Source organism: Aptenodytes patagonicus, chromosome 10, assembly GCF_965638725.1.
Source record: "Aptenodytes patagonicus chromosome 10, bAptPat1.pri.cur, whole genome shotgun sequence".
Classification (NCBI taxonomy): Eukaryota; Metazoa; Chordata; class Aves; order Sphenisciformes; family Spheniscidae; genus Aptenodytes; species Aptenodytes patagonicus.
The window spans coordinates 14,012,922-14,079,256 of record NC_134958.1 but is presented as its reverse complement, the minus strand read 5'-3'; the positions used below and the strand labels follow the sequence as shown (position 1 = coordinate 14,079,256).

Below are 66,335 nucleotides of genomic sequence, written 5' to 3'. Positions count from 1 at the left end.
CCAAGCACCTTGTGGTCTGAGCACCCCACGAGAGCCTTAAGGAGAGCATAAATCCCATGCTTTTTCCTCCATGCAGGAGGAAAAAGGTGCTCACAAAGGAAAACTGCAGCCCCACGGGGCTGCCGGAGGGACCCACTGACGCAGCTACCTGATGGTCAGGTTCTCCATGACCTCTGGGAAACCCTCCAGCTCCTCCTTGAGCTCCTCGAAGGTGATGGAGCCGCTGTGGTCCTTGTCAGCAGCCTCGAAGAGTGCCAGGGTGAGGTCTCCCAGACGCTCCTCGGGCAGGGCTATCGCACTCTCCCGCAGGCACCACCGCAGCACCAAGCGCAGCTCGTCCAGGTCGATGGAGCCGCTGCCTGCGCAGGGCGAGCGGGCACCGCAGTGGGTCAGAGCAGGGACCCTGATATGCCATAGCGCCCTGACAACCCCATGGTTTTACCTTCATCTTGCACCTTTAATGCAGAAATTGCCTCCCTTCCTTGTACACAGGCTTTTTGGGAGGAAACTGTGCCCAGCCAGAGCAGGACTGTGCCACTGTTCATAAATCAGTGAACTCATGGATTTAAAAAAAAGGTGACCTAATCGGCAGTTTACCTGCAGCAGGCGCGTTGTCATTTGGCTGGCAGAGCTCAGTGCTAGCAAAGCGATGCAGACACGCTTATCTGGCAGCCAGGCATGAGCGCAAACCAGATAGGCAAGAGGCTCGGCTCTCAGTTCTTCGGCCAGCATTTTATGCCCAAGCGGGTCAGAGCAGGAAAAGCAGCTCAAGAAGAGCTTTGCTTTTGTATTTTCCAGCTTTCCCAGCTGATGGAGGAAGAAGAGAACATGCTGGGATTCACAAATATCAACGGGATTGAGAGTTGATATTTGAGTGGAGCGGAGACTGCTCCTCTCCACGGCCGAGGGTGAAAGCGCTTCATGGGAAATCCTGACGTGTGGCCAGTTTAATTGCTGGCTTTCAGATGGATTTTTGATGCTTTCATCACGGGATGAAGGCAGTGATGTTATACCAGATAGATGCTTACCTTTAATGAAGATCCAGCAGTGAAGACCCACCTAGCCTGTTACCCAGCTGTGCTTAACCTAAGAGGGGACGTGACACCAGTACTGAAGCCAAGCGGTGATGCCCACACTTGGATGCTCGGAAGAGAGCCGTGCTGCCTTGAAAATCACAACTTGGTTCAAAAAAATACAAATTCATCTATTTTTCATCTTACCATCCACGTCATAAACTTGGAAGAGGAATCTCAGCTTGTCTGTCTCGTTCCCGTGTACGAGCAGGCTCAGGGCTTTCAGCAGCTCCTCCAAACTAATGGTCCCGCTCCCGTCCGAGTCGAACAGCGCGAAGAACCTCTCGGCGAAGAAGGACTGCAGAGAGGGGGACAAAGGCTCTCACACGGCGGTGGGATGCTCTTCACCGGCCGAATCCTGATGCTACAAACAAAGTTCTCACTGCCAGCAATGGGAATTGCCCGGCAAAGCTGAAAGTCATAGGGATGGCCCAAAAACAGGAGGGAGGAATGAAGGCTGCTTTTTTGCAGGGGTGTATTGGCACCGCAGTCGGAGGGGCTGCCCAGGTCAGGGAGGGAGCCCTGGGGACCCAGGACAGGATGGGGCGGTAGGCAGCTGGGAGAGAATATTTGCTGGGAATAGCCAAGCGTGTTCAAAGACAGACTGTTGATATCCAATCGATTTTGCATTGCAGATGGTTAATCCATGTTTTCCACTCCTGCTTGCTGCAGAGTACTGCTAGGTTTCTCTCTTCCTCCCTCACGCAACGTCATACAACTCTTTTTAAGCTTAATTTTCTCTAAGTACAATAAGAGACCACAGCTTGTTGTCAGGCTGCCAGTGCTGCCCGGAGGAAGGGACCCTGCGCCCCAGCCCCCGGCGGGAGCACTCACCTCCTTCACTTGGAGAGCGGTTTTGAACTCTTCCAAGTCGATTTCTTTGTCCTCCCCCGCGATGCTCCCAAATTGCTTTGTCACCCACCGCAGCCACTCGGCATCCTCGGCTGTGCTCATGGTGCAGGAACCTGCAGGAGGGCACAGCGCAGGATGGGCAGCAGCCCCTAGTAACCCCCTGTAGCCTTCCAAATCTGCTTTTTTACTGTTCCTGCCATGCTTTCACCACCCACAGACTCCCTGCAGCCTCGTGCTGCAGAGCAAAGGGGTGGCTGCTCTCTGCCCAGCTCTCTAGGGCAGGATGAAGCATCCCTCACTCCTGGCCCCGAAATGGGTCCCGCAGCAGCTGTGCCACCACCCTGGGGTGAGCCGGGACTCCAGCAGCCACAATGGCTGTGGCAATGACACACGTCTGAGGAGCATGTGGGTGCTGCATCACACGCAACCCCCAATTTCCATGTACCGAAGAAGTGAGCTGCTGAGTCCTAGTTGCACCTGCCACGATACTGATCACCACTGCGACGGTGCTGGAGGTGACATTAGTACTAATAAGGGGTAACTCCTTCCTTCTTGACCTTTCCTCCCAAGGCAAGTCAAAAGATGCAGCTGTTTGAGCCACCCTGTGCCTGCACGCCCCGTGTGAGACTCTAGGTTGCTTTTATGGACCTGAATTACCAAGCACCAACACACAAGATGATAAGAGCTAATGCATTTGCAGAGAGAGGAGTCGGGCTGCCCCTGCGAAGCATTTGGCACCTCCCTGGTCTTGCTTTGCCCTTGCAGGAGCAGACATCCCCACAGGGGCTGTGCAGCTGTTGGCCAAAAGAGAGAAATAACGCCTCCCCCAAAAAAAATCTGCAGCTGCCTATGCTGCATGAGGACCACAGGGCTCACAGGGCCATCACGGCCTGCCGGCCACCGCGGGAGCAGAGCATCCTTAGGGGGGGTCAGCCCATGGCCCGGCTTCGTGTGCCCACTCCTCTCCTGGAGACAGAGCTCACGGCTCAGACCCAAAGGGGCTGCAGAGGAAGGAAGGCTTCCTGCTTCGCTCCCTGGCAGTCCTGCGCACTCTCCTGCTCTTTCATCTCCTGCTCTCAAGCCTCTGTAGCTCGTCCGTCAGGTTAACCAGGTACATCGAGTGCAAGTCCCGGGGCTGCCCGGGTCCCTTTAATCACCCGAGCGTGAGCAGCATCGCGCAGCCCGACATGTTTCACAGCATGTGCTCAGCGAGGCTGAACTTCTTCTTACACCCACACCTTAATCCTAGGATTTCCCTAACTTTCGAGAGCTCGGTTTTACAGAGTGAACCATTCCCAGACCCTTCCAGCTCCCAGCAACGGGAGGTGCTGCTCCTCTGTTGTGCTAGGACGAAAGGAGGGTGGCAGCAGCAAGATGCTCTGGGGTTTCCCTTTGCAAACAAAACCAGAGCAGGGAGATGGGAAACTTTGCTCCCCACAGGCACTCGGCCCTCTCTCCCCGTCCCTCTCCTTTCCTGGCTGCTCCTCGGCCCTGTCCCCTTCAGTCCCTGCCTCCCTGTCCCTGTCCCCCTCCCCATCTCCTTCTCCAGACCTCCGCATCTTCGAATCCCCCATGCTTCTGTCAGATCTGTCAGCAGCTTGCCAACAAGGTCCAAAATTACCGCAGGCTCTCATTATCTTGGGAAACCAAGAGAAAATCAACACAGAGCCGCTGCATTCAATGAGCCTTTTTACAACTCTGAACCAGCCTGCGCCGCATTACCCCAACCCCCTTCTGTTCACCCTTCTCAAATGGCTCCTGTGGGACATAAAACGGGGGTCTCAGCAGAAGGACACAGCATTCCTGGGGAGAATAGGCAGCGATAGAGCAAGTTTGGGCAATACAGCTGGAAACAAGGCACAAACTTCTGCTCACATACAGGGAGGTCCCTCCCGAGCCCTCTCCTGCTTCACACCTGTTTTAATTTATCATCTCTCTGATCTTACAGTCACACCCAGTTTTGTCACCAGGTCTGTAGCTGCAGCCCAGTTCTTCTGTTGCCGCATGATATTTAAAATGTAGCTGATCACAGCTGCTGTATGTTATTCTTTTAATTTCCTTTGTTTTAGATTTCTTGCGCCATTAAGCAGTCTAACCTTGGGAAGCGCGCGCCCTGCCAAATCCAATAAAGAGCTCGTATTCACCCTGTGCTTCAATCCTTATTTACTGGCCATCAGGAACACATGGGGAAGTGTCTTTTTCATACTGCAACCTTTATTCCTTTTTCAACAAATCCTACTTGTACGGCACTAAACTGTGACTAAATTGGGGAGGAGGTTGCCATGGGAATGTCAGAACCAGAAACCAGGTAGTAAACCATTTCTGCTTTACTACTCCGGCTGATGTCACGGGTGCTCCAGGCAGTAAACAAGCAGGGGAAGCAGGGAGACGTTTTGTACGCTAAGCGGCAGAGTTTTGCTTCATCGACGGAGCGAGGCAGCCGATCCCAGCTGGAAAACTCCCTTGGTCTACCTACTTACTTGTTTATTGGAAAGTTCGCTGAGCTTTGTACAAAAATCCCCCTCTGGCTCCACGGGAACTGCAGACACCGATGGAGACGTTGCCCAGGGACCAAGGCTTGTGCTGCACACAGACCTGATGTCAGGAGCATCCACAGCCTCACCTCTCCTATCTTACTGTCCAAGTGTCCCAGTGATGTACGCCCCACGTATCGGACTGCAAAGAACAGGGAGAAACGTGGAGAAGCTAGCAGAGTCTGACAAAACGTATAGGAAAGCCCTCTGCACGGCCCTGCGGTCAGCACCTTTCCCTCCAGACTCAGTATCACAATGGAAAGTAGCAGAAAACGCAAAATACATCACACAAAAAGCATCTCCTTGGGTCACGACTGAGTCATTCCTCACATAAGGGCTTCCTTCCCTAACCATGATAAGGCTTTAATTTGCAATGGTGCTGAAACAGTATTACAGTAAGCAGATTTTAAGAAAGTACACAAAAACAGATGTAGCTATTCTAACCCAACTAAGAGCTGAGAAATAGGTGCTGTAGCCACTGCACGCTACTGAGCTTCACTGCAAAGTAATACAGCTTCAAGGGGGTTACTCTCCCTATTTCCCAGTGCAGCAGTATTTCTTCTCAACCGTGCGTATTTTACATGAAGTTGCAGCTTTCCCCGCTGGGATCCAGCAGAAACCAAGCACAAATTCTGAACTGAGCTAAAACTGCCAATTCACAATCCAGATAAATTCACTTTAAAACTGTGGCAATCCAAGGCCATGAAACCATTTACTAGGGAAAGGGGAGAGTAAAATATAAATCATCTTCAAGTATGTGCTGGATCCTACAGACACAAGCCCCCCTTTATACTCGGAGTATTTCTACTATACAAACTTACTGTAGATATCTAAAATAAAAGATAACTTAAATTTGCTAATATGACTTAATAAATTGTGGTCAGGCTGCTACAAAAAGAAAATAATATATTATATTCAGACATCTGACATTGCATGGAGTGGGATACCGGATTATTTACTCCCCTTGGAGCTGGCAGATGTACCAGCGCAAGTCTGTTTTATTTCAGTTCATCTTAAATTCCTCATATAAGTTTATGAAAATAAGCCTGACGAGTCAATCTCTCAAGAAAAGTACTTCTGTTTCCTCTGCCTGCAGAGACTCCCCTCTCAGGCTTTCAAAGATGACCACAAACCCAGAATTTTTGCACTGCGCTGGAATGTATGAAGGTAACCCAAGCCATGCAAGCTAGACCGAAGACAAGGACCCAGTTCTACGAAAACCTAGAGCGGAGCCCAATGCAGGCTGTTTCCATTTAAATCACTAATTAAACTACTTTCTAGAGTCAAATTATACATCTGTAAAACTTCACAGGATGGTGCCTCAACTGCCTGTCGCTCCAAGACCAAAATCAAATGTACAAACACATTCAATGTCCTTAGAATCAGCAAAACACCCGAGGATGAGAAGTAGATAATACCCCAGCAGCGAAGAGTGAGGCTCATGCCTGCTTAAACGAAGAGGCTGTAATTAATACAGAAGAGGTACATCCCTGTAACACTGCTGAGCAATGATTTAGGCAAGAAGCAACTTTGAAATGTGCACCTGCCTTCCTGAGTCACTTCTTCAAAGGCAATATCCCTACTAATGGAGCTTGAAAATCGAGGTATTCGTAGATGTAGGACAATAAACCTCGTGTTTGGTGGAAGGTTGTAAAGACAGCATCCCACCGCGGGGAGGAGGGAAGACAGAGGTAAAGTCATCTCTGCTCTAGGAAGAAAGTCATCCTGCCTGGGTCTTGTGTATCCTGAAGACAGTCAAGCCATGAGCCGTGATTTTAAGTTATTTTTCTTTGCTTCTTGCATTTATTAGCAACTTAAGTTTTGATACATTTTGATTTTTATAGCTCTCTTCCTCCAGACCCAGTGAAGTTTTCATGACCCGATGGGTTAAGCACAGCAGCGGGCAGTGAGAGCAGAGCTGGCATTTCTTGCAGTGTCATCCTAGCGTCAGTGACAGTTGATATTTTTCAGAAAGCTTCAACACCTGGAGTCATGTCATGACGCCTGAAACTCATGACTTGCCATCTCTTTTGATCGAGAGCAACTGGGTTCCCTGTCTTCACAACATGAATTTTTAAGGCCCCAAGCCAGCAGCTAGCTAAAAAGGGGCCGACTTCCATTATTTGTCAGGAATTTCAATTTCTAAGCTAGCCCAGTTTTTACAGGATCTGACTTGTGATTTCAGGGTGTTTGATGTCAGTAATTCTGGGAGAATTCCCCTGTTGCGTTTTGACGGCATCTTGCTGTAAGTGTTCCCAAACAGGCGGAGAGGGAGGGAGCCCACGCAGAGGAGCTGCAGTGTTCTGCACTAGTGAAAAACATCATCTTCTGAAAATACCCTGAAGTAATTCAAGCTTAATACCAGGGGCATGTGCTTGATTATAGTATTAACAAAACTTCAGTTTGGCAGCAACTTTTGAAAGGAGAATGGAGATAATACAGTTTATCAGTGTATTCATGCCGTGCTGAGTTTCAGGTAAAGACAGTCAAAAAAGAAATATGTACAGACACAGGAGAAATAAAATGTTTACAATTTTCAGAATTAGATTTGAGAAATTAATATCCTTTAAATGGAGAGTAATTTTTAGATTTTTTTTTTTCAATACTATCCAAAAATTTCTGAGGAAATAAAATCTAAATAATTGTTCACCAGGACAATTTAGTGTTTCTCTCATGTCAAAAATATGCACAAAAGCATCATGATTTAAGTGCTGTGCTCCGTTTCTTTTCTTAGAACTAAGTTAAACATACTTTATCACTTCATAATTCCACAAACTGTAATCTACAATACTTTAAATACTCAAACTAAGCACAATTAATACAAAATTCTAACTGGCCAATGTATCAATCTAAAGAATCCTCCTCAAAATATCTTATTTCCTTTTTTTAAAAAAAATCAAGCTCATTTGCTATTTACCAACTATCAGAATATTCGCATTAAGGCAAGAAATGATGTCTATATTAACAAATTATGCAACTTACATCTACAAATACTTAACTCTGCTCCAATTTTACACAAATGTTTCTACAAAGCAGAAAACTTAAAAATGTTTAAATTATATTAAAAGTGGCAGAAAAATCTTTCTTTAAAGAATAGTCTGCTATAACATTCTTAATACTTAAACCCACCTTAAATCAGACATTTGATACAACTTTCATTCTGGCCTATTCAAAGATCCAGTGCTCTGCAGTTAGCTGTGGATGCCAATCTAAATGATTTTACCAGAGAGATGCGTACCCTTTTAAAGGTTTAAGCTAAGTCAGCCCTGGTAAAGCTTTTCATGTCAAATAAAAAAAGGATTTTGACTGAACTATTAAGGAGCATCTGGCTGTGACATTTCCGTAATTACCTAGTTATTTCAGAACTACTCTGAAAGTGGCTTACGGGTCCCTGCCTAAGTACTCTGAAAAACAGAAGAAAGCACGTGGCTGCCCAAATGCACGCAATGAAGTTATTCACAGAAACGATCACAGGACATCAGCTGAGCAAAGGCGAACGGTTCAGCTGCGCCGCGAGCTCTGCGTCCGAGTGGTGATGGAGAAACCTCTATACACGAGCTCTCCTACGAGACACTCTGAATACAGCCGGGCATACAGTAGACCACAGCTCATTCATGTTCATAACAGTAGTGTATTTTGTAAGTAAGAAGGAGGTGTAAGTCCATTTATATCTCATAATTTTTAACCCCCCAGTCAGACATGCTTCAAGGGGCTCTGCCTAAGAGCACCCCATCGACCACCTGAGTGCAAGCAACCTGCGGAGTTGAGGGCTGGACCACGGGAGGCACCGAGCTCCCAAACCTCCATCCAGCACATTCTGAAGCACTGGAAGGTTTTGGTGAATTGGGGTATTTTGAAGCATCAAGCTACTGAAAAATAGACCAAGTGTTTTGAAACCAGAAAAAAATGATCTACAGACTGGGGAGGAAGGGCACTCAGCACCCACAGCTCAAGACATCGTGAGGCAGTTCCATGAGGATCCTGCTGCCTCCACAGGGATACTGCTGGGTCACGCGTTGGATGTCACAACGCCATTCACCGACTTAGCAAACTGGACATTAAGCTCATGTTTTGTACATATTTCAAACTCCCTTAGAGAACATAACACACCACGTGCTCATCTCGTGCATGTGTCAATCATGTTTGCTAATGTGGGGGAGGTTGTTTCCATTTTGCATCCAAACACTGCAAACTCAGAAGCAATTCTTTCCTCAGGTCTTGCAGAAAGTCTTACAAACAATTTAGTACTGTCAACAGGCATGAGACCCAGTGCGTTATGTCCACAAACTTGTGCCATAAGAAAGTCATACTCCAACATACTAAGGGTGGTGTGGTTTTTTTTAAATATCTCTCTTTACCAACACACACACATATTAGCCTATATTGATACAAGCATGTGAAAATAAGGCATCTGTTCTGAAAGCATTAGACTCCCCAAAATCCCGCACTTAAAATTGTCTAAAGAGTCTTAATCTTTCTCAATACTGCCTGCTTACCCTTGATAAGTTAAAAACTCATAATTCACGTGAAGCAGAAAGATCCACTTCTTGTGACCTTATTGTTACACTGACAGTGATACCTGTTGAGACAGATACCTAGAGTTGGTGAGAGTATTTGCGAAGCCAGAGAGTTTAAAAAACATAGTCAGAAGTGATTACTTGTACAAAAACCTGTGGTTCAGAGTACTGTATTCACTATTCATCATTCTCCTGCCTCAAAGTTCCAGTGACCCATTGAAGGAACATGAATTACTAACTTCAAACGAGCAACATCAATAATAATAATAATAAACAAAAAATCAAGCTGTCAACAATTTATAAATAAACTGCATACTGAAAATTAACTTGTTTCTAAGTAAAAACTTATGCAACTACTCCACACAATCAAAAAGTCCATTTGTTTATGTGCAGTTCTAAGTGGAAAAGCAGAAAAATGCATTGCAATTGCTCCTACAAGAGACGACAAATGAGATTTCTGACTCCTTATCCAGTCTGTTCCAAACCTTTCCCATGACAGTTCAGTTCTGACCCCACTGACTTTAGTTTTCGTCTTCATTACTAAGATTCTCCATAGTTATGAAACCCCGTCATACCACAGTTGGGATCTAAACTCCATTGCTTGCTGTGATGCTTTTTGCTGTCTCCACATTGCATTTTTATTTCTTTGTACCACTTACTTTTTGCATACAATAAAGGTCAATGGTTTAAAGCAACACCCTAGTGCTTTTAATTTTCATCAAGCAGAAGAAAAAAATGTTTTAAGAAAACATTTTAACTAATATGCCAAATTTATGAAATAATGACTATACTGGAAAGTTAGAAATCTTTTTTAAAATTAAATATAAAATATAGTTATTTTCTTTACTTGGTATTAAAATACCAAGAACGTGAACATTGTACTTCTCTGAATATATGCCTTGTATCATCATGGTACAAACCCATTTTTAATGGAAAAAGCAATGAAGAAGTATGTCATGGATACTGAGCTAAAAGACATATAAGTGAACAGATTTAGTTTAAAAACATCTTTATGTCAAAAACCCGAAAACTCCCACCTTCAGCTTTTAACCCATGCAGAAGATGACGTGTTCAAGAAAGAACAACATTTGACAGAAGCCTTCTAAGAATTTAAGTAGAACCAAAAGAAAATCCAAATAAACAGTAAGAAAATAGAAATAGTATAGAGCTCCAAAAATCTGGCAACTAGCAGCAGAAAATGTAAATATTGCATGGTACTATTTTTAAGTAAGAACATATTTTCCAATGATGAAATTTAAATTGGAATATGTCCACAAAAAAAATAAATGGAGAAATTGTTGGAGCCAATTTATTATTGTGCCATTAGTGTAGAACATCGAGTGTATTCTAAAAATATGAGTGACTTGAGTTGTCATCTCTTATATGCACATATGAAACACAGTAAAATTTGGAAAAGCTCACTGAGCATTACTCTTCATTTCACTACGGTTCAATTTATCATTGTCACGTAACAGACGTGAGTAAAAACATTTAAAAATGGTAACTTTTAATTACTGGGATAAACACAGTTATATCTGGTTTGGGTGACTGACAAAACTGAAAGTCGATCTTTTAAGCCTCAAGGAAAGACAATGACAATATTCCAGTTATTAGTATTTTAGAGTGTTTTCACCACTCTTAAAAGCTGGAGTATTTTTCTCAACATAACTATCAATATATGTATTTAATTGATGACTAAAATCATAAAAAGCAGGTTAATCAAAGATCTTATTTTCTTGGTTTCAGTTGAGCTCCCTCCTAGACCTAGTGGACAGAGAGAGGGAGACAGAGGAGCAGAGGAAGCGTTAGAAGAATTATACAGTTGTTCTCACAAATTCTCTACTACTTTTCTAGTGCTTGAGCTTTTGCTGTCTAGATTCCAGCCAATTCAACATACCCATTGAGATGTGGTTTGTTTAATGCTTTCAGGTGCGCTCTCTACTGCTATCTGCAACGTTTCAGTCGTTCCCAAGATGACTTTGCCTAGAGCTTGATGTTCCACCTTCTTAGACTCATGCAACCTTTTTCATCATTTTGCTGGTAGGTTCTGGGTTTTCAAACTTAACTGTGATACCTAACATTCCTTTTTTTTAAAACATTCTTCAAAGATTTCACTAAATCCATTTATTAACTGATCAAGAGTCGTCGTCTTCTTTTTTGTAGCAGCAGTTTGAAATATTAAGGCTAGCTCTTTCAGTGCTGTTGTCAGCTGAGTAGACTCATAAACACATTAAAGAACAGAAATATCTGGGTCAGTTTGGAGTGTCAAAACTGATGGTGCTGTAGATGGAGTAGGTTTTCTTGTCATTGCAACGTTTTCTAGGTTTTTTTTGCTTTTTAGCATGTTTCCTCTATACTTTTAACCAAAGAGCATCAATGGTATCATTAAGAGTGGGTGCGACGGCTGAATGCTGAGCTGGCGTGCCCTGCGTGGGCACATTTCGCATTACTTGCTGCAGAATGTCCACGAGGCTCTTCAGGGTTTCTTCTTCTTTAGCTGCTTCTGTCCTAGACAGAGTTGTTTGAGACGCTGCAAAAGATTATTAAACAGCTTTTAAGTTGTGTGTTCATGCAAATGTCAGATGTACATTTGCTACTGTCACCCTTGAGTCAACATCACAAATAACATAAACTTTAGTACAAATGCACTTTTGCTAGAATAATTATAATCTTCATATTTACAGAAAATCCATTCGTTTTGCCATACTAGATGGTAGCCCTGCTTTCTTGAATGGATGAATAATGCAGTGAATTCTCCAGTTCACTCTGCCTCTGCAGTGAAATGGAGATTTTTCCACGCCGCTCTTGAAAGCCGCAGCGTTTATGCCCTAATGAGCATGGGAAATGTGCATGGCATGCCTTCCTTAAGAGTTTAGTGGTTTGAAAAAGGTCCTACTGCTTAGCTGTAGGATCCACAGCTGAACTGTGGATCGTTGCTGTGCAGGGGAAAAGTTCTTACCGTGGACTATAGCACCGACTGTGCCTACAGCTGAAACCTCAGTAGATGAGGATGGATGATGCACCATCATCTGTCAAACTTTAATCACATCAGGACTTCCAGCTCATTGAAGTGATAATATTCATCGCCAGATTACCACACTGAATTTTTTAAGTTCAAATTAAGACAAACTACAGTAAAAAAACTGGGGTGGAAGGAGACAACTTTAATCAAAACATTATGCCTAGAGAGGCCTGGAAACTCAAAGTTAAGGCTACTATTTTTAGTAAAGAAGCAATCAAACCAGGCCAAGAAAAAAACCCCCAGTATATTCATGAATATATTCTTTACAATACTCACAACTCATAAATTTGCTTCTCCTCTAGATGCACTATGTGGGGGAGAACATAGGCTTTTTCAAGTTTAAAAATGTCAAAATCCAACTTGCAAATGAACACTTTCAAATGAACATTTTAATTTACACTTTGCTTTCCTGCTTTTTTCCTTGGAAAAAAATTACAGCAGGTAGATTCTAAATAGCTATCCGGTCTGCATGCTGAAAATGCAAGAAATGTATGTACAAACTTCCACACGTGTAAAACTTTGAATATGAATTAATGTACATTCAGGCCTAAAAGCATCACATAAGGCCAGTGGCCCTACATGTATACAGTATATTCTTTTATCATTAGACTTAGTATTTCTGAACAGTACAGAACAACTAAGAAAGTACAACTTTTGAAGAGTACTGTACAACTACGAAAAAGTAATGTGCATTCTTTAAAATAACTGGCATCTCAGAAGCAAAGTTTCTCCACCCAGAGCTATTCTAAAATACTGAACCAAGTTGGTCATCACTAACAGCTACAATAAAAAGTCATAAAATTCACGGCATATCATAAACTTTTGAAAAACACGGAAACCACATTATTATGTTTAAAAAACATGAAATCAGAAAAGAACGTTATGATTATTGTTCCTATGTCATCATTAAAATCCTAGCACTGGAATAGTGTGACATATCAAAACTAAGTGACATATTATAAAAACTGCCACTTCGTGAAATTAATCCTCTTCACTAGGAATAAATAAGCGTCTTTATGATGGGTTCTACCTTGCAAATTTTAAAATTAAATTCATGCACGTCTTTCCATACTGGGAACCTATTAGGATTCCCTTTTGTCCCCCTTGACATTGGTCCCATAAAAATCAACAGGAAAGCTTCCTAATAGTTTCAAGAGCAGAAGAATTTGGCTTATCATATACACAGTAGCACCAAAACAGTGAGTAATTAATGAAAAAAGTCTTTGGCTTTAAGGCAAAGGAAAAAGAAATGAGACGTATTACACTGATGAAAAGTGCACCAGAATGTGGCTAATCGTATCTATCTGGGATGAGGAAGATCCTTCTGTTTAAAGAATCTCTCACACTCGGTGAGCACAAATACAAATAAACACATCTATGTTCCAAAGTCCCCTCATTAAAATTACCTCTACACGTTTCGCATTCCTGAAATTATGCTGCAACGCTAAAAGAAAGAAAAATTTTTAGAAACATAATCAGTCACTCAGCACAAACACAAACAATGTGATCTGAATTTGATACATAGGCTTGAATTTGCTGTTCTCTGTACTTTATAATCTTCTGCTTTGAATAGAAGTTGCCATGTCATAAGCAGTTCTGGTAAAGGAAAGCTCTATTGTGAAAGAACAGAAGAGGGTGGTCTCTTTTTTACAGCTAGGTTTCTTTTTTTGCAATGAGTCCTCTGAAACTTGTACGGATTTTTTCTGAAACACAGATTCCCTTCCAAAGCTGGAATTTGCTTCAGAGGATCAGAACCTCTAAAAACAAAGAGAAAACGATGCTCCCACATAGCATCTTAATAAAGATACTATATTGAAGCATCCTATCTAGCGACTCAATACAGTCTAACCACCTCCAATGAAATGCTGTAAAGCCTTATTATTGACCTTCTAGAGATTATGACACATCTCCTTTCCCCGTGCCACACTGCCCTCATGATCCCCCAGGTACGTATTTGAAAGCGTTCAAGTGTTCACAGAAGTTCAGAGGTTTATTTGGGGGGGATTGAATTCCACCTTACATAATCATTTAATCTTAACAATTTCAGAGCGAGTTAGAAATAAAGCTAGTCGCAATTTGCCTGTATGACACTGCATGAGTACAGAAAATCTTACTGGTCCCTCCTGGGCAATACAAAAGAGCAGCTTTGGAAAAAATACATGAAAGGTAATATAAAAATGAGATCTGATCTTCCACTGCTAGATAAAGGAGCTATGCAAGTTTCCACCTCAGCTATTAAATAACTTGCACAGCAGACTAGGACTAGTGAAATACCAGCATGCGTTTGTACAACCGCTTCTGTGGTGTGTGTGATCATTACAATGGCTATGTTACTACCCAGGTTAATTTTAAAATTGCACTTCAGTAAGTCTCCAAAATTAAAAGGACACACAAAGGGAACAATGTCAAAGACAATACTGAACCTTGAAGCTTAATAGTAAGGCTGTGTTGCAGTAACTGCTCAACCTAAAATACTTCAAATTGTTTCCTAATTCTATGTTTTTCTGAGAGACAGACAATGTAAAATAGTAAGAATTTCACAGTTAAAGCCTTCATGGTTAATCAGGAACCAAAAGCTAGGAAACAGAGCTGCAAACAAAACTAACCATTATAAAATCAAATTAAAACGTTACACAAACATTTATTTGCTAAAAAGGGTGTGTGATTTTTTTGCTGAAAGAATGCAAATAAACTTCTGGCTTTCTCCTGTTTTTCGTGAGGCTTCACAATACCTCCACATGTATGGAATAAGTAAGATTCGACAACTTTTTCAGCTAAAACTTTATTTACAGAACAGCATCCACACAACAAATCATGTTTGGAGCAAGGCTGAAACCACAAAAGAAAAAAAATTTGACATTTGACGACAAAGAGCTTTCATCACATGATCAGTTCTCTAACAAGTGAGGTTTTACAGAGACTTTCAGGCAGTGCTTTCAATAGCATGAAGTTTTCTAATTTCAGAATTTAGATGAACAATCTTAATGACTAAAAATTAACCTGAGAAAAGGGGGAAAAAATTACAGCTACACTCCTATTCAAGCAATGGGAGAATTTGAAAATTAAGGGATCTCAAAGGGTTTACAGTGGAGACAGTAAACCGATTAATCCATTTTGTCTGTGGAATTACAAAAAAACCCATCCCCAAACCCACACTGTAATCCAGAAGATGGAAAGCCTCTCTGATTACTACACTGCGATTTGTCATCTCTGGAGGACAGATGCAAATTGGAAAGAGAGGGAAAGGACCAGGGCTGTCAAGAAAAATATTGATTTGTACTCAGCCGTCTTCTTTAAAATTTCCTCCAAACTTCCCCAGAAAGCAATTCATGCAGGAGCAGAAGGTCCATCAGCTGTGACTTGACATTGCATCCTCTTGCCCGTAGGCTCGCCAGAAAGGCCTTCCATCCACTGAAATGGCAGTTACCGTCCCACAAAAGATGCTGACGGACTACATGCTGTCAGCTGGGAACTCAAAGGCATAGCTATCATATGGACTGATTTCTTAAATGTGTAAAGAAAAAAGATATGTCCCCTCCTCTATATCCACAGAAAACATTTATAAATGCTACCATCAAGTAAACTGCCAACAGAATGGAAATATTATAAACTTTGGTGGCATCTGCAAGTGCCTTCTGCTCCTTCCAAATGTTCCTTCTGCCTCAGTTAGCAACAGCCCTACACTTCTACTACGCTGGGAACAGTATATGTAAACGAGGAAAGGTTTCAGGTAATAGATGCCCTTTAACAGGTTTATCTTGCGTTGCCTTGAGGTATGAATAGTGTTTTAACAGTCTATTCAGGTAGAAGTTCATGGAGACAATGTAAAAGTTTTATTACTATACAAGAGTCAAAGCCTAGTATTATTTTTATTTCTGTAAAATTTTCTATAATGGCTAAATATTTAAAATATATATTCTGTAAAAAGGTACATAGAAAACTGTGTGAAAAAGCCATAGATTTACTCTAGTTCAATCTCTGAGCAAGAACATATAGTTTTTTGGTCTTCTCTAACAAGCCATTGCTCAGCAAACAATCAAAGGGAAAAAGGTGTTTTATGCAGCATGACTAACACGAGCAACAGCTTCCCGCAGGCGCACGTACAATTAACCACCAGGCAGAGTCCTCTGTACAAACAGAAATACTGAATCTCTTCTGTGCCTGCTCCTTCCGAAGGTTAAAGAGTGATACGCTATGGAAGAACATGAGGTCCGACTGGAATAAATTCACGAGCTTTCCCCAGGTTGGTAACAGCGGTCATCGACGCATTCCCCCCTCCTCGACTGCCCTTGCTAGCCCGCACCAGCAGTGTATGGCCACGCAGCCGGCTGCAGGCAGCCTCACGCTCCTGGGCTCTCCGTCCTGCTCGCTCACTTTCAGACACATGCTGAACTCCAAGTGACACATCTGACAACATCACTCTTGATAAAGTCTTGATTTAAGCAAGAAGAGGAGTCTTCATGTAAGTTACCATTTCCACCACCAAGACTAATGCTCTATTACTAAGCAAATGCCTGCGGTTTGGGTCATAATCAAATACTTTCAGTGAAACAAATGACAAGCTTTGAAATGACAGAATACTTTGAAGAAACAGGTAGAAAATGCAACGAAGAAAATGAAATTTTAAAGCAACATTAGTCACGGGAGATAATGACTGTGGGGAGAAGATGGGCCAGTCACTTTGCGCTCGGCCTCGCTTGGTGGCAGAAAAGCTCAAGCATTCACACCAGATTGCTACTTTAAGCGCTGCAGAAGAGCTATTTCAGCTTGCCACTTCCCTAAATACGTGAACATTATGTTCCTCTAGGCCCCTCATGATGTGATGGAGTAACAACCCTTAACCTATAACTGACACGACATAAATATATTTTTATACGCACACAGAAGCTACGCGGCTTCTAGCCACTTACAGCCACCTTTTAAAAAGAAGTATTAGGAAGCACTGAAAAGAATATATCTCATGCCACTAGCTTCGGTAGTATAATGATAGCCCCGCTAACATTTTTTTTGGTATTCAGCATTTTAATTTGGGGAGGAATTATGTATGTAGCTAAGCAGGTCAGCATCCCCTTTATGGATAATTCTAACACTTCCTATCTGTTTTTACATGCTCGGCACCATGAATAAAGCACAGCACAAACCATGACGGTTCCTGGGAAGTAAATAGGCATGTGAGCCCAGGGCCAGGCTACACAATACACGGGTGACCGCCCGCGGAAGGGGCCACTGCAGCCCCGGCCCCTTTGTTAAGGCCCTGCATCGCCCTCGGGAAAACCTCAGACCGGCGGGATTTCGGGTAAAAAAAGAGGAAAAAAACCCCGAACGAACCAGCACCTCCCGCCCCGGGCAGCTCGGTGCTGGGAAACACATCGCTGACTCACCGCCGGGCGGCCCCGGCCCCGGCCCCGGCCCCGCGGCCGCCGGCAGCGCCAGCGCCGCCCGCCGGCCCCCCGCCCCCGCCCAGCGGCCCCGCCGCCGGTCCCGCCGGGCCTCCCCTTCCCAGGCAGGGAGCTGGGGAACGAACCGCCTCTACCGGCCGCCGGACCCGCGCAGGGCACGGCGGGCACGGCGGGCACGGCCAGCCTCGCCCCTCGGGCCGGAGGACGCGGGCATGCCTGAGCCGTATGCTGAAAAAAGGAATGAAGTCCGTGTGAATGGTGGTGCTCTGGGGGCTCTCTACTTTCACATGTGAAACACCGTAAAACCGAACCAGTTTTAGGAGCCAAATACGAAATTACTGCAATCACAACTCGCCGCTGTTAGGGTGGAGAAACAGGCAGCTGTAGGCAGGATGCATGACCAGCAATAAATGACTGCTGCCACCCTACCTGCGGTGCCTACCGCCGCCGTGCCCTTCAGAAACACCCCAGGCCAACCACCTGCGGGCCTTCCTGACCCCGGGGTACTTTTTATTGTGCTTTGGCAGGGACTTTGGTCAAGGGGTCAAAATAACCCTGCTAGCTGTAGGCAAGCAGTGCATTTTAATAAAACAGTTGGCTGCTTTAAAGCTTTACATCAGAACAGTCTTTCCAGCAGTCCCAGCGCCTGACAGCACAGAGGTGCTGCATTTAGGGCGTGCAGGGGGAGCCACGTCCCAGCACTACGTGCTAGGGGTGTGATGGGCGAGAAGGGGGACCCGACGCCAGCTTTGTGCTGCAGCCTCTGCCATGGATGAAATCATCCAGGACCCGGCTCTCCAAAGAAATCAGCTGAATTGTGGAGTACAAGATCGACGAGGAAGCGAAGAGGCAGAGAGGTCCATGCACGCACCCACGCCTGACCCCCTGTCCGAGGGAGTGATGGTAGCATTAGTTGGTCACACCATGATTTACTTCTCTCTTGATTGCAAGTATGTTAAAAGAATCAAATTATATCGCCCATCATTAGCTACTGCTTTTAAAGTGATTGTTCTGGTTAACATTTCCTTTAGGAAATAAGGGTGAATTAGAGGTGGCTGCAACCTATATCAAATTGAGAATGATTTAGTGCAGCAATAATCCAGCTATTAGCCCTTATCCACAGCTGCTTGCTAAGGAAGATCCTGAAAGAATTTTGAACTAACAAGTGGCAGTAAGAAGAGTCTGGGATTGCTTGTTCCGACTATTGCTAGCAATATTCCCCCGGTTAAATAAAATAACACATCTGAAACGGTTAAATAAGATAATGGTACTGAATGGTTACGTAAGATAATGCATCTGAAATAGGAGGAATAAATTCCTTATCATTTAAACGTGTCAGAGAAACAAGCTTCACACAGAGTGCCCTGGAGCATTTTTCTTTACAGACCACCGACACCAAGTTATCACCTTTCAGAGAGAGACTGCATTAGTACGCTTTAATAAAAAGGTCTCCACTCTTCCTGTGACCTTCGTAAAGAAGCCACACCACTCTGTCCAACTTTAATGGCATTTTTCATCACCTGTGGCGTGACACAATGGACAGCAATAGGAAAGGACAGAAATACAAGAAAATTATGTGAAGGGGAAAAAACCCATGACATCATGAAAATTAGACATCAGAATTTCACTATTGCAATGGGAGAGAAGGCATCCAAAAGGGGTTAAAAGTAAGCTTTCTACTGGATAGTCTCAGAAAGTTTGGTCCAGAGGAGTTAGTGCATCACAGGAATGTCCGTTCCTCGAGAAGTAATAACTGCAGCGGAGTCCTTCAGCCAGGCTTGCGCTGCCTACAGAAAAATGAACTGCGAGCATTTGTATTTAAAGAACAGCAGGAATAAAATCTGGGAGACATTAGCAGCAACTGACAGATAAAAGCAGTCTGTGGGTACTGGAAAAGACGTAATCTGCACTGAAACCTGGCTGTGCAGGCGCAGTGACTGAATGCTCGGCTTCTCCCACTGTGGAGCTATTTCTGGGCTTGGAAAGAAATCCTCTAGAGGGAGTCAGAAAATTGTTTAAAGGATTTTTTTCCCCTTTCAGCCTGATAGTATCAAAAGACCAAGGGACCATGAGCCATTCCACAAAGAAAAATAGTAATTAAAGAACTTCGCTTCATTAAATGAGGAATATTTAGAGCACAGCAGAGGCGAAAGGCTCATAGAGCAAACAGAAACGCACACAGAGAGGCACGGGCGCTGGTGCAGCGAACTGCAGACCAAAGGGGAATCTGCCTCCCCAGGGAACTTCAAAGAAAGACATTTTCACCTGTCAAAGAGAGTTTTGGAAATAAAATCCATGCAAGCCAGAAGAGCTTTAGGGATGAAAGGCTTGCAGTGACAGTGCCAGGGTGAGAGTAGCCAGAGCAAAGCGAGGGTGTGGGAGGCAGAGGGTCAGCCCGCCAAGGTCAGGGCTGTCAGCCGGCAGAGCTGAAGAGATGCCGTTTCAGAGCTGTGTGCATCAGCACTTCCAAGTTCCTGGTTCAGCCACCAGATACAGAAGTCTAGTAAATATTTAATTAGATAGCAGTATGGCCAACATAGCATCACTGTTTGTTCAGGGAAGTATTTTAAATAATTTTAAATTGGAAAGTTATTTTAGGCCCTTTAAAAATTACAGCCATTGTAAATCACTGGGGGAAATGCAGTCTCGTTTTTTTCCCCAAAAGTTATGAACAGTTTCATTATATCCAGAAATTATTATCCACAGTTTGACAGGACACTTTTAACCTATTACAAAATTTATGGTCGCGATTTCAATAACACTCTGTAGCTGTTTAACTTTATGTATGTGAGGAGTCCCACAAAAATCAATGGAAATGCATGTGTGAAAATGGGATTTCTGTTTCAGGAAAATGCTAGATTTTGTTTTGGTTTTGGGGAAAAAAAATTTGACTCAGGATGAAAAGTTGATACTGCAAAACTAACAAAATGGAAAACACATGGGAAAAGGAAAGTTTTCTTTTAGAGCTTCAGAACAAGTTTACTAGAACATTTCTTTCACCTTGATGTCTGCATTTCAAAACAGAGGAGAAAAGAGAGTGGCCCAGCTACCAGTCTGCAGCATCCGAGGCACCACTGTTGCAAGGGTGGTCCTGTGCTGGGACCAGGGGAAACGGCTGGCACTGGCAGCCGTCACGTACCCCCTGCGAACACCGGGGCAGTAACTCCTGCAAGCCAGCGCCGCACCCACAGGGAAGGAAACACTTCAGAGTAGCTGTGACCAAACAGCAATTCCCTGTGGCCAGCAGAGCTGTTCCAAATGCGGCACCTGGCTGGAACTGCTGAAATAAGAACCACATCAGAATATTGAAAATAATAACTTCTGAAGCCTGAAAGTCAAACAAGACCCTTTACGCTATCAAATATAAAATGAGGTGGGAAAGGCAAACCAAAACATGATTTCAATTTTTGAAGATTTTACTTTTTTCCCCAAACGTTACTGAAACATCAACACATTCATTTTAAAAAACAGATGCTGTGATAGGAAACTTCTATCCAAACATTTCTGCCCATTCCAGTTTAGTCCCTAAACCAAATCAGTGAGAACTTGATCCTGAGAGGTTCCTCTACCAGCAAAGCAGTTGGAGAGAACATGACATCCACTCCAGACAAAAGACTTCGGACTTTTTACTGCATTCCTCTCAAAATAAAATTTCTTTTTGTTGAGAGAGCTGGCAGCTCAGCCTCTGGCCTACCTTTCAGTTAGTTAAAATACAGCTAATTTAGAAATGTAGGCTCATCCCTTTAAAACAAGTCTCACTAGGAGATGAATCAGGCTTGACACTGCTGCCAGGTGGCAGCAGCAGACGGAGTACAGCAGTACTCCCAAGGGATGGCAGTACTTACGCAGGGTTTATAGAATTGGAAAACAGAAGGAAAGGGCTAACTTTGATATTTAATGCTGGCAACGCCACACCTGGGGCTGCAGGTTGTCCCATTACTTCTGCACGCAAAGAGAAGTAAGCTGAGGGACTGGACTATTGCAGTGGAACTCCCATCCTCTTGTTCCTCCCCGTAGGCATACAGAGAACCCCCTAACACCATGCAGCTGTTTCCCCTGCACCCATCAAATCCCCCAGCTCCAGAAGGGGAGGTTTCTTGTATTGCATGGTTTGCAGGAGTGGAATCTGATTCAGAAATGACTTCCCAGGAACAATCCATGTGTCTCTCTCCATGGCTTTTCGACCTCTACCCGGTGAATGCTCAGCTGCTAGAAGTGATGAGCCAGACAAAGGAGTTGCCAGGTTCTTCTGTGTGACAGCTCAGCACACACCTTTGCTGCTGGCATGGTGCAGGCCGCAGGGAGCTCCCCTAGGAACAGCTGTGCTCAGAGCCCCTGCCCTCACCCACCAAAGATGCCCTTCCCTGGTCATCACCAGTCAAGACAGCCCCGACAATACTGATTCTGCATGTTATTCTGACTTTTTACTTTTTTTTGACTAAGGAACACTTGAAACAATCTCTGGATTGCTGCCAAGCATGCTTTGTCCTTGAAATCTACAGGCCCCTATTCCCTCAAACAAAAAACCCAAACCAAACAAACACCACCACCACCCCTAAAGCCCCCCAAAACCAAACAAAATCTACACCCACTTTTTACTAAAGCATCTTGTTCCAACTCCTCAGTTTCCTCTTGTTTAAGGGGAAGAATATGATGATGCCTCTTACAAAACACATCCCACCTTTGTAATACTGTATTATTAGCAAAAGTAAGGGTTTGTCTATGCACAGATTTTGTACCAATACAACTAACTACATTTGTTTGGAAACAAATACAGTTAACTCACAAAACTTGCTAGTATCAGTATAATTATATTAGTATAAACTTAATGATATAGTTCATGAAATCACTTAACTACTATGCTTAAATGCATGCATAATTGTGCTTAAACCAGCTCTAAATTTGACAAACATATGTCTGACATTTTTAAAGTGCTAGTAAAGAGTATGTTCAAATGAACCCCTTAGAGATCTCAAATCTAAATTAGGAATCTGAGATAACAGGAACACAGAGATGGCATTAAGTTCCAGAAAATACGTTCAGGCCTCAAGCCTAACAATTTGCCTATACTTGAAATTTCTCGCAGCTCTGCTTGCTCTTTGGTGTTACAAAGTATTCTGTGTTGATAAACAGAAGAATTTGTTAGGAAACAACTGGTATTTAGAAGCTCTTAGGAAATAGGTTTACTGGGACACAGAGGGAGTTCACAGGCAGTCAGTCACCCCCAACAGCTGTTGTGCCTCTGCCAGACTCTCCACTGGTATGTTCTACCTAACCCTTAGAATTAATTTTCTCTTTTCTCCCCCTGCTGCTTGACTATGCTGGTGACTGCTACTAACAAAGCTGCTAATGTCTCTGAATTCCTGGCCAATCTACGCCAAAGGAACAATGGTACAAAATACACTCTTGGAGAGCCTGCTTTGGCCAAAACAGAGATAAAAAGTGGAAGAATGCAGTAAAGGTTCCATAAAGTGTGACAGGAGAGAGGACAGAAAAACGGCCACTACCTGGCAGGGCTGACAAAGCCAAGGTTTTCCTGAATAACGTGTTGGTTAGCAACGTGTTAGCTCAGCAAGTGTGCTGTAGCCTGCATGTATCTCATGGCCCTTTTCTTCTCAAAAAAAACTGACTTGATACATTCCCGGAGTTAGGAACCCCTCAGTCACCTCGTGGTGGTCAGAGAGGCTGGGAAAAACATTGGACAAAACACTCTCTCTTGAAAGTGGGTTTTGAGATCAACTGCGGAAAGCGAAAAGCCTGTGAGGTCCTCTGCTCGTTACCAGTGTGTGCCATTCTGGGCTCCTTGGTACAAGACAGACATGGGCTTGTCTTAGAGCAAGTCAAGTGCAGGGCCACAAAGATGATTAAGGGACTGGAGCATCTTTCATACAAGGAGAGGCTGAGAGAGCTGGGACTCTTAAGCCTGGAGAAGAGAAATCTCAGGGATCTTACCAGTGTGTATAAATACCTGATGGGAAGGAATGAAGACAAGGGAGCCAGACTGTTCTCACTAGTGCCCAGTGACAAGAGGCAACGGGCACAAATGTAAAAAAAAAAAAAAAAAAAGGAAGTGTCATCTCAACACAAGAAAACACTTTTTTTTTTCTTTTTTTTTTTTCTTTTTTTTTTTTTTTACTGTGAGGGTGGTCAGACATTGGAGCAGGTTGCTCAGAGAGGAGGTATAGTCTCCAAACCTGACTTGACATGGTCCTGGACAACCTGCTGTAGTTGACCCCGCCTCAGCAGGGGGCTTGGACTAGTTGATCTCAAGAGGTCCCTTCCAACTTAAATGATTCTGTGATATGAGTCCCATTGGTGAGTTTCATGCAATTCAGAAACTCCACTGAGAAAAAAAAGAAAAAAAAAAAAAAGAAAAAATCTCAAACTATGTCAAGTTCCTGTGCATTACTCAGACAAAAATAACCCAAGGGGGGACAAACACCTTCCGGTCAGCAGTGCTGGCTCCATTAGAGAAGCCCTGGTGATTTATCTGTCAATACCAAATTGGCTAGCTATGGACTTGCAGCTGGAGAGGAGGTAGTAGTGAATGCATATGAATGTTGTGGAGCCACAAAGCAAGACCTGCAACAGACAAAAGTCATTCTAGGCATCCTCAACTTCTCTTATTGCAGACCTACAGCACTTCCCAGTCAGGGTCAGCTGGCTAATCCCCAAACAGGCATTTGTCGCATGAACTTTTTCAATTAAAAAAAAAAAAAAATAATCAGAAAGAAGCATGTTCTTCTACATCAGTCCCTTTCTCAGCGTCACTGGGTCTAGATCTATTACCTATCTTCACACAAGCCTGCAGCAGCTGGCTTGAACTCACCAGTGTGAGGGATACAGTGCAGATGCACATCTCTCTTCCTCTTTACTAGGGCCTCTCTACTTAGGGGTGTGGGGGGGTAGTATCAAGGAAACTTATGGTATAAAACAAGAAGCATCACAGGGATTGCTCAGTTTGACATTAAGTCCCAAATTTCAATTACCCCTGATAGAACTTGTACGACACCCAACACAGTAATTGCCGGACACGTGGCCCACCTCCACCACAGTGAACCATGAGGTGGCTTACCAGAACAATGACTACCTGTTTCAAAATGTCACCAGGCTGTTTGGCTATACCATTACTTAAAATAGCTTAATCATAATGTAACTATACACTACAGGCACTCTGCTCTCTCAACAGTGGCAGAAATGCAAAATGCTGAACGCAAATACCAAGACCCTGAGATGGGTTTCAAATGTGGATGCACTCTAGGAACTCCTAGAGTTTTTTTATGCGTAGTACCTTCAGGAATGAGGATCTTAAACACCTGGAAGTCTTTGGACAGCACAAACAGCCTATAGAACAGGCATGCACAGCTAAAGGGAAGGTCAGTCTGCTCAAAGAAAATATTCCAAATTGATTCATTTGGGGGAAAGATTAAAAGCTTTGGTTTTTTTCCAGGTTGTGAATTCTCTTTACATACCCTAGAAACAAAAGGTGAAGTGTAACTAGTTATATTTTGTTTAAAAGGGGGAAAAAAAAAATTTCCTGCCTGCTGAGATCTTACATTGGATGCTGAGGTTTTCTCTCCCGTGGGGTATGCGTAGTCAGAATCTGAGAGAGATGGTAGCAAAATTTGCTCTGCAAAGGAAATTGCTTTACTACAGGTGGCTGGAAATTATCTGGTTTCTATTTATGTTCATTAACTCAAATACCTGGGGAGAAGTAATGTTGGCTGAGACTTCAAATCCTTGCCTTTTCAAGCCAGGGTCTCCAAAGCTGACAGTCCCCCATCTCTGGGTTATCCAGAGTCTCCCAACAGAAAAAAAAAAGTCTAAGCCATATTTCTGAAAAGATAAAGAGGATTTCTTTTCCATCCTGTTTTTTAGGCATCATGGAAAATATTTTTTTAAAAAATGACATTACAAACCACTTGTCCCCATTCTGCTATATTCTACAAGCAGGAACAGCAGCTTTTTGAGAAACACCCATAGAAATAATAGATCACAAAGGAATGAGAGAACTGGAAATAACAGAAACCATGAAGAAAAAGATTTTAGAAGGACCAAAAAAATTTCAAAATTTTTCTTCTTACCCAATTTCCCAGCCATGAGTTGTCGTCGTTCCCCAACCCCCCCAGTTCTAAGGTCTGCATCTTAACCAGCTAAAAGCTATTAAATAGTCAGAGAATTAGCTTTGGACCCATGTGTATATTAGAACATCTGAAGGGAAATTAGGCAAATAATCACTTTTTATTCAGAAGCCTAACTCAATTTTAATATTAGAAGAGTACTACTTCCAGTCCCACCAGTTTTCCCAGAATCTCCACCCCATTAAACTTGCTTGGCAAGATATTGACTGACAACACATTTCCCCAATGAAATGCAAGTTAAGAATCACTTGATCATCGGCATTCTTTGGCAGACTGTTCCCGAGAGTGTTTCACAGCCTGCTGAGGAGTCTAGGAGCTGATTAATGCTTCCTTAGGTATTACATATATCTGATCTATACTGGTAACTCCTTTTGGGGACATGAGGGTGCAAAGTCACATCTGGAGAAATCTTAATGTTCCACATAGATTGCTCAATCACTCTGTTCCTTCTTTTTGCTCCTATTTGAGTGCTATGGCTAGTCACTCCTGTCATTCTCAAATCTTTTGCATCTAGTATCTGCCTAAGATTAGTATCAGTGGAATAGTAAACTTTGTAGAAGGCGATTCTAAATAATATTACTTTTGGATTTTCTAACAATAACATTACAAAATAGCCAAGCCAGTTATTTCTGCTGAGGAACAACACCCCTGCAAATCACGGAGCACTGGTAAGAAGACATTTCAATACAAAAGCCTTAGTAACATACTTACATAAAATAATGTTAAATTTAAGACAGCCAGAAATGCCTTTCTTTTATGCAAATTTCATAGCATATGAATCCCTCCTGGTCCAAACTTGTGTACACTAAGGATTTTACCTTATTAATTACTTTCATTTCTTAAAATCAAGTATAGCTAGTAAAATGTATGCTGTGCTCTATGCACATAGCCCCTATGCAAAAGACAAAATAAAGTCTGCTTTGGGAATATATGTTTACTAAATGCATGGAAGATTAAAAAACTCTGTTTCTAGAAATCCAGAGATGCAGAATTCCAGAGCCAGAAACATAAGATAAGACCCTGGAAACTGCAGTGGATATGGCCAGAAAAATGTTAATGCTAACAAAGTGCTGCTATAACACATTTTTTTGTTGGGCGACAAGTTAAAATCACTTTAACACAGATGACATTCACCAGACAGTAACAGTCATCCACACAAAGAGAAGACTATTTTGTTGTTGTTTTTGGAATATCTGACTATGTATATTAGGCAATGGTTTATGGCCACACTGACAGCCAAGTCACATATACTTACCTTGAAGCAAGAATAAATGGGAAGGTTAAAAACACTGTGGCACTTCATGGCTGTTGTTTGAAAGACAGGCTGTTGTCTAGATACATATTTAAAGTTCATTCTTCTACCTTGAAAGAAAGGCTAAAATAGGCTAAAATGTATTCACTGCTATTAATGAACAAATAAGAAGCAGGTATAATTGTCACATCAAAAAAAGCTTCATAATGCAAGCTAGTGGTAGGTCAACCCAAAAACCAGTCCTTTCTATCAGCTTCACCAGATAAGTAATTGGCTTCTACTCTGCTACTCGCTATTACAGGATATTCCCTACAATTTCAGTTATGAAATAAAAAGACTATTGGACCTCAATAACCAGCAGCTAGTGGGATCCGCCTCCCTCATTTGAACACCTTCCCGGTGTTAACCTCGCAACAGCAGCACATTTTCCTTATCTCAAGGTTTGGTTCTTGCGAACTCTATCTTGGGGAGAGCAGGCAAGGAGAAGGGCAACGGTATGGCTGAAGCCCACTTGCAGCACCTTCTAAGCAGCGTGATTCCACAGGTCTGCACAACTGCAGTTACGTTCAGGTTGTTTTACTTGGTCTGCCTAATCAGTAGTCATCTTTTGATTATTGTTTGACGTTCTGAATGGGATGGCCTGGTTAATTCAAAGCCTGATTCCAAAGACTCCTTGATACATTACTGTGCTCACTGACCTTCACTTGCTCATGAGCCTACTGCATCTGAAGATGACATGGTCCAGTTTTGGTCATGGCGATACCAAGGATACGGACCCTGCTCCTTCTGCTCCACTTTCTCTCGACACAGCTCATTCCAGTCCTCCTCTGTAAATGATCTGGAAATCCTCAAACAGTTACTGGTCTCCTGCTGAAACGATGGTACCTGTGAAAACGCAAACCTGGGCTTTTCCTCATCCTGTTGTCTTCTACTCTCCATGTAGGATGGAAATCCCTAAAAGGTACTGGTATAGGCTAGCAACAGGGACTGTTTGACTTTAGGATTACCCCACTCAACTACAACTCACAGGGAACTGATTTGTCAAGAGGAGGCACACCCTGGAAAACGATGGCATCTTGCAGAGATCTGAGACTGGAGGTGATCAAAGAATCGTCAAAGAAACTGTGAAATTATAAAAGGGCAGGACAGATCCACTTAATCACTGCGGTGAGGTAGACTTGCCTGTATCAAAACCTCAATAAAACATTGAGGATCTGACTTGCCTAAACAGAGGGATTGCCAAGGAGATAAGAGGACAGCAACACTAAGGATCTCAAGAGCATTTCTTCCCCAATATCAACACGTTAACTGTCAATTAAAAACAATGGCTTTCTGTATATGTGATCAACTGTGCTGTAAATCTGTGGGTTCCCACCCACAGTCAGGCCTCAAGTCAGCTGCAGGAGAATTCTGTCAAAACAGGATTAGAGAAGAGGTGGCCAGAACTGGGCGAAGGAGATGGTTCTCAACAGAGGGAACAATACACATCTAATCAAGACTTAAGGGGAGTGCCTACACTTTTTAATTAAAACACTTAATGAGCTTAATGTACAGGATTCAGTAATAGGACCTTTTGGCAGAAATCTAAAGGATACCCCTTTAAAAAAAATAAAGGGCAAAACATGCTCTCTATAGGTCCCTCCTTTATTGTGGACTTTTTTTGGGTGGAGTTTAGATATTTCTGGGGAGTACCACATTGCTCTACGATTATATAGTGAATTTGTGATAGAAGCCCTTTGCAGAAAAAGAAAAGATATTCAAGTAGTATCTCCCTTTGCTTAAATTCATTTCCTACCCCTAGCTTTAAGCTCCACCTGTGCTCCCCTTGCCTTCAGAGATGCTGAGTAAAGACATATTGCAAGTATTTACAGAAGGAAGGTGGAAAGCTGGAACGAGCTGAAGATTAAATCAAGGGGAAGATATTTTGCTGGTGTCTGTGAAAACCGGAAGTTGGTGAGCCACTACCTTCGTTTTAGAGGAACAAAAAGCCACATTTAGTACTCACCCCTAGCTAGTAAATAATACATCAGAATCTCTCCATTTTACCTCACGGAATAAAAATCCAAAGGTGACTTGTTTGTATCATTGTACTGTCCTTGTACTAATACTTTTCCCGGTACTAGAACTTACCTTTAGTAACCCGTATGCAGAGATGTATCTTCAAATACATACGACCGTGTATATCAGTGTGTGTTAAAAGTTCACAAATGTACTAATTAATACAAAACACTCGAGTCATTTGACTTCTCATTTGTATAATCACTTGTCATGAACTTGTGTGTGAATTAGATACATGCCCAGTAAAACAAGTATAGCTCATCTGCATCCACAAAAGCTCAATTTGCATGGATGGTCATTGCAGCCGAGCAGATACATTTGGCATGCAGCTCTACATACCTGCACATGCTCCTTCAGCCCTTCTGTATTTTCAGAATCTGATCCTGTAAGTCCACCTATGTCCTCAGATGAACACCCACCCTTCTTTATAAGCACACACTCTCATTCATGCTAGCTGGCATTCCTGTGTTTTCTGATGCCTGTAGTAAGATACCCCGTAACTGCCAATTGAATTTTTTTTTGCATCTGTTTTCACACAAATTAATTCAAGTTTCGAATGCCTGACTGACCTGTGGAACTGCCTCAGGAAAAAACAAAGAGGGTGGGCACAGAATTTCCACATACAGAAACAAGATTTGAAAATGCAACTCTACTTGTTTTGCCCATACTGCAGTGATTTGTGGAACTTTCAACTACCAGAACTTAAACGTTAATAAACCACAAACATTCATTTCCTATGGCTTTCCACTCATGAGGCTGAGATAGGAAGAAAATATTTAAAGAACAATGACAGAAAGAGTACATTTTTAAGATTACTGTAAAAACAGTAGAAGTAGATGTAAAAGAATAAACAAGGTTATATCATTTTGTATTTTCAAGAAAGAAGCTATTCATGAAGCATGGAGGAAAGAAGAAGAATGTATTTTATTCCTCCCCTCATGGGGCTTTTAAATATACACGACATATCGCAAGCTCTGGGAATTTTCAAAAAGAGTAACGCAGCGCATAAGCAGTAATAATGTTCAGAGCCTCTGAATATTTCCCTAGCTCATCTCCAAGCACACATTCCAGCATAAAGATCCGTGCTTTCAGCTTCATTCAGAAGACACACAGAATGCTGAGGCACTTTGTACAGCTATTATCTGAAAAGTCTGACCCCACAACAAATGACACTATAGAAGAAAGCAAAATTATCAAAACTTTATTTCACCATTGTACGCTCAACAGGGTGTTTTGCATATCTGACTAAGCAGCCAATTTGCTGCTAGGTAAGCAAAGAATTTCTCATCCTGTTTGTACAACGCTGAACTCTAGCACACAAGAGGGTGAACTGTGAATATTCTGTGAAGCTCATTTGATTAAATTACTTACTATTTTTGTAATACCATTTCTGTAAAGGAAAAGCACTTCCATTTACCCAAACGTAAATTTAGCTTAAACAGAAATGGGAATACATGATCTGTATGAAGAAAAACAAACATATAGGGCCTAGCGACCCTGTTTCTTTTTGAAGTGAAGTCTTTTTATGCTTAGCAGATGACAAATCCTTTTGGTATATTCAATATTTAATATCCACCACTTAGTCCTAGGTTTTGCTTTTGTCATATTTAAAAGAAAAGAAAATAACATGTCATTTTCCAAGGCCTAGAATAGGAGTACTGCACTCAATACAGATAGTGATTAATAACAAGAAATCCTTCCTCTCTTTTTCTCCCCAGATCTTTTCTGTCCCCTCCAGCATTTTTTTCAGTCTGAAAATCATTGTAAGGTTTTGCTGGGTCCAGTATTGGCAGTTTGCTCCTCACCCATTGCAGCACTCTGGGATTGTGCGGATAGGAAGGATGGATGTTCAGCCACTTGGCCTGTTGACTCACTCTTCAAAGTACCATCTGATATACTTCTTTATGTTGTCTCTGAGGTTCAAGATTCAGCAATGAAACCTGGATCCCTCGCATTTTAAGCGACACCCAGGATGAAATAGATCAGAAAAGTTAGTAAAAATCTAATTATTCTTGTTAGCAAAGAACAAGTCCAGAGAAGAACAGCTAAGACTATCTTTGTATCAGATCTCATCAAGTATATAGACGCTTCACAAAAATGAAGGCTGAAAAGGGATAAAATTCCTCCCTCTACATACCTAAGGGATAAATATCAGAGAAGCAGTGCTATTTGATCTCACAGGTATTGTGACTACAAGGATACAGCCAAACCACCATGAAAAAATTAGGTGGCTTATATCCACCAGAGGCTTTTGAACAGCCTCAGCATCTTTTCCAGTTCTGTTTCCAGTTCAAGGCCATACAACTTCCTCATGCTGATCACACTTCCCTCTAGGAACAGTTTTTCATTGACATATTGATGATCCAGACGGAGACCCTCGTTGAGGGAAAAACTGCAGCTACTTACTATTACTGCAACTGGAATCACGTAAATACTGGATGGAAAGAACGAGCTAAGTAACTACAGAAAAGAATCTGACAGTTGCAGAGAAATTACAAGGTGAACACGAGTCAACAGTGTTTGTTTATTTTGACAGCAGCACTGCACTTTGTGGGGATCAAAGACAAATATAACCCAGGTCTCAGCTGGAGTACAGCACCCAACTTTGGAATGTTGTGCCTTAAGAAAGAGGTGTACCTAATACAGACTATATATGTATAGAAAGCCAGTAAGAATTATCAGATGTTCAGCAAACAACCTACAAGGAAGGGCTGAAGAAACAGAGGAGGCTGGCCTGAGAAAAAGACCACAAAGTCTGTAAGTACTTTATTTAAAGTGGTTTTAAAAAAAAAAAAAAAAAAAAAAAGGGAAATACCTTTTTTTCTGTTTACAGCCTGTACGAGAAGAAATGGGCTTACGCTGCAGCAAGGAAGATTCAGGTTAGACATTACGACTAGCAAGGATGGCAAGGTACTGGAGCAAATTACTGGGGAGCAGAAATTTCAATGTTACTTACCTCCAAAAGCAGCCCACATAAACATATTAGGAAGAAAGTTATGTGTAGCTGACCCTGCCCTGAAAGGAAGCATGGACTAGATGGCCTTCCGTACTTAGGAGTCAATGTTTGATCACTTCATATTCTATCATTATTTATTTGTTTTACTATAGTGTCTATAAAGTCTAGCCACTGACTCATGCCAGGTCCTGGGATAGGATAAACACGTGACAGAAATTCCACAATGTGCACAAAAAAAGAAATGTAAGAGGCAGCAGTAGAATAGACAGGTAGGGAGGCCCAAAGAAACAGCAAGACAGCATTGATAGTCCCAATGGCACATCAACAAATAACTCTGAAGACTTTTGCAGTCATCATAGTAAAGGAAAATTAAGGGTTGTTTAGGAGAAGGGGTTGTTTATGGGATACTCCTCCTTGTATGAAAATAATGGGTTTAAATGCAACAGGCAGACAATGGAGGCTGGCACACTCATCAAGAAAAATTAGTGGCTGACTAAGGGGAGGTGATGAGAAATAAGGCAGTGCGGGATCCAAGATAAGGAAAAAGACCTCCTATTGAAAGCAAGAGAGCAGAGGACAAGAAAGGGATGAAATATCAAACCACTATCCTGTACAATGCCCTTCACAGCATCGCTCTGGGTGAATGTAACACATGATGAAATTTGTCGAGTTAGAGAAAACAATATTGGAAGGAGTGATTAATTAGATGGTGAGATGTTGCTTAATTTTACATGTGCAGATGGCCAAGGACCTCATCACTTAAGATTTTACGTAGAAAGAAATATGGAAGTTTAGACAACCCTACTCAGAATTAGAGAAAAAACTTATTTCAAAGATGATGCCCGATTTGAATTTGCATGATAAGCAAATAAGGCTGTTTCATCTGCCGTGACTAAGACAGTGAAAAAGGAGGACTGGCAGAGGAAGAGACTCTCCAGTTTACTGCGTGATGCTTAAGCTGATGCCTCATTTACACAGACACTTTCAGAAAGACGAAATGAGATTTTAAATTGTGACAGAAAACAGAACTAGGTAACACAAGAACTGCTGGTATGACCACTAGTTTCATGCTTATGCAAAGTAAGGGACAGAGGAAGCAAGATGATGGCTGTGGTCTTTGATTACATACAGAAAACCAGAGGAGGGACAAACATGGTAAGGAAGCATCTAGGAAGGTGAGAAAAGAACTGGTGGCAACGAGCCACAGATGCCATGGGAAAACAGAAGTCCAAGAACACGACTGCTAGTGGCAGAAGCAAGATGACGAAGGAAATTTCCGCTTCTAGCTAGTGGAGAATCTTGGTCCTCTTATTAGGGAATAAACATGTTTACGTTGGCTTTGCACTCCATTCTATGTTGTGGACTGACCAGTGTAAATAGATTTAAGAAAATCGGACACCATAACCTCTTCTGCTCTGAGATAAAGTTTAGTTTTTGACTTGAACATCACTACAGTTGAGCTGTGAATCACAACCTCAAATGATTTATCATCTGCGAATTGATGTTACGAGACCATATGTCTCAAGACAGAAGGCATGACTGGGCCATTTACCGAATTTAGTTGTGATGTTACATGTTAACCTCCCAACGTTCACCAGGCTCGCCCACAGAAAACACCGACACCCTCTTGTTTTCCAGGGGACTGTTTTCACCTGCAATTTTATGAAAGGCTGAGGCACCACATAAACCTCGAGTTTGTGGTGTGTATACCAGTAAACTTTAAAATGCATTACATCTATCTGGAGGGCTGGGAACAAGACAATCACATCATCATTTATATATTCCTACACAATTAAAGCAAAATCTTTTGTTCAGATCACAGAAGTCAGCTGTGTCAATTGAATTGCTCTGATTGAACTAACTGAATTTCAGTTGCTCAAGTCTGGTTTTGAACAGTTTTGTGTGACCTTCAAAAGACTGAAGACTTCCTTTATAAATGGAAGTGCATGTGGGGAGGGACAACAAATGATTTGGCTGTTACCCAGAAAACAACAAATGTGTAATGTATTTCACTGGAGCAGCATACCGAGTTTTATCTCAGTAGAGGCTTCCATTTACTAGGGTGGTGCATGAAGCACTTCCTATGTTTTAGGGTCCTCTTTCCATGAGGAAGGAGGTAGGGACCCTCACTCTGCAGACTACCGAAGTAAAACTGAACGTTACTTATCCAAGTCCTTCTTCACCCCTGTTACTATTATGTTAGCAGACACAAAATGTACTTGAATTACAGCTTTACAGGACAGAGTGCATAGACTACTTGTAAAACTCCTGCTTTTGCTGCCCAGAAACTCCATACCCACCTAGGAGGGAAAACACAATGTGGCCGCAAGAGGATTAGGATTCTCAATTATTTCCAGAAAAACATTTATTTAATTAAATTTTAATTAAATGCCAGGCTAGATCTCATGGCTGATGGCTACCAGCAGCTTCTGTACAAACTTGCTGATTGCTCTTTATTCCCACTGCAGAAGTGGAACTGTAGGCAGCTTATGAGCCAAAACCAAAGCGCTCATGAAGCCAATGGCAACAATTCCATTAACTCTACGAGCCAGGCCACCACATCCAGTGTGTGCTCAACCTCCTATTCGGCACCAATTCGTTATCCTTATTCCAGTACATCACTTCCACTTTAAAGGCATCAATGGCGCAGGCACGGAAGAACCCTGCTTTCTAACTTTCTAAAAAGGCCCATCGATACTTTATCTTTAAAATTAATTTGGTTTTGGTAGTAACTCCTACGCTACAGAATTTGCTTCATTCCCCCTTCATTCTGTCTCTGAATAAAGAAAGTATCCACATATTCTAGCACAAGTCAGGTCTTGAATTAGTTGTCAATTAACTTTTTCTTTTCTTCCTCTATGTCTTAAAAGTAGCTGCACTTATTTTTGTAACTGGGCATAAAAAATGGTAGAAGACACACCACACGCTTGAAGACTAACCTGCATGCCTAAGAAGCACCAAGTACTTTCAGGTGGACAGGAAGGGTAACTCTACTGTCAGTTAGGATTTATAAGTTCTGATCTATCTAGGTTTCCCACACGATGTACACATCACTTACCTCAGCTCAATTTACCCACCTGTAAAATGGACGTGAGTCTTCCTCCTAGTTTGTACGTCTCATGGCTATTATTCACAGTTATGAATGATTCTGTGATTCTTCACAGTTATCAATCCATCGGACAGATTTGTCTCTGGCTCAATGAGTTTTTGAACCATTACAAGATTTGCAAAATCCTCTTTCAGAGTGCTGGCTGAAACAGAAATTTCATATCCTATCACCACCTGTGACTGACCTATGAGTTTAACAGTGGAATTATTTATGTAATTGGGCAAAAAAGTAATGGATGCATTAGTAATGCACCATACCTTTACATTAGGCAGAAAAATTAACAAGTCACAAAGAAAAGCAGAGAAACTAAAGGATTATTAAACTCTATTTGTTAACCTACTTTAGAGACTGTGAAGACCTAATTATTGAGGAAAAACACTCTGGGATGAGCTGATCTCCTTTTACATCAGCTGAAACTGTAGTTTTCATTTTAGAACTATTTTCGTTTCATTAGCTTTAAAAGGAGACTTTTTTTTTTTTTTTTTTTTAAACAATCCATTTTCACCCTGCTTTCCGTATTGGAAAGGGGTTTGAAGACAGCACAGAAAAAGAAACTAGAATTTTCAGACTTGGGGTTTTCATTGTTAAAAAAAATAACAGGCAAAAATAAATTTTGTAGAGAACCTTAATCCTTAATGGCATTTTCAAAAATGCCATGTGACTCTCATTCCATAAACTGATAGCCATCTATGACGAAGAAAATATGCAATGTAACTGCCACAAAAAAGGTCACTTTATTAGGGCTGAGCCCCCGTGCATATATATACACATGCCAGACATGGAAGCTACAGAACCACACTACTTACTATCGCTCTGTTTGCAGTCAGGAGGTGCTTGGGAGGAGTGTAGGCAGTCTCGCTCTATAGTAGAGCCCAATTCTACAGTAGGACTACCGTAGGACTCACGTTGTGCCTGAATTTAAGTCTGTAGGAATTGTACCACAGCAGTCAACAGGGGCAACAGTCAGGGATGCTTACAGAACATTTTCATCAAATAATTAACAATCTTGTGATAACTTTGTATACTGGAACTTCCAATTCCCCTCTTTATCTCTTTTCTGAATCAAGCCACAAAAGCCTTTGCTCAAGAATGCCAAACAAGCTGTAGGAAGAGGTAAGTTCTTAAGAAACAGGAGGTGGAAAAGACAAAAGTGAAGCAACAGGCAGATGAGAGGTTGAGAAGAGCAAACCTGGCAATTCTTTGAAGAGGGTAAGGAAGACTGAATGAAATTAGGAAGGTTGCATGCGTGTATGTATGTGTTGCTGATACTCAGAACAGCTAGGAAGGAAGCTAAGTATTCTCTTAAATAGGACAGAGTGATTATTTCTACTGCACAGATGAAATTTTATGATCTGCTAATGCAGATGTTGGGGCTAGGCAGTTAAATAGCCTGCTCTGGCTATAAAAATCAGAGTTCCTGAATTCCAGACCCATCTTTGACACTAGACTGATGCATGACCCTTTGGCAATTCACTTTAACAATTTTAAGTGGAAATTGCACTTATTGAGTGCTAGAAAAGTGAGTTTTGATGACACGTTAGTGAGAGAAAACATTAGTTTGGGGTTAGTATTTCAGAAGTCCTCCACTTCCTAGTAAAAGATTTTTCTCATTTGTACTAGTATTTACATTAAAAGGAAGCCTAGGTCTAGCAGAACATTCCTTATCCCTCGTCTCCCAAAATTTTTCAAGAGCTCCTAACTCCAAATTCCATTTCGGATCAAATCTGAAATGTTCCATTCAACATAATTTGAAACAAATATTAATAAATGAAAAGTCTGACCTTTAGGTAGAGAAGTCCTATTTATTACAATACTGAAACAAATGAATTTATTATTGAAATAAAACCTTGTGTAATGAGAGTGTAAAAACAGAAGGTATTTATGTTTAAGGGTTGGGGGTTTTTTCTTGCCTGAATTCAACAGGTTTTACTCATTATCAAAGTAATTCAGTCCCTCTGAATCCCTGCCCTTTTACTATTATTTGCAGAAAACACAAAAGAAAATCTTACCACCTCCAACTCCAAAATTTTAGCCCAGCCTAAACACTTTAGGAAATCCTGTGAAGTTTTGGTGTCAGTTTGAAACCTAGCAGAAATAGCTCCATCTGTGTATGCTGGTCTGAAGTTGGCAAGTGGAACAAGGTGTCACACTTCTGCTGCTCCCATCTTTATCACTTACACTATGACCAACAGAGCATTGGACATGACAGATTTTTTAGTACTGGCAGAAGTTACTATGGCAGCTGCACTGGTAATTATGCTAGTAGCTATGTCCCATGAATCACATTCCTCTTGAAGTCCCCTGCCCAAGAACTGTCCTCACTTTCATCTTCACTACTTAAACTGTCAGACTTGAAAGCTCCCACATCCACTGCAGCAAGTTTCGTACAATATGCCCTTTCTACAGCAGGTACTTCTTATTTTTAGTGTAAGAAAGAAATGCACTCCATTCTTTTGAAGTACTTCTGCTAAATCAAAACCTAATCATTCTGTAAAGTATTACGAACTACAAGTACATTTCCCTTTCTCTCCCCTGAAAAGAGCAGAACTGGTCAAATACTCCTGAAACTTTATTCTTAAAGCCCTAGTGGAACAGTGAGGCTGCTGTACTTTCAACTACATTCACACCGCTGGTTGTGCAGGCTTTGTAAAAACCTGACATTGAGCTCTTGTTGCTTTAAGTAACTCAGACAAACTGCTATAAAAAGAAAAAAAAAAACAAACACCTTTCTATTTATCCCAACACACACAGATTTGACAAGAATCTCCAAATTTTCTAGTTTAATTAGAGTCCTCCAAATGTCTTTTGTCATCTTCAGGAACAGCTACATCAGTCCTGCAGACTCTTTTCAGTAAACTTCATTTTATACAGTTTCATTTTGACGTCATTCACTGTGTTTTCCACCTTAGTTACAAAATACATTAACACATATTTTTAGCTTTGAATTCTGGTATGTAACCTTCTTAAACTTTTTGTACTAAAAAACTAAAAATTGTCATTTTTCTTTCCTACCTCGGATTTTGTGTTTTATTCTGCCATACCACAGCTAAGTGTATCAGCTTTTTTGAAGGAATTTTATAAGGAGTTTCACAAGAATCTCTAAAGTTCTTTTCCTACTTCCGTGTTGCCCCACTCACAGATTTATGACAGACTAAAAAAAAAAAAGCTGATTTCTCACCCTCCCTCTTGTCACATCTTAACAAGTTATTGTATTTTGATTCTCTGCATACTCAGGAAAGCTGCATGGCCTGCTCATTTGACTTCAAAGTTATGCTATTTCTTCAATTTACAATTTTTTCACTTTCACGTTATACACACATTTTCCCCCCAAATTATCCTGAAGGTTTATCTAGCAATTAAGCTAATCTGTAATATTTTTGGCTTACAATGTCTAATTCATGAGATTTTACAAAAGTTCTGACGTTGATCATGGACAGGACAGCTTGTAAAAGGAAGACCAATGGCAGTAAGAATGGCTGAATATTCAGTTACAAAATAAGTAATATGTATTATAAGCCACTGGAACTAACTGAACAATTATTTTTCATTTGTTAAATCCTGTACAGTAAAATGAAGTATCAAAGCCATAAAAAAGCATTTATTTGTAACGATGTCATCCTACCTTCATAATAAAATTATTAATGCTTCAGAAAAGAAATACAAAGAAATTTGCCAGTTTATGTGAGGAATTGCCTGGTTATCTAAAGAACACCAGAGAATAAACTTAATGAATACTCTTAAGCATCCTTTTCACAAAAAGAGACGATATCCCATCTCCTGGTTAAAAAAAAAAAACCAAAACCAAAAAACCCCTCCAAAACTCATCTAAACTCTGTCCTAAAAGCGTGACAACTATGACAACCAGTTTCGGTAAGAAACAAAAAAACGTATTTGACAAACAGAAACTGGGAGGGGGGGTGGGGGGGTGGCAGCATACTGCAGAAGACTTGCAGAAAACTATTTAAACTATTTTAAAAGCTGGTGTACAAGTTGTGGAAGGTTTATGGGTGTATGTATTGATCAGTCTACTCCCATAGACCAGCAAAAATGTGTGAAACAATTTCTTCCCTTATTTTGTTAATTATGAATTTCTAGGCTCCACTGGTACGCCTGGTATTGTGCAAATAAAAAGGGAAATTACATCCTACACTCAACTCTGGAAAAAAAAGCCAGTTTTGAGACATACCAGAAGTATTCACCTCTTCTCCTAATTTGCTAACTTAAAACAGCTGCTTCCCATTCTATACATTGCTTTAAATACCCTTTCTCCATTTCTTGTTTGAGCTTCCCAGTTGAGTATCAATCTCTTACTTGAAACACTGCTAGAAAACAGAATATTGTGACACAAATGTGGAGTATTTGCAAGCAATTAATGCAGAAACCAATGGGAATCACTCATATGCCAGAGCAATTATACACCAGTCCCAGAAGCAAGCACTGAAAAACATACTGTTTTGCCAAACTCCCTCAAAGGGCTGATTACATTTAAAAAATGAGCAAGTAACAGCAGACAAGAACCCTTCTGGGTTTAGACTTGACCACTCAGTTTGCACCTTGCTAACCACTACCGGGAGAGATTTAAACAACTGAACGACAGACGGAAGGCACAGCACCAACATCCAAGCCTCTTAAAACGGTAGTAAGCTCCAGAGCTTATTCATCCAACGTCTTGAGCTCTTCTTCTTTCTTTTTTTATTCTGCCTATAGCACTCCCCTATTGATTTTAAAGGTCTCAAAGTGTAAATTTGTGTTGTCAGAAAATTGATATAGTTTCCCAATGCTCATTTTCGTCCCTTTTTCCCAGAATTCCTGGATACTAGCAATCAATACTGTTCTAAATTCCCCTTAATGACCAATACTCCAGTTATGCTGGGGCGGGGGGAAGTTAAGGGCGGGAAGAGGGACAATTTAAGAACAGAATTTTCTGTTTCCAGTTACCGTATCTACGTACACAGAAATGACTGAAGAAGATGTTACACAAAACATGAAGGAACGCATTGTCTAGATGCAGCAGGGACAAACAAGATACCAGCAGATCTACAAAGGAGTATTGTAAGCCACAAAAAAAACAATCAGCAGCTCATTTCAGCAAATGCTCAGCTACCCAGCAATTTTACAGACATAGAACACAGTAGGATTTCACACATGATGCATATGCTTAACGTACAGGAGCCCTTCATATGAAACTTGTGTTAATGTAAGGCTGTAGTATTCATGTTCAAAAAAAAAAAAAAAAACCAAACCCAAACAAACATGGAGAACCACCCATAACGAAGTATAAACTGTGGATGAAATCACTTAATTGGCCAAACTGCAGTTACACTGAACAGTTTTTAAGGCTAGATCGGAAAATACCTGAAAGATAATCATATAGAAGCACATGAAAACCTAACTCAGGTTCAGCAATAACTGAAGAGTTTCTATAGCGAGTGTTTTTAGTATCTTAGATTTTGGCCCAGGATTCCGATATACGATCAGCTTCAACATGCAAACCTGTATTTAGAATTTCCTTTTCATATAGTTAACAACAGGTTACTTTAAGCAATGAAGAAATTGGACAAATATGTGAACCATGTACAAAAATCAAAGATTAACTGTAGCGATTACAGCGATTACTCACAATATTAACTTCTTCGTACTCAAGCTTTAAAAATCAAAACATATACATAAGAACGGAGAATATTTTGATCTTCCAACAGAAGACTGACCAGGGATCCTACAGAGCAGTTTCCCACCATCGTAAGCAGGGCTCAGACCACTTTTGCTGCTCCACTCTGTTAGGGACTCCGACAAAACAGGATTCCATAAACTGTGTCAGTACGCAGTATTTCTAATCAATGACATCTATAACAGATAGTTGACAGCTTTATTCATAGAAACACATAGTAAAAATTCCCCAACTAAGACTTAGTATTGCTTCATCAAAACGTAACAGTTTCTTCCTCTATTACAAAGAGAACAAAACCAGATCCTTAGTTTAAATGGCATAGCCATATCCATTTTTAAAGCTGATTTACTTTTTTTCATATCCTGAAAGTATTAGACAGTCCAGTAACCAGATTTTTTTTGTTGCTGTTTGTTTAAGAAAAGCTATACTCTGCAAAGATGTTATTTAAAATTTATTTACCTTTGTGATAGGATGCTTAGATATTTGGCCTGTGGAACATTTCCATTCATTTTTAGTTCTCAAGACGTCTCAAACCCTTGCAACACAAACAGCGTGCACATGAATGGGCAGAGGGGAAACCAACAGGTTTAAACATTTAATTTTGCTTTTGAACTTTGAATAAATTTCCCCCAATTAGTTTGGAGGGCAGCATTTTATACAATTTTATATAATTAGAACACACAACACATTCTTTCTTCTGAGAAAACAAAGGAAAAAGAAAAAGTATCTCTGTATTCTCAGAAACTTTTTTTTTTTAAATGTTATGTTGGTTTAGTTAATACTTATAGACACTTTGTTTCCACGATAAAAGTTCTCTTCCAAGGGTCTTCACCTGTGCCATGAAAAAAAGTTCCAGACCAAACCTTCCTTTGTGAAGCCTCAGCCCAGGGGCCACCTTTGTTCACACCTGTAAAGGAGAATTTAAAACAGAGCTAAAATAAAATTCACCCTGATCCTGAAGTCCTAAACGCTTTGTAAAGTTTATATTCTAAAACTACTGCAGTAACTTCTACTATGTGGAAACCAGTGCCACAGAACAATAAATAAAATGACTTGTCCATGCCACAGACAAAACTGAAATCCAACAGCTCTAACAGCTAAATCATAACGAGGCCCTAAACCATCACAAAAACATTAACCTGTTGCAGAATACTAGTGGTATCATACTATAAGTTACACTTTTTACCTTAAGCTAGATCCAGCTTGACCTTTCTCCCAGCTTGCACGCTCTCAACAGAACTTCTGCTTAGTTGTCAACTGCATTCATTACAGTTTATCCACAGATGACACAGGTAAAAGAAGTATCTCCATCCCACACTGCAAAATATTTTGACAAGACAGTTTTCCAGCAATTCTCATCTTTTTGTTGATACTGAATATCAAGTGTTTCAAACAACTCTTAGGGATTTTTACAGCCCTGTCTTTTTCAACCACCTGAGGTGAAGGCAAGGTTAACAAGTCCACCGAAACTCCAGCGACTCCGCATGAAGGGACAAGCAGGAATCTCACTAAGCGAATGAAGCACATTTTACCTATCATCTGCTATGCCCAACAAAAACATCCCCTATGTTTGATAAAACCCGTCACAAGTACATGGAGACAAGCAAGCGTGGGGTTTCGCCACTGTCAGAACGCTAGTGGATCCAATAGCTGACGCAGATAGCAAGCCCTGCCAGGACATATCCGGCACCTCATTTCAGAAGTCTGCCTGGCAAAAGATACAGGAGAATATACCTCCTATTGGCACCACAGGCCCTGCCCCACCACTTCATCCAGCAACTGGACGTGAGTAACAGCAAGAGCAGGCTTCCGAGAGACTGCAAGGCTTCTGGTGACACTTACATTCAGAGCAGCTACAAGCATCTCCAAGGAAGCTTTCCAGAGAGGGAGTCGACCGACCCGGGATTTCTTTGCACAAGCAACGCCTCCCTGTCCTCCCTCTCTCTGCCCAGAGCTCTCAGCAGCCCATTCAGCCCGTTCACCCCAAGGGGGGGCACCCCGAGCGGTAATACCCCGCGCTGACCAAGCGCCCCCCCCACCCGGCACAAGCAGCGCCCACACCCTACGCGCTCTCCCGCCGGAGCCTGCCGCGGGGACCCCGCTCAGGGCGGGCAGGGCCCGGCCGAGCGCCCCGGCAGATCAGGGCGGCTTCGCCTCCCCTCACGGCCGGCGCCGCCGCTGAGGAGATCGGCGCCCCTCCCCCGCGCGCCGGTCCGCCCCCGCCTCGCGCTCTCCCCGCCCCCCCGCCGCCGGCGGCCCGCGCGCCATTCCTCGCGCTCCGCCGCCCCTCAGCCGCCCCGCTCCGCACCTTTCCCTCCCTCCTGGCTGCGCGCCCCTGCCCGGGCGGCTCCGGCTCTAGCGCCGCTCCCCGCCCCGCGCCTCGGCGCCTCCCCCAGGATCCGGCAGGCGGGGGAGCGGAGCGGGGGTGTGGGGAAGAAGGCAGAGCGCACCCCATCCCCACCGCGGAGCCGCCGCCGCTCCTTCCCCATCAGCCACCAGCACGGAATGATCCTCCGCTCCCAGCCGGGCTGTCCCCCTGGCCGGCTTCGCCGCTCCCCCATTGGCTTCCACCGCCCCTTGCCCGCCCCATTGGCTCCGGCCTCGCGTTGCGGCGCCGCGGTTGGCGCGGACGGACGTCAATCAGGCCGGAGCCCCCGGGAGCGCCCGCCTCCGCAGTTATCAGGTTAGTGTTCGCCGCGGTGCTGGGGCTCGGGATTCCGAGCGGAGCTGGTTGAGCCCTCAAAGTCCCTCACCGCGCTGGCTTTGGGGGGGTCTCCATCGGTGTCACTGCACAAGCGGAGCCGGGGACAGCGAGCGACTCCCGCCAGCCACGGACATGGACATGAAGAAAAGGATCCACTTAGAGCTGCGGAACAGGACGCCCTCAGATGTAAGCAATGCAAAAAAAAAAAAAAAAAAAAAAAAATCCATCCCACATTTTTTTTTTTTTTTTTGGGGGGTGCATCCCAACCCCGCGGGGCTCGGGGGGGAGCGAGCGGCGGCGGCGGCGGCGGCGGGGGGGCGGCGGGGCCGCTGCTGCCCTTGAGGTGCCTACCTGTGTGTGTGTGTGTGTGTGGCTGTGCACCCCAATTTGGGGGTGCCCGAAGGCGCACGCGTTATGGTCTAGGGGGAAACTAGAGGCTGCTCCTGACTCTGCCGGTGTGCGATGCCTTCAAGGGGGCTCGCCGTGCATTAAATAAAAATAAGTTGGTGCTCCTCTCTTGGCGTGTTTAGTTCGCAAATATTTGTACTGGGTGCTGGGCAGGGAGAGGCAGACAGGGACTGCGAGTGAGTTGCGAATGGTTTAGTTTAAAGTGCGTCTTCATTTCTTTGCAGTGATCAGGCAAGAGAGACTGGGGAGCCATATTTGTAACTTTGTAGTCCTCATGAACGCGCCCTTTCTCTCTCTCTCCCTCTCTCCAGATGCTGAGAAGATAAAAGAAAAGAATTTTAAACCAATGCTTAGCGTTTTTGGCGATCGGGTATCGCCGCCGGTAGCGCGAGCGTTGAATAAAAAAAATATTGCAAGAAATAAACGCACTCTCCACCCCCTCCATCCCCACACACGCACAAAAAGGCTGGATGTGTGCGTGTGCGTGTTTTTCTCCCCCCCCCCCTCCCCCGGGGCCGGACTTCAGGTTGTTGTTCCGCGTCTCGCGGAATAAACGAGAGAGAGAAAAACTTTGTCAGGACCAAAAAAAAAAAAAAAACCCAAACAAAAACAAAAAAAAACCCACCCCAAAAGAGTCGGCGGCGAGGGCTGCCCGGAGGCAGGCGGGGCCCCGAGCCCGCTCCGGCGGGGCGCGAACTCGGGGCTCGGGGAGGCTGAGGGCAGCGGCGGGGAAGCCCCCTCCCCTCCCCTCCGCTCCCCGCCCCGCCATCCCCCGGCCGGGCCCGCCGCCGCCAGGCCCTTGCATAATGGCCGGGGAGGGCGAGGTGCGCCCCGGCCCCGCCGCCGCCGCGGAAGGGGAACGGGAAGGGGAAGAAGGGGGGAACGTACCTCTCCGGGGGGCGCTGGGGGGAGGGCGGCGGCAAGGCGGCGGGACGCGGCCCCGCGGCTTTTCGGTGGCCAAGCGCGGTGTCCGAGGGACAAAGGCGGGCAGGTCGATGTAACCTGCTCTTTAAAGTTTAAAAACTCCTGGGCGAGGAGGGGGGGGGAGGAGGAGGGCTCCCGCCACCGCCGCGGCACACGCAGCCGTCCCCGGCGAGCGGTGAGGCGCGGCCCGGCCCGGCCCTGCGCGGCCCGCGGGGGCTCATTGTTCGGGCGCGGGGGGCACAATGAGGCGAGCGGGGCCAGCCGCCGAGCGCCCCCCCCCCCGCCCCGCCGGGCCGCTCCCGGACCCGCGCTGGCAGCGCCACACCGCAAGTAGGACGCGGCGCCATGTTTTTTGTCTTCCTCCCTCCCCCCCTCCTCTTCCTCCTCCTCAGCTGCGGCGGAGGGAACGGCCGGGCGCGGGCGGCGGCCCTGCCCGCCCCGCCGGGCCCTCAGCGCCGGGCCATGAGGGGAGCCCCGCCGCCGGCGGCTCCCGCTCTGGCAGGCCGAGGGTAGCGGCGGTGTGTGGAAGTGCGACATGAGGCGTTGGCGGAGGGGGCCTTCCCGCCGGCACTGCGGTGGCGGGGCCGGGCGGCGGCGGGGCGCCCGGGCGCCCTCTCCGACATGACTGCCAGCCGCCGGGGCTGCCATTTTGTCGCCGCCGTCGCCGAGCGCGGGGCGGGAGGAGGCTCGTGACGACCGCAGCGGGACGAGCCAGGAGGGTAAAAAGGCGCCGTCGTCCCCCGGCTTTGTTATTATTTTTAATTATTATTATTTTTATTTAATCCCGCGGGTGCCGCTGTGGGGCAGGGGGAGGCCGCTTTCTCGCCCCCGGCCTGCCGCGGGGACCGGGCTCCACCGGGCCGGCAGCGCCGCCGCACCTGCCCGCCCCGCCCCGCGCTGGCAGCGCCCGCCCGGGCGGGAGCGGGGCCTGGGGTGCCCTGCGGCGGCGTGAGGTGCCCCTGCAGCCCCCCCGGGCAGGGAGCGCGGCGCTGGGAATACGCCTTCTTCCTGGGCAGGGCCCCGCGGGAAGGTAGGTCTCTGCTTTTGGGGCTCCTTTTAATTTTTTTTTTTTTTTCAATTATTTTTGGGCTTTTTTCCCTGGTTTTGGTCGATTTGTCCATCGCTCCTACTGCTGGAGGCTTATTCACCATTTTAAACACAGACCTACGGTTTAAAGACTTGACCCAAAGTGTGTTAGGTATAAACTGGACTTTTTTTTTTTTTCCCCTCCATGCTTGGGTTTTGTTCAGTTTTTGTTCTGTTCTGGCTTATGCCGGAGAAAGTTGAGAGAGCTCAGATCTGGTGGGGGTTCACTGTTATCCAGTAACTCAGGAGTCTACGGCAGTTAGTTGTAAAATAAGGCTTATTTAAGCTGTCATTTTTTCTTTTTACCTGCTAGCCTTTAACTCTCTCAGTGAGTTAGGTGTATCAGTCCTCCCAAGGTAGCAAAGGTGACAGCTCTGTTATAAAGTCAAATCTTTCTGGCTTCATGTGAAGGGGGAGAGAGATGCCATTTGGGAATGCTGTTCTGTTTAGAGTCTGCTTTGTACAGCCATTGATTACAGATGTGTGCACATGCTGTTGTGTCGTGGAGAATTAAGTATACAGTTTGAAGTCTGTTTCTCTAAAATACCTATTAAAATAAAATTCAGCTAAATCCAGTTAGTGCTTTAGGTAAAATACTTGCAACTGGGGTTTAGAAGCGATTCTAATGCCAATGTCATTTATTTATGGATTTTAGTAAGTCTTTGGGTGTGAACAGGATGGTTCTGTGAACTGTTTTCGCTAGCCTCTGCTTTGATACGCAGTAGTTCCCCTTCTTCTGTGGGGGATCATTATTTTCAAACTTTTAAGTGTAATGTAAATAAATCTTGGTGAAAATAACCGAGAATATACTTGTTTTGGAACTTCTGCCCTATATGCGCTTAAGTTTTGCGGTACATCTTATATTTAATAAATCCTGTTATCAGAATGTGCAGGATCAGAACTTTTTGTAAATCAAAGTTAGGTAAGAGGGTGTTGATAAGGTGGTGTGTTTCTTTCTGAGCCTATATTAATACTTGATAGTTTGATCTGGCTAATACGGTTCTTGTGTAGAATACTGTGTGCTACTGTGCAGCTGAGCTAGCTACTTTGAGCTGTTAAGTCATATAATCCTGTAAGGTTACATGTTGACTAATAAAACATAATATAAATGTCCTGAAGTGGATTGTACAGGAGTTATTTCTTCCTTTTCTTCCTCAGCCTCTTTTTTTTTTTTTTTTTTTTTTTTTTTTAAATTCTCCCTCCATTTTTATATTAATTCAGTGTTGGTGAGAGGTCTGGGGTTTTGGTGCTTGAAATCTGTTTTTTTCTGTGTGTTGTACAGCTAGAGTTGAGCTTGCGCATCTGCTTTCTGCCCAGATATTTCGGCTTTTTATCCCGTTACACTTAATGGTCACTTACAGTAGTGCACTTTGCTTATCTTATCAACGTGGTTTTCTATTATAATTAACTGCCTGCTAGAAATGGGCCAGGTACAATTATTTTACATGGGTTTCCTCCAGAACCATCAGCCAGTAGTAGTGTAACTGCTGACCTCGCAGAGGGGGTGCTCACCTGGGCGTGTTTGTGGGTGTTCTTGTTCATTCCCATCATAAACTTATTAGCAAAATGCAAAGACTGTGAAACAGGTTCAGTACTAAGCACAAAACTCATCATCTCTGGTTTACAGCTACCACACCAGTTCATTTACTCTGAGGATTTAGTGCTTTATCAGCTCAAAATTGTGACAGTGATAAAATACTGACTGTAACATTGAGTATTTCTTACAGTTCTTCTAACTCTTTATTGCACTTTAAAACTTACTTGACAGTCTGATTTCTCTCTGGTTTTCTGTAGATTTTAACACTGAAGGGAAATACGGATGCAAGCATCTGTACAAAGTGTTCTTTCAAATGAAGAATAAAAATAAAAAGGCTCTTTTCCCCAAGGTAGTTTCTTGCTATGATACTTGCAAGAATGGGAAGGAGTTTAAAGTGACACGTGACTTCAAAGACCTGTATTTTAAAAAATATTTTGGTCTTGCATATGGGTGCAGATACATACTTTTTTTACTTTCCCCAGGCTGAACAACCTTAAAATGGGAAGGGGATGTGCTCTCGGTTTGAAACAAAGTGGGTTATGGTTGTGTCTAGGGTGGCATGAGATCAGCACGTACAAACTCTGTGCGGTGTGTGCAGATTATCATGGATTTTTGCAGACTTGTATCACTTAACCACTTACGTAGCTGACAGCAGGGTGTAAATGTACAAAGAAGTAGCTGGGGTTTTTTTCCAAACTTCCCAAGTTTGTATAACAGCTGGTTTTCATGGCTCTGAATTTCCAGATGCAGACCTCTAAAATGAGCATCCTGATGGATGGATGCTCATCTTGGAGGGGCTGCAGCCCACAGAAATTAGGCCAGAGGATGGGTGTGATGTGTGAGCTGTCCTCACTGAAATTTAGACTAGTTTCACAGCTGACTACTGGCTGACCAGAGAAGTATTTGGTAAATTCTCTTCTCTTAACCTGGACCAAGTTTTAAGCATATGAAAGGAGCTATGAACGTAGAATTGAAAAACACCAATATATGGATCTAAAACTGGTTGCCTAATTTTCCCATTTCTCTGTGATGCTGCTAGAAAGTAGCAACGGTAGATTTTTTTTTTTTTTTTTTAAACCCTCAACTCTTGAGAATTCCCTTTGACCAGCAATATGTAAAGCACAGTCACGGTTACAAAATTTTCTGTATGATTCAGGTTTGTGTCCAAATACTGGTTTGATAAAAACATATTAAGAGAAATAGCTGAGGTTTAGATGATGTAATTGTGTTGTAGTTCATCGAGAAATGCATCTCCTGAAGAAACAAGGGTTCTTGTCCTGCCCACCAAGTGAAACAAGGGGGCGGGGGGGGAAGGGAAAAACCCCCAAAAACTTCTTAGTACAAACCTTCAAGGGTTAAGCCTAGCTATTATAATCCATCCTTGCAGCAGGATTTGTGTGTTATATATCAATAAATAGAATATACCTTTCTGCTGTTCTGCTCTAAATGTACACCAAAAACTCCTGAATGTTTCAAGGTACAACCAATCACATGCAGGGATTTAGGACTTCTAAAATATTTTGTCTTTTACTGTATTTAGAAGACCATATTATCTACGTCAGTGATGCATCTTTACATGTACATTGAATGGTGGCACAAAACATGGCTGTTTTCTTAAATGTTTACATTCTGTAAGGCTGATGTTGACTGATACTTCCCATTTAATTCATTCTATGGATTACACCCCTCCTGCCGTAAAGGTACAGGTGTTGGTAAGTTGGAGAAGCCTGAAAAGTAAGAGCCGGACCTGTGAAACATGAGTGGGTGCTTTGTCTCAAATGTTTTTTGAATTGATTAAATGTAGGGGAAGGTTATGGGAGTAGTTCTGGTTTGCACACCAGAATCCCAGGTGGCTCTGGGATCCCAGCGCTGTGTCTGGGAGGGAGCAGGACTCGCCCGGGGTGCCGCGAAGGGAGGAAAGGAGCTCCTTTCCTTGCCACCTGCTGAGACAGGCTTGCCATTTGCAGAGTGCGTGATGGCTTTCAGCAGTCTTGATTGACAAACAGCTCAGCTCGATGAACCAAACTCTCTGTCTGCAGCGAGGTACAAGTCTCGAGTGGGAATAGAGAGCAGTGATGTTTTTGTTGTGCTTTGGAGTGATGGACACTTCTCTGCTATTTATGTGACACTGCTGGACTTGTTCTGCATATAATTTTTTCCTGTCTCCTCTCTTGCTCTGCTATCCTTCAGACAAAATAGCTAGTAAATACGTAGCCTGTATTTTTTGACTGGGTTGCTAAAATCAGTCCTGAAGCCCTTGCATATGTAAGCGTGACCTTTGAAATATTTCCAAAAAAAAAAAAAAAAGCCTCAGTTTGCCTTTACGCCACTGTGTAAAAGTTGTGCTCTCTATTGGAGCACTCATTTGTTCATCGACTCGGTCTATCGAACACTTTCCCTTCAAAGCCATAAAAAAAAGCTAGGAAAAGCTTATCTTTTGCAAGTATGATTTGCCAATGTATTCTGTAGCAGCTGACATCTTCAGAGACTGCTTTCCGTATTAAATATGCAGCTCTTAAAATTAGTCTTAATTTAAATGCAGTGTTTCTTTTTTATGTATGTCTCCACATCAGTCCTTTGTTGCTGAGGGCAATTCGGAGTATGTGCAACTGAACAAACTAAGCGGTTCAGCTAAATGCTTAAAATTTCCAGCTGAAGAATTTTCAAACTAAAGGTACGATGCAATCTTAGTTTTGCTTCTGTTTTATTTAATAATAGCTGGCAGTGAATGAAAAGCACTTTGAATGTGGTATCAGGCACTCTGTTTCTCAAATAGAGAGAAACTGAGATGTGGAGCTGAAGTGACCCGTGTGAAGTCACTCACCCCAGCCAGGAGCAGAGCGAAGTGCTCTGCCTGTATGTGATACCATCTGTAGAAAAGGGAGAAGCGAGCAACGTTAATGTGAACGCATTAAATGAATTAAAGCATTTAATGCAAAGATCAAGCAGTTTAATTGCTTACGTATTTGAAACAGTCTGTCTAAAGAAATATTTGGAGTTTTTAGAGTTATGCTGCTAACAGTAGAAACAAAAACGAAAACTAGCTCTATGCTTTTGAATGAAACAGCTTTCTGTGTCCCTAAAGTGTGTTCTCAATTTATTAATTAGTGTGTTGCTTATGCATATGGCTATACTGACCCTTGTAAATGTGTGAAAGTATGTTTATGTGACTCATGGGGTTTCTTGGTTGGGGGGGTGTTCTTTGAGAAAGACAACGGTAGATTATTCTTTCTGGAAGTTTTCTAGTACTGGAGATGCCTTGTAATTAAATAGGAGTGTAAGATGTAGTCAGAATTGCCAAGACTCTTCACCCTCCTGCCACTTACGTATTTCACTTGGACCTTTAGCTTCTCATAGAACAGAGCGAAGGGACATAAAATTAGTTGGAGCCATATGTATTGCTCTGAGGGTTTATAGCTATGCTATGTAAAATATTACAGGGTAGAAAAAGTAAATGTATTGATACTGAGCCAGATTTTTTCTGAGCTATGCAAGCAGCCTTAAGCTGTCTCTGAACACAGAGCAGCTTTGATTTAAAAAAAAAAAACAAAAACCAAAACCAACACACAACAACAACCAACCAAACAAGGCAACAAAAATTTCCTGTCTCTCCTCCCCTGCTCCTTTCCTTTTGCTGGGGTAGGGGTGATGCAGGGTCCCCCATGTATGCAGAATGGCCAGCAAAAAGAGGACGGTAACTGTGCTCATCCTTGTGGGAGTGAACATAAACAGAGCTCAGCTTGAGGGGAGTTTAAAAGGTGGCTTTAAACTGCTATTTTACTGCATCGCTTTGAACTTGGGGACAGTGATTTAACAAGCTGCTTGAGTCTGGACTGTGGCAGATGTCCACAGAGATGCCCCTGTGGCCACTGGATTGTTCTTGGTCCCTAAGCAAATGTTTTCATGCAATTCCTTGGTTGCACCCTTGTCCAGAGTAAATCCGAGTGTCTTCATCATGTGATTGTTGGATCAACTAAATTAAATACAAAGCGCTTGCTAGGGTATAGTTCACAAACACAGAGTAAACCTGTATGAGAACCATGGCATTATAGTTCAAAGACAGCGGTATTGGGATCCGTGCATGTCCATGCATATTGGTGTTTGTAGTGAAAAATATGAGAGGCAGCAAAAGTGTGTTGGCATGATGCTGGAAGTTCAATTTTGGGCTTCTAAAACCCTCCGCTGAAGTGTTTAAAAGTATTGGTGGGAGCTTCCGAGAAAGAGATGCAGAAGAGGAATTCTAATATGAAAGTTTGACAGGTTTGTGTCATTTTGAGAAATCCTATATTAATTTTGAGGTCCAGTCAGTTTCACATGACCTCATTGCAAGAATTTGGAGTTCCAGCTCGGCTGAATGGGTATAGAGTAGGCAAAACAGCTAGAAGTGGAGCGGGTTGCCGTTGAAGCAGGCTGCGCTGGAAGCTGTTTTGTTCAGCAGTTGTGAATTGCTCAGTATTGAAGGGGCCAGTTGCAGAGTGCTGCTGGAAGGGATGCCTTTGTTCGGATGTGGGGAGTGTGCCTGGGGGAAATCCTGTAAACTTGAGCCTGAACTGCTTTGAAGTCCTGACAGGCGCCTGGCATTCAGCTGCAGTGAGGCTCTGCGCTTGTACTCGGTGTCCATAATGGTGGTAATGGAGCGCTGCTCAAAATTACAAGGTATACACATTAATCCCATCTAGTCTCTTCCCAGCTATCAGTCACTGCCTCTACTAATACAATTCTCAAGTACTTTGGCTGCTAGATATCTTGCCCGTATCTCAAAGGAAGTGGTTTGTGTTACATGGCCTTTTTTTTTTGCGCAGCATTTCTCCCTGACCCTGGATTTGCAGATTCTCTGCCCAACCCAATAATGACCACAGCCTGTGCAAGGTAAATGGTCGTCAGCTAACTAGTTTAAGACGTGTACTGCAAGTGAGTCAAATCTATGTATCTCATCTCAGATACTCATAATAAAGCTTTGAGGGGATGTATCAAAATCCTAAATCGCATGTTGGTTTGGCAAGGAAAAAAACTTTACTGCCATCACCTGCGGTTGGTGTCTGTGAGCTTTATTCTGGTTTGCTTTTTACTTGTGTGTCTTGGGGGAGGAAGAGGATGTCAACACTATTGGAATTTTCTCTTCCCTGTTAAATTTAATTCTGTTTGTGGCTAGAGCCTCATCCCCAAGCATCTCCACCGGGCGATGCTGAGCTGCCCAGAAGGAGCAGCTGAGGATTGCCCCGCTGAAGGGGAATCCCCTGTGGCACCAAGCCAGTGCAGTCGGTGCCACGGCACCTGCCTCTCTCCCCTTGCCTGCCTGCCTGCGGGCAGCGCGCCAGAGGTAGGAGTGGGCACAGCTCGAACGGGCAGTGCTCTGGCAAGCCTGGAAAGGCTGAACGACTCTTGAGGTGTGTCTTAATTGACATACAGCAGCCCAGTACCTGCTCTAATTTGGGCTAGAGATTATTCTGCGCTCCTCTGTCTCTTGCTGTTTTCCACCAGGAGCTGAACTTTGCGTAGCCTGGCTCTGCTGTGTGTTTATATCACAGGGGCCCTAATGTGGCTGAAGATCTGTCCTGAATGCAGGTGGCAAATGGCATGTGGTGCTGTCTTCATTTTTTTAAAAAAAATCATTTCTTCAGGTTGGTTACATTTTGGTGATCATCTTAGAGCAGAAGTTGCATCGTGTCTTTGAGCCTTCAGAGCAGCTTCGTTAGCCCAAGGTATTAAGTAGGCTATTTGTTCAAGCATTTTTTGGCCTAGTCATGTTCCATATAGTATCCGAAATGGAAATTATGCAACATTTCACTCATTCCAGTAGTACCTTGTGGGAAGCTTGTAAAATTGAGCATGGAGAACATCATATCCTTACCATCACTGTGGAGCTAAGCATGAACGATGGGCTGCTTGCAAGACTTGGGCATTATCTTGAGTCTTATCAAGCCCATGCCTTCCCCAACAAATGAGAACGTCGTGACTGTGCAGGGCTGGCTTCTATTAAACTTCGCTGCAGAAATAAGTGGAATAGAAACCTAAGGAGTTCCATTTCTGCTCAAGGATCCCCAAATCTTTGTGAGTACAGATGTAGAATACAGTACAAGAACTAGAAGGGGACAACCCTTGGCAGTCTGGTTACGGTAGGCAGCAACGGTCATTCTTTACTGTGCAGCGATGGAGGGCTTTGCATGGACTATGCAGGCTTTTGAGACCAAAAAACCCCCAAAGACAGAAACCCAGGTGTCTTGAAGAAATGTTGGTACATCTAGGAGAGAATAAAACTGTCTCTGCTTTCAAAAGTAATTTGGACTTCGCTTCGACTTACCACAACAGGCTTCCCTTGCTCTCCCCTCCCTTCTTTCCACAGCTCTGCCCTCCTCCAAATAAAATTTCCATTGGGTTAAGAGGTATGAAGGACTTCTCTCAGTGCTCCCCTGGATCATTTAATTGGGAGCAGTGCAAGACAGAGTTAACACCCTCATCTTTACCTACTTTTTTCGATAAAAACGCCACATAGTGGGATATTCCTGTCCTAGGGGTACCATATGCAACGTACACTTCAAAAGCATCTGGTCCATTGTTCTGAAAATGAGATGTTACAGCCTTTGCTGTTCCTGCTTGTAAATCCAGCAGAATGGTATTTGAACTTGTAAATTTGCCTTTTATCTTTTAAAATTATATTCACAACTGTGTCCTTCTGTCAGCTTGTTAAGCCTTCAATTACAGACTGGGATTCAGGAACTTAGTCCCAAGTTCATGGATCTCCCTGCCCATGTGTTGTAGGCTTTCTGAAGTAGATACTTTGCCTTTGGAAATGTAGATTAAAGGTTAAGGTCATAACATGTGCGGCTTAATAGTTGTCTGGGTGTAATTATATTCTATTGATTGTGTATGTGTTGATAACTCAAGAGTATGGTCTGTTCCAGGGAGGCAGCCTGCACTGGGAAAGGGAGGCAGGGGAAGGTCTGCCGGGTACCCTGCACAGCGAGTGAGTCCCAGATGTCACTTGTGATGAGTCCCATGAAATCCAGTGGCTGCTTACACGTGGTTGCCTGTACCTACGCTAGGAATTGGTTGGAGTCTCGCAGTACAATCCATGGCTATATTAAGGATACTGTATACTCATTTGGGAACACAGCTTAATGCAGTAACCATACTAGGAAACAGATAAGAGTCCCTGGTTATCACGCAGGCAGTAATGTAGAGTGTGATGTCATGAAAGTCATGAAGAGATATAGGGGATGCTGTAATCCACAGTTAACAGCGCAGCGTGTGTTAACAGAGATGTGATGTCATGTGCTGAAAGTGTCTGGGACTATCGGAAATAGAAACCGGGATGACCACAGAAGAACAGGTCCAAGGCGCGTGGTCTGAAGAGTTTGTTGAAGAAGCAGCAATCTACTTCCTTATGTGTGACTGCTGAAAACTAAGGACTGATACCAGCAAACCACAGAGCAACGCTCGAGCAGAAGTATGTGGACAACCAGGAAGCACCTGCTCGAGCAGATGGCACCCGCAGAATGGGGGAGAGGGGCAGCAGAGCCCTGAGCCACCCCGGGAATGCAGAGGAGAAGGCAGAACGGCAGGCTGGGCAAGAAACGCTTGGCAGTTGGAGCTGTATGATGTGTAATATCCCTACCCAAGCACCTGATGGTGCCTTATCGTAAATGCTATCGAAGACATGATTATGTACTACGGGAACCAACCTAGCCACCTGCTTGTTAGGTTTTCTGCTAGACATTCACCTGCGGGTGGTTTCTTAGCTGTTTAGGTAAGTATTGCAGTGTTATCTCTGGCGGTTGGTTACCTATGGCATGTTGCTCTTCCACTGTTTCTCACTATGTAGCAGTTTGTTGGGAGAGGGAGGAAAGATAAGTACAGTTCATTTGGTCTGTCTTGTACTAGTACTTGTATTAGTACTTACTCCAATTAGTGCTTTGATTTGTTTATGCATTGTGGTGTAGACAGTGATAAGGTTGACCCTATACAACTTCTGCAAGTTTAATCTTCCAGGCTTTGATGCAGCTAAACACAAATTAGCTGAGGACGCTTATTCCCTTAACCTATCTCTCCGAACAAGTTCAGATTGTCCTCCCTAATTCTGACTGCTCATCTACGTGTCTGTAATATTACAGAGACTGCAGTGTGATACAACTAAATTGGTTCAGGCCAGCTGAGGCCCACTCATCTCATGCAGGTATATAACAAGGCTCAGAAAGGGTGTTCACCCAGGCTACTTACATCAGGCAAAGGTTTATTCTGTGTTTTGGTGACAGAATATGAGGAAAGAAATGTAAAAATTATAGTCTTACTGTGCGTTTTCAGGGAAGTTCAGTAGATGTTTGGAGAGAGATTCAGGAGCTGGAATTTTCCTTAAAATTACAAAGACTTCTGAAAAACAAACGAGGAATAGGTTTTTAGTCCTTCTGTCATACTTTTGTGGTAGCAGGCTGTTTTAGATGGAATGTAGCTTTACTAAGGTCACCTTTCCACTTCTCCCTCTCTGCATACTGACACCGTTACGTGCTCACTAACTGTCAAGGCTGTAGTGTGCCTGGATGAGGCCCAACGTTCTCACAAGGGGGCTAAGGTTTGAGAGGAGACCTCTGTGCAGCAGCCAGCGCGTTGGAAAAGTGCCCTGTTAATAACCCAGAGGGTCCTTGGAGAGCAATGCCCTCTCCCGGGGGGGATGGTGCTGCCTCTGGTTAACTGCAAAACAGCAAGTTCTTAAGGAGGAGATGGTAAGTCAGAGTGGAAGGGGAGGAGAGTGGGATGCGCAAGACTGCAGGCTGAGAGGCTATGGGCAAATAGCTGCGGGTAATTTTAATACTTATAAAAACTGTATAAGCTGGTGGTAGTTTCTACTGCTTGTACTGTATGTGAGAGAATTGGGTACGATGCAGCAGTGAACGTGCACATGGCAGTGAAGTTGGGAGAAGCCCCACAAGCCCAAATCATCCTCCTTTTGCACACATGTATTTTCTACGGCATTCTTAAATCTCTTTGAACGTAAAGCCATCTTAATTTTGACTTGAATTTTGTTTTGTGGAGTTACGTTCTTTCAGAAGCGATTCAGTGTGTTAATACACCTCTGACCACTTAAGCACTGAAATTATGTTGCTGCGGTTGCACTTCTGGAGCGTTAGGAGCCTGTGCTCTGCTGTTTCCTAAACGAGCTCTTCAATTCAACCAATCTTTCTACCGCTTGCAAACCTGGCCGGTTTTATTCCATGATAGCTTACCTGTGGAGTTGTTTTGACCGTACCTTTGCCCAGTGTCTTGGTACAGCAAAGAAGAGAGCGTTGCAGTTCTGTATCAAAGTTTTCTGAAAGGTAGAGAGGAAACAGCAGTCTCGCGCTAAAAAGACCAAACTAAAAGTAGAAGCTGGTTGGCTCTTCTGCCACCGTATTAAAGGGTTTTTCTTCTGCATCCATGGCTATTTCCAGCTCCCCCTGAAATCTCCTCTCTACCCCTGAGGAAGCTTTGTCCAATTCCTTGTTTGCCTCTTCTCCGTCCTGCCCTTGGGGAGGATGAAGGGCTGTCCCGCCTCCTGGGGTGAGGACAGATGCTGGTTCTTTCTCAGTGTGAGGTTTAGGTGCTGCTTCACTCTGTGCCTTTGGTCTGCTGCAAAGCTCAGAGACCCTAAACTGTGCTGGCTGCTGCAGCTGCGAGCATTTTCCCTCCCTGAACTCCCTCCCGCCTTGCTTCATCTTCCTATCTGTGCTCTTGCAAACTTCCTTTGCAAAGAGGGTAAGGCAAAAAAAGACCTGGGCTCTCCAGCTGTACAGCAGCACGGCATGGTTGGCACCGCAGCACTCTCCTTTGCCTTCCTTGTTCCGAAATGTGTCTGTAGGTGGGAGCTCTCTTGTATGAGCCACCTCGCTGGCCAAGGGAGATAACGGGGCAGGCAGGGGCCTCATGTGCTGGTGAGCAAGGACACAGATAGGAGGAAATGTAGCTGCTGTACGGTCTGGCTTTGGGGTGGAGCTGCTTTTATTTTACTTTTTTCTTTCCTTCCTTTTTTTTGTGGCGGGAGCTGTGTGATGACTGAGAAAACTGTATTTGTCCCCAAATTGATCTCACTGGAGGATCCTGATACTTAAGTACTGTTATAGTAAGAAGATACGCATGTTTACCTTTAGAATGGCTTTCCTGCTGTCCAAATTGCAAAGCAAAGAGGGTTTTTTGTAATTTGTTTTTGGGGGTTGGGTTCTGCCCACCCCACCCCCAGTGGAATAGATGTATGTGGGATCAGGAGCATTTGAGTTGATCTTTGGTTTCTTCTAACCAGCCTAAAATTCTTCTGGAAGACTTTTGTGTAGTCATTCCATATCATAATTCTTCTAGGAAAATTGTAGAGTCTTGGAAAATGTATTTCCTGTCTAACGCTGATCCTCCTACTCTCAATGAATCACTTGTGCGCTCGTGTTGCTTTGGGCTGACTTCCCTATTGACTTCAGTGCCTGGGATTTAATTAGAAATCTAGGGGTGTTATTTGGAGCTATAAAACTACACAGGATTCTTCTCTGTGCAGCAGGATTACAGTAATAAAAAAATTAAAAAAATTAAATATTTGCATATTAACTGTCCTTGGTGTGAACTGAAGAGTTGCTTCATGTCTCTGCATACACTGCTCTTGCAGACTTGTTTTATCCCATCCTCAGGGTAAAGCAGCACCCCTTCCCTTTCCAAACCTGTAAACAAACCCCAGGCACGGGACCGGGCCTGCAGTGCACGTGGAAGGATGGCTTTTACTGGGTATTTTATAGGGGAGAAATAACACCCAGAAATTCTCTTGTCGGTGTGAAAACGTCTGGCTGTTCCCCGGATGGGTTGGGCCCTTCCTGTGGAGTCACAGTCCTTGGTGGCAGAGCTTCCCCAGAGCCCAGGAAAACTCGTGCTGGCTACTAAGGGACTTGAATCCCGTAAGGCTGACCTGGCTTTAGGGCGAAAAGGAGCAGTTTTATTCAGGATGGGGTGTATTTAGGGGCTCTTTTGCATTGATGCTGCTGTTTTGCGTCTGTTGAAGATAGCACCTGCAAAAAGAGCGGTGGTCTATTTAAAAAAAAAAAAAAAAAAAGAACAAAACCCTGCAGCCTGTAACTGGCTGTACACACCCATGGGGCTGCCCAGCTTTGTCTGTCAGGCAGGTCCTGTGCTGCTCAGGCCCATGGGGACGTTATCTTCACCTCTCCCTTCAAGCCTCCCTGCTGCAACAGGGCCGGGGAGATAAAGGGTACACTGCTGCAGCAGCAGCTATGCTCGCTGAACCTCCCCTGCCAGCATCATCTGACACATCCCTTGTAATTCCCCAAGAAAGTAGTTGCCTCCGTGGAGAAGATCTTCCCCTAAAGTACCATCAAGCTAACGTAATGAGGAGGGGGGAGGGTAGACTCCAGCAAGACCTGATTTAGGATCACCAGTGCCTGCCCTTGGGTTTCAGAAGTGTCTGGGCAGACAGTGATCTCTTCACGCTTGAAAAGCTCGAATAATTTTTGCATGCGGAGAGAAGCTATTTTAACAACTGATGATACATTGTAATAGCACACAAGTTGTACGGAGCATCAAAGTTGTAGGTTAGTTTAAAAATAAATAGATTGGTTTCATATTTTTTAGAATGCTTATTGCTTGCTTATACCAAAGATGATGTTACCTCTAACAACCAAATCGGTTAGGCCAGGATTCAAGTTTTTGAACTGTTTACACCATTTATAGAACAACACAAAGGTGGGCAGTTGAAGCAAAGCCAAATATCTGTGGTTTTGAAACATTGGCAACCTGGCATGCCAGCAAAAGTAGGGATCAGACACTGAAATTAACCTTTGGCATACTTGCCAATTTACTGGAATACCTTTCATTTTTGCCTGATCTGTGTCATCCTTTGCATGTGAATGGAATCTTTACCCTCCACGCAGAACATCTTACACACATTTTGCATTGTTCTTTTTCCAGGTTAAAGAACTCGTTCTTGACAACTGTAGGTCATACGAAGGCAAAATTGAAGGCCTTACAGATGAGTTTGAAGAGCTGGAATTCTTAAGTACAATCAACGTAGGCTTAACCTCAGTTGCAAACTTACCAAAGTTAAACAAACTTAAGAAGGTAAATAAAACGTCCTATGCCATATCCCTCCCTCTTTGCCCTATACCGTATGTGTAAAATAGTTGTTTGTATAAAAATGTAATTTAGCTGACCACACTGCTTTGTGATACATGTTTGCACTAAAAACTCAAGACGTTTATGTGCCTTTTAGCTCGAGCTAAGCGACAACAGAATCTCAGGAGGACTGGAAGTGTTGGCAGAAAAGTGTCCAAACCTCACGCATCTAAATCTAAGCGGCAACAAAATAAAAGATCTCGGTACAATAGAACCGCTGGTAAGTTGATGCGGTACAGGGTGAAATCAAACCCTATTTTGTGATGAGTAGAAGCATTTTGGGCTCGGAAAGCCTGAAGCAACTTGCAGCAGAGTGTCTTTGGTGCTTCTCTCTCTCCGGCCCGGTTGCTGTGGGGCTCAGCCTGGCCCCGGGCTGTCTCGCAGCCCTGCCCCGGGGCTGCGCCGGCAGTGTGAGCAGCTGCTTCCCTCTAGCGGCTGCTGCTCCCCCGCCGCCGGGGCCGGGCTCTCCCCGCGGGCTCTGCGGGAAGCACCGCAGCTTTCCACGGTGGCGTGGGCTGCGGGTCTGTCTCCCAGATGCTGTGCTTGAGCTCGGTGTGTTTTCCCTGAAGTGTTGGGTCTAAAATCACCAGCCACCGCTTCTGCCCACGGGTGCGGCGTGTGCTGGTGGTAGTAGGGGCCAGCCGTAGCACTGTGTTCCTCCATAATGGGTTTGCTCACTGCAGCTGGGAAGAGGTTGCTGAGCTTGCAACTTATTCCTGCTGGTTTTCATTGCCTCTCCTGCTCATGGTCATTATACTTCTTATTTCAAGTGCTGAGTTCAAGTTTGTCAGGTTGCGGTTCCAAAAAGCATCCGAGTGTCAACTCTGGTAGTGCTGTTTTTCTAGTTTTTGTTTTGTGTGCCCTTTGCTCTCCAGAAATGAAGAGGTTTGGCTCATGCTTATTTCCTAAATACTTGCTCTTAAAATGTCTCAAGGAGCAGTTGTCAGATGAGTCCATCCTGGATCTCCTTTCCCCCAGCAGAAGAGGAGAGCAGAGCAGTTAAACTCATGTAGCAAACAGATGAGAGACAGGATTGTAACTTCTCCCAGTTTCAGGCTTACTGTTCTCTTGATGTCACCGTTGCTCTACACGCTAAACTCCAGAAGGGAGGTATTTCATAAGACTTGATACAAATCCTCAATTGCTTGTGCTTTTATTGTTAGTACTTCGAAGTGCTGTGGGCAATGCAGACCACCTCCTCCTCCTCAAAAACAAAACAAAACAAACAAAAAAACCCTAAAACCAGGAATTTAATTCCTGTTCAATTTCTAAGCTTTTTTTCATTTTTCCAAAGGCTAAGGTACAATCATTAAAATTTTTAAAATCTCTCTTAGCAAAATTCTTGTGTCCAAAGAATAGTCTGTTTCTTCTTCCATTGAAAGTAGTAGTTTAAATATGCCTGACTGCTGGCTCCAATATCTTGCCTTGCACTTCTGGGATAACTGACTGGACTATTATTTATTCTTAGCTTGGTCCCTTGCAGCATGTGTGATTTTGCACCATTACCTCTTTCCATACTTCAGTCTTCTGCTTGGGAGATGCTGAACTTGAGAGAGCATTTTCCACTCTCAGATACCAAAGCAGCAATGGCCAGGCATTGCAGATTTCTGTTCCACGCCAATTTAGTAGACGGAGACCAAAATGACTCTTTTGTCATGGGAAGCTCTTGAGCACATTAATTCTGGCTGCTGTTGCATTCTCTGCTCTGTAGAGAATTATTGTAACACTGAACTTCAGAGACTTTTCTTTCTTTGCAGAAAAAGTTAGAAAACCTGAAGAGTCTAGATCTTTTCAATTGTGAGGTAACCAACTTGAACGATTATAGAGAAAATGTATTCAAGCTCCTCCCGCAACTCACATACCTCGATGGCTACGATCGGGATGACAAAGAAGCACCGGACTCTGATGCAGAGGGCTACGTGGAGGGCTTAGACGACGAGGAGGAAGATGAAGATGGTATGTGAATTGTGCTACTTGGTGTACGTAAGTTAAAAGATCAATATGCTGCCTAGTACATTTTGCTTCCAGCTCTGACTTGTTGGCAAGAGAAGGGTGTTCTCAGCAGCTCCTTCCTGACTGATGTAAAGGAGAAGTACCTCAGTGTCCTCTGAAGGAACGAGGGGAAAGGAGATGGGCAGGGCCTGAAAGAGCTACTTTCTCAGTCTTATCTCTAGTGAAAGATCGGGATGACAAAGAAGCACCGGACTCTGATGCAGAGGGCTACGTGGAGGGCTTAGACGACGAGGAGGAAGATGAAGATGGTATGTGAATTTGTGCTACTTGTTGTACGTAAGTCGTAAGATTGATAGGCAGCGTGGTACGTTTTGCTTCCAGCTCTGACTTGTTGGCAGGAGAAGGGTGTCCTCAACAGCTCCTTCTGGCTGATATAAAGCAGAAGTATCTCAGTGTCCTCTGAAGGAGCGAGGGGAGAGGAGATGGGCAGGGCCTGAAGGAGCTACTTTCTCAGTCTTATCTCTAGCGAAAGGTGGGGAGTGAAAGGCTGGTAGAAGAAAGGGGCCAGGAGGAATAAGACAAGCAGTAAGACACTGAAAGAGTTCAGGGAACAGTAAACCCCAGGGGATAAGGACATGAGGGAGAAATGGGTAAGAAAGGATGGCATGCACACGCTGCAGTTTTCCAGGAACAGTACAATCGGGGAAGTATGAGCAGTTATGTAGGCCCTGATGGAGAAGGGTAGGTTGGAGAACCAGACTGGGCATAGAAAAAATTAGCTGAGTTCAGGAATTCAGTAAGGAGCCAAGGCATTAATAGGAGGTTGTAGCTGCTCTGTGAGGACAAAGTGAACTAGTTGGTATCAGGCAGAAGAGAGGAGAGTGTGTGTATTGAAGCCTGCCTGGGGCAAGCTCTGTGAAAGGCACTAACGAAGCACCAAGCAACTTTTAGGAAAATGCATGGTGGGTCCCACTGTGCTGTAGGTGCCATTCTGCCTCCCCGGCAGACTGCACTCGGAGGCATCAGTGGACCAGTCGGATGAGTATCCGGCTGAGTTTGGGGAATTTGCTAGACTCTTCAAACCCAGCTGCACAGCAAAAGCAGAATAGCTGGACTTGCACTTTTCCCTCGAGTGCTGAATGTGAGCTCTGGTGAGAGGGGCGAGTGCTGCAGCAGTGCCTGGCAGAGTGGTGCATTCAGCCAGGTTCAGCAGGGACAGGTTCTCCTCATCAAAGCACAAGTCTGGGCCTGCAGTCAAATGCATGAAAAAGCTCCGAAACACCATTCCTGCAGCATGGAAAAACAATTTCTGGTTTGTTGCTTGGGCTAGTTGCATTTAATCTCTTTCCTCTTGAAAAGAGATTGCAAACCCGTAAGATGGATTGTGTGTGACCCTCTTGTATTGCTCTGGCAGCATAAAGGCAAGAGGCCTCGCTTGGAGAGGGTTCCCAGTGCATGGCTGGCTTGTAAAGTTCTACTCTATCCCTGGTGGGAGCAGATGGACACTTGCAGATGAGGAGCTGCAAGTGTCCCACGGGCTCAAAAATGCATATTAGTAGTGGGAACTGGAGTAGCTGAAGCTAAAGCAGTCCCGAGGCTGCCATGACTTACTGTCAAGGTCCCTGCAGCCCTAGAGCAGCTCAGACCATGGGTGCAGCTGCCACACTACCCTGTCACTAGGCTAAAGAGGCGCAGGACTACATCTAGCCCTGTCTAGCGGCTGAAGAGCTGCCTTTGATTCCGTACTGCCCTTAAGCAATGCTTTCAGTTTGCTCCTTGTGTTGGTAGGAGGTCACATCTCAGGTGGCAATGTTGGGAAAAAAAGTAAACTTTAAATGTCTGAGTGGTTAATCTTGTTTGACTGTATAGAAGAGGAGTATGATGATGATGCTCAGGTAGTAGAAGATGAAGAAGACGAGGAGGAAGAGGAGGAAGGAGAAGAGGAGGATGTGAGTGGAGAAGAGGAGGTAAGGATTTATGCAGTTAATAATGGGTGTGGAGTGAACATTCTCTAACGGGGAATAGTTGGGCAAGAAATGGACCAAATATTGGAAGCTTTTAGTACTTGAAGCGTGTGCTTTCTTTTTTACTTGAGAAGCATCGCAGTGGGGGGTGGCTTTGAGGTGTGCCTGTCTATGAGCCAGCTGCCATCTAGTGACCATTGACATGAAATCGTTCTGTTTATTGGGCTGTCAAAAAATACCATTAGGAACGTCTGCAGATCTAGTTTGTGGTGCTTTTGAAGGGCTGGGGTTACAGCCTCCGTACAGACGAGAGCGTGGTACATGAATTACTGACCCTGTGCTTTCATAGCAAGGTTCCTCCTTGAGCACGTACCTTGTGATTCTTCAGGATGCTTAAATTCTTAGTGCGGTCCAGCTCCTGTGTGTAGGGTGTGATGAGCCAGTCACAGTCTGCTGAGACTTTGCTGTTAGCACAACCACTGGGAATGGGGCTAAAATTTGACTGTAGGAGGTCGTATTACCTGTCCTCCGGCCAAACAGTCTTAGATTCTTAACTGCCACTCCTGAATGGTTGGTCAGCTTCTTCTCAAAGACAACAGCAGCTCCTCAGGCTCTGGAGATGTCTGTTCATGTTTTAACTCTCTCTACCCCTAGAACATGTGCCTTCTCCTACTGACCAGTCGTCAAGTTTTACTGAACTCAGGACATCATAACAAAATTTGCAGCTAGATGTCAGCATGAAGTATAAAACTATTTTCTCGCTGAAGACTTGAAGCTGGAAGTGGCTGCTATGATTGCTTGTGATTGTCTGCAGTGAAACTTGGGCCAGAGTCCACTTATACTGTAGCAAAAAACTTCAGCGACTGCACTTATATAAGTGCGTGGGAAGTGTCTGCCTTTTTGTTTGGTTTTTGTTTAAGATGCTTCAAGGACTTTCTCTCTGCTGTAAAATGCTGTTGGATATTGCCAAGCTGTGAAAGGTCCTGCACTGAAACCAACTTTTTTAATCCTTCCTTTTTTTTTTTTTTTTAATCCAGGAGGATGAAGAAGGCTACAATGATGGTGAGGTAGATGACGATGAAGATGAAGAAGAGCCCGGTATGGCAGTAATCCAGTTTTTGCTAGAGATAAAATAATAATAATATCAAAGTAAAATACCGTTTTCTAAAAAGCAGGCTCACGTTTGTATTTCTGCTCCTTTGATAGCAAGCCAGTTGCCAAAGTAGAAGCTTGTTGAACTTGTTCAACTTTTCAGCAGCATGAGGGAGCACTCATATAATTCAAGTTGTGTTTTATTTTCTAGATGAAGAACGGGGACAGAAGAGAAAACGAGAACCTGAAGACGAAGGGGATGAAGACGACTAAACTGAATAACCTATTTTGAAAATTTCCTATTGTGATTTGACTGTTTTTACCCTGTATTTCCCCTCCCCACACCCCCAACCTTTTTTCTTTTTTTTTTTTTTTTCCTCCCCCCGATTGTAATGTTGCTGTGGGAACGAGAGGGAGAAGCAGACTGGGTGGGCAAGGGAATAAAATACTATTTTTACTGCCACTCCTCCTCCTATTCATTTTAAATTTTTTTCTTTTTGTCCCTCTCTTAGTCCCTGTAACTGCAATAGTAAGTATAAACCAAGTGGTAATTTGTTTCTTATTATTGGAGTGGATAGTTTGACATCTTTAAAAAAAAAAAAAAAAAAAAAGACAAAAAGTTTAAGATTAGTGGATGATACCCCAAATACACATACTCTGTTCTGAGACAGCTAAATAGCGTTGGTTGTCGGGATTTTTCCACCGCTGCCAGTCACTAAATACATTGTAAGCATTTTTTGGGGGATGCTGCAAATCTAGGCGAAGCGTCCCTCCACAGCAACAGGTGTGAGAATGGCATATTGATAAAGTGATTTCTTTGTTGCCTGTCCGTGAATGACTGCCATTTTCAGCCAATGCTTTCCCTGCTTTTGTAGGTACCTTTTATTTTGCTGTTTGTAAATAGTGACCAAATGTTTTTGTTGGGTTTTTTGGGGTGTTCCTTTGGATCTGGTTTGTGGGGTGAATTTGCAATCCCCCCCCTTCCCTGCCCTGTGTGTTGTGTGTTTTTCTTTCTGTTTGTTTTTGGGTTTTTTTTTGGCTAGGGTATAGCCAATACACTGAAAATGGCAGGCATTTAAAATATATATAAATATATATAAAAAGTGTTCCTAATTCCTGAGTTACTAGTGAAATGAATTTGACAATTGTAATAAAAAAATGTTTCAACCCTTTTAAATAAGGTGTGTACTATTTTGGTCTGTAATATATAACACCTAGTCAATTTTAAGTGATGAGAAACTACTTCCACTTGTGCTATATACTTTGAAAATTTTTACAAACCTAAATACAGGAGGCAGTTCAGCATGTAGGGTAGGAGGTTTCTTTTCATACACTCAAGCACGAGATACTAATACAAAATTGTATTTTCTTACCTAGTGGAAGTCAGTAAAATGACTGAAAATACCTAGTGAATGTACAGTTTTACTTTCATATCCCTCTTTAAAATAGCTTTAGAAGTGACTTGTATTTCCTAGTCAATATTTCATCTGTATAAATACATTTGCAACAGTTTTTTTTTCCCAGAAGAGCCAAACTTTTGAGTTTTATGTCTGTTTGTCATTGATGAATTTCAATAAATCTTTTTATACAATTTTTCTGTGGCTTATTTGAGTAAAATGGGCCACTGGGAAGGAATTGCATACTTTTTTAAAAAGGCATTTACTAAGCTATTCTGGTAAATTCCCTGATATTTTTAGTAGCTTGATGATACGTTTTGCTCCATAAAAACTACTCTTAGCCATGGTTGGGTGAAACCAAGGGAAAAGTTTTGGCTTTAATGCAAATAACGGTATGCCATTTTTCTTTCAGAATGAGGGTTTCTTCTGTGTTACCAGCATGATTATTGCAGTTAAGCGTGTTCATTTCTACTGTTTAACCCTATCCCTATTTATCTAGGCCCAGAGGAAAGAACTCTTGATTCCTTCGTCTGAGTGAGGTGCTGTGGTTCGGTGTG

General features: G+C 43.4%; 2 protein-coding genes and 2 long non-coding RNA genes across 5 annotated transcripts in view; 1 reads left to right on the top strand and 3 right to left on the bottom strand.

The window, feature by feature from the left end:
• NOX5 (NADPH oxidase 5) overlaps positions 1–2,027 on the bottom strand; it is a 10,549-nt gene extending 8,522 nt beyond the window's left edge. Inside the window, exons 1-3 of the mRNA XM_076348712.1 lie at positions 1,908–2,027; positions 1,221–1,371; positions 149–359 (exon numbers count right to left, since the gene is read on the bottom strand). Of these exons, the coding sequence (XP_076204827.1) occupies positions 149–359; positions 1,221–1,371; positions 1,908–2,027 (482 nt within the window). The remainder of the gene's footprint in view (positions 1–148; positions 360–1,220; positions 1,372–1,907) is intronic.
• An 8,242-nt stretch (positions 2,028–10,269) lies between these two features.
• Positions 10,270–43,081, bottom strand: LOC143164980 (uncharacterized). Its single transcript, XR_012996172.1, has 6 exons — positions 42,890–43,081; positions 41,768–41,898; positions 40,534–41,488; positions 35,720–35,837; positions 34,882–35,055; positions 10,270–11,506 (listed from the first exon to the last, which is right to left on the bottom strand). It is a non-coding gene; the product is annotated as an uncharacterized LOC143164980 (long non-coding RNA).
• Positions 43,082–43,180: 99 nt separating this feature from the next.
• ANP32A (acidic nuclear phosphoprotein 32 family member A) lies at positions 43,181–65,974 on the top strand. Of its 2 annotated transcripts, XM_076348119.1 has the most exons (8): positions 43,190–43,471; positions 59,169–59,318; positions 59,470–59,592; positions 61,130–61,328; positions 61,535–61,633; positions 63,195–63,292; positions 64,327–64,387; positions 64,593–65,974. In XM_076348119.1, the coding sequence occupies exons 1-8, from the start codon at positions 43,418–43,420 to the stop codon at positions 64,652–64,654; spliced, it is 846 nt and encodes a 281-aa protein (XP_076204234.1). In that variant the 5' UTR covers positions 43,190–43,417; the 3' UTR covers positions 64,655–65,974. The 2 variants fall into 2 exon arrangements, with proteins under 2 accessions (XP_076204235.1, XP_076204234.1); XM_076348120.1 differs by lacking the exons at positions 64,327–64,387; positions 64,593–65,974 and having other exon boundaries at positions 43,181–43,471; positions 61,840–63,265.
• On the bottom strand, positions 43,871–44,952 carry LOC143164981 (uncharacterized). Its single transcript, XR_012996173.1, has 2 exons — positions 44,582–44,952; positions 43,871–44,007 (listed from the first exon to the last, which is right to left on the bottom strand). It is a non-coding gene; the product is annotated as an uncharacterized LOC143164981 (long non-coding RNA).
• Positions 65,975–66,335: the final 361 nt, after the last annotated feature.

What these genes read in the sequence shown, in the direction of transcription:
- ANP32A (XM_076348119.1), top strand. Translation starts at nt 43,418, where the DNA reads ATGGACATGAAGAAAAGGATCCACTTAGAGCTGCGGAACAGGACGCCC. An exon ending in TCGGTACAATAGAACCGCTG is followed by an intron (nt 59,593 to 61,129) that starts GTAAGTTGATGC and finishes CTTTCTTTGCAG; the next exon opens with AAAAAGTTAGAAAACCTGAA. An exon ending in ATGTGAGTGGAGAAGAGGAG is followed by an intron (nt 63,293 to 64,326) that starts GTAAGGATTTAT and finishes TTTTTAATCCAG; the next exon opens with GAGGATGAAGAAGGCTACAA.